General features: G+C 60.3%; 3 protein-coding genes across 7 annotated transcripts; 2 read left to right on the plus strand and 1 right to left on the minus strand.

Annotated features, from left to right (window-relative positions):
* Window positions 1-8,004: 8,004 nt before the first annotated feature.
* PEX10 (peroxisomal biogenesis factor 10) lies at window positions 8,005-12,831 on the plus strand. 5 transcript variants are annotated; one of them, XM_004272299.4, is made up of 6 exons: window positions 8,006-8,237; window positions 9,188-9,268; window positions 9,659-10,065; window positions 11,300-11,475; window positions 11,565-11,697; window positions 12,548-12,831. In XM_004272299.4, exons 1-6 carry the CDS (start codon window positions 8,126-8,128, stop codon window positions 12,614-12,616), a joined length of 978 nt encoding a protein of 325 aa, XP_004272347.1. In that variant the 5' UTR covers window positions 8,006-8,125; the 3' UTR covers window positions 12,617-12,831. The 5 variants fall into 5 exon arrangements, with proteins under 5 accessions (XP_049556522.1, XP_004272347.1, XP_049556524.1 ...); XM_049700567.1 differs by having other exon boundaries at window positions 8,023-8,155; window positions 9,188-9,361; XM_049700570.1 differs by having other exon boundaries at window positions 8,029-8,155.
* Window positions 12,832-15,053: 2,222 nt separating this feature from the next.
* RER1 (retention in endoplasmic reticulum sorting receptor 1) lies at window positions 15,054-25,296 on the minus strand. The gene is made up of 7 exons (XM_004272298.4): window positions 25,140-25,296; window positions 21,576-21,657; window positions 20,412-20,516; window positions 18,527-18,626; window positions 17,193-17,271; window positions 15,878-16,013; window positions 15,054-15,312 (listed from the first exon to the last, which is right to left on the minus strand). The coding sequence occupies exons 2-7, from the start codon at window positions 21,654-21,656 to the stop codon at window positions 15,223-15,225; spliced, it is 591 nt and encodes a 196-aa protein (XP_004272346.1). The 5' UTR covers window position 21,657; window positions 25,140-25,296; the 3' UTR covers window positions 15,054-15,222.
* A 91-nt stretch (window positions 25,297-25,387) lies between these two features.
* MORN1 (MORN repeat containing 1) lies at window positions 25,388-50,114 on the plus strand. The gene is given in 10 exon segments (XM_049700575.1): window positions 25,388-25,643; window positions 26,741-26,812; window positions 27,728-27,745; window positions 27,748-27,825; window positions 28,314-28,424; window positions 29,324-29,414; window positions 29,994-30,078; window positions 38,762-38,861; window positions 39,815-39,925; window positions 48,676-50,114. Coding segments are annotated over 10 exon segments (915 nt in total). The 5' UTR covers window positions 25,388-25,522; the 3' UTR covers window positions 48,804-50,114.
* Window positions 50,115-68,265: the final 18,151 nt, after the last annotated feature.

The raw sequence follows: 68,265 nt of genomic DNA on the forward strand, positions 1-68,265 counted from the left end.
ACAGATAAAAAAGATGTGGTACAAATACACATGGAATATTACTCAGCCATAACAAAGAATGAAGTAATGCCATTTGCAGCAACATGGATGGACCTAGAGATTGTCATACTAAGTGAAGTAAGTCAAAGACAAATACCATATGATATCACTTACATGTGGAATCTAACAAAATACAACAAACTAGTGAATATAAGAAAAAAGAAGCAGACACACGGATATAGAGAACAAACTAGCGGTTACCAGTGGGGGGAGGGGTAATGTGAGGATGGGGGATTGGGAGGTACAAACTATTGGGGGTGAGATTGACTACAAGGATGTAGTGCACAACACGGGGAATAGAGTCAGTATCTTGTAATGACTGTAAATGGAGTACAACCTTTAAAATTGTATTAAAAAAACTTTTAAGGTAAGTGCAACAAAACACAGTATGCATTCTGAAAAGTAACTAAAACAAAAGGTGCGCACTGAGCACCCATCAGAGCGCATCCCAAGAAGGGGCGGGACGGGGTGAACGCGATCAGTCAACCACGCACCAGTCAGTCAAGAGCAGGGCCAGGATGAGAAGAGGAGGGTCCCCAGAGCCCTCTGTGCCCGAGGCCTGCAGAAGAGATTGCTGTGGAAGTGGGCGTCTCCAGGTCAGAGCTTGGTTTGAAGCCTGCCTCTTCGTAGCCAAGAAATTCTCCCTGAGCTCTGGTTTCCTGGCCCGTAGAGCAGGTGCACAGAGCGCCCTTCCCCAACAGGAGACAGCAGGAGCCAGCCTGGCAGGTGGGCACAGACCCTTCCGTGTCTTCACACTCTGGGACCCCTGCCCTTGGGGGCGCTTTCCCCACCCCTGCGCCAGGAGCACACCCCACAGGAGCCGGGCTGCAATCACTGGGGTCCACCCCATGAACAGAGATGGGCCCTGGGAGCCCCTCCCCGATCCTCCCGGCAGCTCCAGCCCCTCTGTCCTGCCTCAGCCCCACCCTCTCCATGAGAGCATCACTGCCAACCTCCGTGCTCCGCGAGAATCTGCAAAGTGTGGCGAGGTCAGTCTCCACGTCACAGTGTGGGAGAGTGCTAAATGGGTCAAACTGCCCCCCGGGGCCAGAGGAAGGGCCCCAAAAGGGACAGCAGAGGTCCTGCCTGGACCACCTCCATCAGAAGCCAGCTCCCCGCGGCCCCAAATGGAATCCTGAGTCTTTGGGCAGGGTGGTGTCTGTTGAGTGCAAGAGGTAAGTCAAGGCTTGAGGTAGGCGGCCAGGAGGAAGGAGGCACAGGGCATGTCCCTGCGTCCCTGCGTCCTTAACCCAAGGACACAGAGCTCCTGACCAGAGCCCCAGGGGCAGCTGGAGGGGCCCTGCACCCACCCTCACCCCACAGTAGTACCCAGACTGGCAGGGAGGAAGGTCTCGCTAACCACAGAGGTCCAGTGTCGGGGAGGGTCCGAAGGGGCTTAGAGGAGAGCCATCTGCGGGGGGGGCGCCTCAGGCAGAAGGGGCAGCAAGTGCAAAGGCCCTGCAGCCGGAAGGGCCCGTCTGGCCCCTGGGGCCCAGGGCTGGCTTGGAGTCCCCAGTCCCAGTCCAGCTTCCTCAGACAGAAGCCCCCTCCCTCCCCCAAGGGAGCTGAGGGAAGCATTTCTGGGCTCCTCCCGGCTCTGCCATCTCCACAGCCAGGCCCCCGACCCCGTTCCTCCCCCACCGTCCTCACGCCCCCAGGGGAGGCCAGCTGTGACCCCACGCCCCACTGCCGGGTGGGCATCAGCCCCTCCCTCTGCCGGTCTCCAGCCGTGTCCACCGCTCTCATCCAGAGGCCGGTACCTGCTCGCCCCTCCGTTTTCCCCTGGATGTCTGTTGTCTCTTGAAATTCAGCGGGAAACTCAAGGCCGGGCAGAGAGGACAGACCCCCGGAACAGCCCCGAGCTGGGGTGGCCGCTGCAGATGCCTTCTTGGAGGAAGGCGAGGACCCCCCTGGGGGCCTGGCACGGGGGCTGCTGGGACCCCCAACAGGAGCGGATCCCATGGTGGGGAGAGTGGAGGGGGACCCACAGGGAGCATCCCCTCTGAGAAGTTTTGTGTCTGGAGGGGCAGCGGTGGCGGGGGGCGGGGAGGGGGACTGGTGTTTGGATGAAGGAGGAGCACAGGGGATGCTGAGGTCATACTTGGCACCCAGTGAGGGTACTGGCCAGAGCTGCCACACCCAGGGGGAGAAAACTAAAGATGCGCCCTGGGGCCCCCACTCAGCTCTGGCCTCTGGGGACGGGGCAGGGGGCGGGCGGGGGATCCGGAGCCTCCTGCTGGGGACCCCGACCCCTGGCCTCCAACAGACCGGGAGCCACTGTCTCCACACAGCGCCTCGCGGGAGAAGCCCCAGGCCACACCGGGCCACGCCGCGCCACACGCTGGGCCACTCCAAGCCACACTGGGCCACACCGAGCCAGGCTCCTGCGCTTCTGCCTCGGGGAGCCCCCGTGCCGCATGCTTGCAGCCCCCAGGCCCTGGTTGCTTCCCGACTCTCACGTCTGAAGTGAGGAGGCTGTGGGCTTTCAATAGCATCGGCTCTTCTACTTTGAAAGTAAACACCCCGAGGTGGCAGAGGGGCCGTGAGAGCCACTGGCCGTTGGCAGCTACCAGTTGCTGTAAATCAGGACAAACCCCCCAAAACCAAAGTCAGAACCACGTGGACGCAGAGGTGGAAGCCAGCGCACGGTGGTTCCTTCCAGCCCTGGCCGGCGGGGCGCCGGCAAGGCAGGCCGTGGCCTCGGGTTCCCGGCGAGCACTGGGGCCTGTCCACTCGCTCTGGCCTCGGAGCTCGGTCCACACAGACACCCTGAGCGCTGCCGCACGCCAGGCGCCCGCTGGGAACAGACAAGGGAGCCAGACAGGAGACGCCCTCGGGGACTCTCGTCACCGTCACCCGAGTCCACAGACCAAGCACTGCTGCTGCTGAGATGCTTGCAGACCTCTGAAGTCCTACCACCCATGGCCCCCACGCCACCTCCTAGCAAACCCCGAGCAGCTCAGCCCCCGGGGCCCACCCGTGAGAGGAGCCACAGCGAGCCTCGGGCTGGCCCACGCCGTCCACGCCACACACGCGTGGGTCCCGGGGGCTCCCCGGCCCAGGATGTAAGACTCTCTATCCTCCATTTGGCAGGTGAGGACCAGCACAGAGGTGGCAGCCCCCGTGGCCACCCCCATTAGGAGGATGCCGGCATGGGGACAGTGACATGCGGGGAGGGCGTCTCCAGGGAGCGTCCAGCACAGCCCCCTCCACGAAGAGCCCTCAAGCAGGCCTGACCTCCCTGTGCTCGTCCACATGCGGAGCCCCGAATGGATGCCCTTCCTTGGGCTGGAGTGAGGCGAGCGTGTGGGTGACCTGCGCCAGCCACTCTCAACACCCCTGCCCAGCCAGCGGCCTCTCTCAGGCCGCCCTGGCTTTGCCTGGTGCCCACAAATCCTCACTCTTCTGGGTGCCCCACCCCACAGGGTCCTGGCTTCGCCCCCCTCCCTCCAGCCCCAGGGGAGGCGGGGAGGATGGCCTCTGGTCTGGACGGAGCCCTCCCTCTCCTGTCAGTGCAAAGCCTCCTCCTCCAGGAAGTCCTCCCAGATCACCTCTTCCTTGGGCCCTTAGTGTCCAGGCCTTAGTTACCAACCAGCTCAGCCCCAGATGATGATTGCACTCACGCCACCCCCACCCACCCTGGCATCAGGCAAAGACGCTGGGATCCAGACGTGGGACCAGACAGACCTAGCATTCACCCTGCACCTGCTGTGGACCAGGCAGGGCCTCTCCGAGCTCTGACTCTTAGCTCTGCCACATGGATGGTGGCCCTTCCCTCCTTGGCCCCTCAGGCTCCAGATTCCTGTCCCGCCCCCTTGAAGCGCCGACAGTGGCCCACCGCCCCGGAGTCCCAGCACACCGCTGGGCCAGGAATCGTGCCTGCCTGTCCCAGGCCAGCACAGGGACAACAGGTCCTGGCCACCGGCAGAGTCCCTGGCCAGCCCCTGTGTCCTGAAATTGCTTGACATTACTTCCAAGACCAGCCCAAGCCCCAGGCAGCCCCTGTCCTGCCCCACCTAACAAGCCCCTGGCAGGGCACTGCTCTGGGTCCCGCAGCAGGGCCTTCCCACCCCTGCACTGGGGGAGGCCTCTGCCCAAGGGGCTGGTGGGAGTCCCAGCTCGGTTCTGGGGGGCCGCCCACCTATGCCCACAACCCCTCCCACCCCAGGCAGACCGAGCCCACCCTGTGCCCACTGCACCCCCGCCCCACGCACCTCAGGGCCAGCTCCACGGCTGCCTGCTGGGGTGAGGTGTGTTCCCAGACCTCCCAGCCAGCCACCACTGCCAGCTGGAGGAGCCTGTTCTCCAGGATTGTCCCGAAGGAGTGCTGCGCCCTAAAGGTCAGTGGGGAGCAGCGGGCTCTTCCCCAGTCCCTCCACCCCCCAGGCGCTGGCTGCAGGGAAGGGGAGAAACAGGCTAGTCCGGCCCCAGGCCTGGGGCTGGAACTGCAGCTGCCCACCCCCTATGCCCCACAGAGGGCAGCAGCACCCACCTCTGCTCTACACCCCGAAGGCGCCTGCCCAGTCATGGACGCAGGCCCGCAGCAAGGCTGGTGCCCAGCAACCCGTGTCTCTCCACCCCCACCACTGGGTGGGCATCTCAGCCTCGGTGACCCCTCTGCCATTCTCCAACAGCGAGAAACACCCGCTCCTCCTTATAGGATGGGGATACACAGGGGTCCAGCGAAGGCTCTGCCTGGGAGTACCCCACCCCACAGTCCCAGGGCAGGGGTGCACCCAGCCCAGTGTCCGGCCGGCCTCGGATGACCCTGAGCCCTGGGATTGGGCGGGAGGGGTCACACAGTGAGACTGCCTTGGCTAGAATCAGGGGCCTCGAGCTGGCCCCCCTTGCCCCTCCTTCCTTCTTCCAACAGGTGCTCCTGAGCCAGGCTCGACGGCACAGCAGCCACCCAAGCAAGAAGCCCGTGTTGGGTGAAGGCGGCCTCCCAGGAAAGGGACACAGACCAGCTGGCCACTGGCTTGCCCACCAGTCAGCTGGGTGGGGCTGTGGAGGGTGGGAGATGAGTGGGGGAGCTGGGAGAGTGAGGGGAGCAGCAGGGCCATGCCCACCCTCCAGGCCAGGCTCAGTGAACGTCCCGGAGGAGGGACCAATCTGACAATGGGAGGAAGTGAATGAATTTGGTGGTGATGTAATCGGGAAGAACATTTGTATTCTACTATAAGTTAATCACTACAGGGATGTTGCCTGTAAGTGGAAATTCTACATAATGGCCCATCGCTGTGAACCCTGCTTCCCAGGTAGTGAGCATTAAGCTAAATACCTTCGTTTAGCTCACAGGAAACATCCTGACCATGCCCACGTGTGAATGACTGCAGGGAGGAAGAAATTCACACACCGCCTCCGGGCTGACGGGAACCAGGAAATGTTTGACTTTACTCCCTCCCCTCTTAGTACAAAAGGAACCTGGACTCTAACTCAGGCACAGTGGTTCTTTGGAGCACGGGCCCACCATCTTCTCGGTCTGCTGGCTTTCCAGATAAAGTCATTACGCCTTGTCCCAACAACTCACCTCTCTATTATTGGCCTGTTGTGCGGTGAGCGGTACGAGCTTAGACTCAGCCTGCGTCTGCTGATGCGCGCAGAGTATACGCTTAATATCAGCATCTCCATTCCGGAGACCAGAAAACTGAGGCCCGGCGGTCAGACAGTGCGTGTGAGAGGCCCCAGTGGATGAGGTCACACGGCCGAGGTCACAGCAGCTTCCTGGCTCAGCACGCTCGGTTTGTACACAGCAGCGGACATCAGGGCCCCACGCTGGGGCTGGACCCCGGTCAGATACCTCTGCCCGGCGCGGGTGGCCGCTTCCCCGAAGTCCACACGGCTCTTCCCCTTCCTGTCCCAGGAGCCAGGACAGAAGTCACACGGTGAGGCCTCCAGTAAGAGCCCTCGTCCCTCCAGCCCATCCGGAATCCCAGAGCCCGAGAACACAGCGGGCAGCGCACAGGGCTCAGGCTTGCCTGGCTGCCAGGGGACCCGGAGAGCTGACTTCTGATGAGGCAGAGACTCCTGTCTGTCCCTCCCACCCGCCTTCCCTCTGAAACCACCTCGTCTCCCTCCCTGGCCGTGTGGCCATCTCTGCACCCGGCGAGTCAGCACTCTGTTCTCCTTTGGTTCTGATCCAGATTCACTCTTTGGGGTGAAATTCACTCCCCAATCCATAATTCTACCCGCTAACGTGGTGGAGCAGATGGGCCCACGGCACCATCTGCTGGCCATTCTGGGCTCTGACCCCCAAACTCAAGTCACAGTAGGGGCCCTGGGGCACCAGCGGCAACGCCAAACAACCAGCCCCGAGGCAAGTGAGGACACCGGGGAGATCTGAACCCAGCTGGACCCCAGGCCGCACATCCCCAAGAACAGACGCTCGGTAACACTGTTTCTGGCCTTGCCCTGCCCAGTACGGCTGTGCTGGTTAGAAGACTGGGAAGGTGCAGTTCTGGGCAGGGAGCCGGGACCAGCCAGTGGGGGAGGTGCCCTGGGCAGGCCCCACCCCTCAGGCTTCCCTAAGGAGCCAGCCAGTGACCCTGAGGAAGGGGACAAGATCTTCCAGATCTGACTCGGTGCCGGTGGACACTGCGTCCGTCTGTGCAAGCCCATAGGCCAGGGGGTCTCAGGGGCCAGCCTGTTAGTTAGGCAGAAACTTGTGAGGCCTCAGGGTCTCCACCTGGCCCCCGCCCGAGGGCGCACCCCTGGCTGCAAACCAAAGCAACAGGTGGTCTCTGCGACCAGGAAACTGGGTACACAGACAGGGGCACCGCTCCAAAGCAACACGGGGGCTTCGGTAGCAGGAGGCACTGCGGGACCACGCAGGTCCTGCCCCTTCCCTCTAAAAGGTGCCTGCCTGCCCCTGGTGGAGGCCCAACGAGCTCTGAGCCTGTCCCCAAGGCCTGATTCTGTGTCGCTGAGCTGTGCCAGCCTGTGCACGTAGCCACAGCTGACGCCCAGGTATGGGAGAAGTGAGGCCAAGAGCTACAGCCTGTCTCAACCCACGCCCTCCCGGCCGAAGTCAGGGGGGCCCCGTGGCTCCCCCGCCCCCTCAGCCCACTTGCCTTCTTTCTCTCCTGCTGGGCCCACAGCTCCCCTTAAGTGCCCACATGACAGGGCCCTCTGGTCTGTCTGGGGTATCCCTGCACCCCCTCCACTGGGGCACACATACAGATGCCATGACCTGCTCCAGACCCTGAGCCCTCAGGGCACCCCCACTGCCTCCTCCCACTGCTCTCCCCCCAGGCCCCTCCCCCGGCCCTGGGCTGCAGCTCAAGTCCAGCCGTGGCCTGTGTCTGGGCGCCGGGCTCTCCTAGCTCCGTCCCCTCAGGTGCATGGCCTTCCAAATTCCCCAGGCCCTCTTCGGTCCCCTCTCTGAGAGCACCTGGGAGGGGTCAGGGGTCTGCACTTGTGGGGCCTGGGCAGCCGCCAGTAGAAACACCGCGGTTCAAGAATCAGAGCTCCCTGCTCCGCCCCAGGCCGCAGAGCACCTTTCCTGGGCCCGCAGTGGGGGTCGCGGGGATGAGAACACACGAGGTGCCAGCGCCCCGCAGAGGGTACTGCAGGGAGGGAGACGAGCGCCCTCCTTACTTCCGGCCCCAGGGGGCGGGCAAGTGCCTCCCCACCGGGCGTCGGCACGCCCCCTCTAGCTCTGATGCCTCTCGCAGTACCTGGGGGCTGTCCCCGAGGCCCCTCGCCACCCTGCGCCGCTCAACCCCCCACCCCGCGCACCCGCCCCCTCCCGCCCTGCGCCCTCTCCTCATCCGGGCCGCGTTCGCCCCGTACGGACCGCGCACGGAACCCACGGCCCTACCACGCGCTGGCCCCCGTCAGCCCCCGCCCCGCCCCGCCCCGCCCCGCCCCGCAGCAGGCCCCGCCCCGCCCCGCAGCAGGCCCCGCCCCGGAACGCGCGCGCGCCGTGACGCACAAGGCCTGCGCCGCACGCCGAGCAGCGCCATCAGGAGGCGCCGCCGCGTGGGCGTGGCTATCCGCTTTCCCGCAGCCGCAGGTCATCACGATCTCCCCGGTCACCGCGATCTCCCCGGTCTCCACGGTCCCCGCGGCCCCGCAACCCTAGGCCATGGCCCCCGCGGCCGCCAGCCCCCCGGAGGTAGTCCGCGCGGCTCAGAAGGACGACTACTACCGCGGCGGGCTGCGGAGCGCGGCGGGCGGCACCCTGCACAGCCTCGCGGGTGAGCCCCCGCGGGGCCGCGGGGGCGCGAAGCGGGCCGACGAGCCTCAGGCCCTCCGGTCATCCCCCCGCAGGCTCGGCCAGGCCCTGCTCGCCCCCCCAAGACCTGAGGCGAAGGAAGGAGCGAGCGCCCCGGGCTTTGCCCCCTGCTGCCGGGGGCGGGGGTGTGGGCCGGGCACCAGGCGTGGAAGAGTCCACGGCTCTGGGGACACGGGGAGTTTCCCGTGGAGCACCGGCGTCGGAGCCCAGTGGAGGGGCAAGAGCGTGGGGTGGATTCCAGACGACAGCGGGCTCCTCTTCGGAGTAGCCGAAGCGAGGCTGGGCCGTAGACTCGGGCGGGTAGCCATGGGCAGGTTTTGAGCAGGAGAGGGACACGACACGATCAGAACAAATGGCCCGTGTATTCGTTTTGCTAACACATTCACTTTCTCTGTACCAGACACTGTTCTCCGTGCTTCAGAACGTTAACTCATTTTATTCTCGACACATGCCTGTGAGTGGGACCTGTTGCTAGTCCCCTCCTTAGAGACAGGGAAGCGGGGATTCCAGAAAGATCTTGTAACTTCCTGACGTCACAACCAGCAGTGTGGGGAGCTGGGATTTGATGCTGGATGGGTGGTCTCGGCTTGAGCTCCTGGTCACTGTACTACACTGTCCTTGTGGCCCCTCTGGGCTCTAGAGCAGTTGCCCAGGCGGGTCCTGGACGGGGAGGTGGCTACAGGTTGGTAAGTTCTCAGGATACTCAGTGGCCCAGGCGAGGCAGATACAGATGGAGCAGAGTGGACAGCACAGGAGGCCAGGGAGAGAACAGAGTGTGGTTTAGGACAGTATCAGCCGCGTGGAAGGGTGACGGGGCTGGGCCTTGGCAGCAGGAAGGCGGCTTGTTCCTAATCCTTACGCTGCACCACCCTCGCCCCAACCCCTCAGAAATGACGTGGTTCCTCCTCTCAGGTGCGAAGAAGTGGCTGGAGTGGAGGAGAGAGATTGAGCTGGTGTCGGATGTCGCCTACTTTGGCCTCACTACACTGGCAGGTAGCAGCCCCTGGCAGGATCTCAAGGCCCACCACACACGCCGAGCCCAGAGGACAGGAGAGGGGCTGTCAGCAGAGTGAGAAGCTTCTGGAGGTGCTTCTCAGGGCCCCCGGAGCTGGGCCGCATGCAGCCTCAGGGAGGGAGGGAACCCCGAACCCTTTCCCTAGGTGGGAGGCCAGGCCCTGAGCCCAGGCTGGGGCCTCTGGAAGCTCTGCAGTACCCCTGTCACATCTGTCTGGGACCGTTTCTCCGTGGCTGAACCCGTGGCCCTAGAGGGGTCCCAGCGCTGAGCCCTGTCACGGGGCCTGCGCTATGAGGATTGTAGGGACCCAGTACGGAAGTCGCTGGCAGGTCCCTGCCTGTCTCTCTCACCGGTCCCTCTCCCCACAGGCTACCAGACCCTCGGGGAGGAGTACGTCAGCATCCTGCAGGTGGACCCGACCCAGGGCCGAGTGCCCTCGAGGTTGCGCCGCGGGATACTGGTGGCGCTGCACACCGTCCTGCCCTACTTGCTGGACAAGGCCCTGCTCCACCTGGAGCACGAGCTGCAGGCCGATGGTGACGGCGCCTGGCCCTCACGGGGCAGCCTGGCCCCCGGTGCCCGTGGCCAGTCAGGGACAAGACGCTGGATGCGCCGGTGCACGGCCGCCCTGACGGAGCAGCAGCAGGGGACGCTCCTGCGGGCTGTGTTGGTGTTCAGGCAGGGCCTCGGGTGCCTCCAGCGTCTCCACGTCGCCTGGTTCTACATCCATGGCGCCTTCTACCACCTGGCCAAGAGGTTCACAGGCATCACCTACGTAAGTCACAGGTGCCGCCTGGGCCCGCTCTTCTGCAGGGGACCTCCGTCCCCGAGCACAGTCACAGGGCCAGAGCTGAAATCCTCCACTGGAAACGTGGGTCTTGTCAGGTCCCGTTTTGCTGAAAGACCTGCGCAAGTCTGGTTTCCGTAAACCCTGAGGGTAGGGCGAGTCTGTCTTCCTGCCGCCAGCACGTGTGGCCGCCCCGCTCTGTACCCTGAGCGCAGGCCTGGGGCCCTGGCTCCTGGGCCCCGTGCCCACCCTTCCAGGCCGCCCTGACAGAGGGTCAGGTGTAGGGACACCCTGATGGTGACCCTACAGCGACCCTGTTGCCGCCAGCATCCCCGCTAGCCTCCCCTGGGCTCCGCCCGCCGCAGGAGTCTCAGCTGATGCCCTTGCTCCCAGGTTCACCCGGAGGGCCTTCCCTCGGGCCCCCTGCCTCCCCGGAGGTCTCCAGGCTCCCTTGGCAGTGCTGTCCCGGCACGTGCACCCCCTCTCCTCAGCCCAGCCCCAGTCCTCACCGCGTTTGCTCTACCTGTTAGGTAGGGTGTTTGCTAAGCTGCTGCCACAGAGGGGCCTAGAAACACGGGCTCAACCCAGTCAGGGCATTGGGGGCTGCCACGGGGCTCTTCCTACACAGGCAACCAGGGCCCTGCCCCTCGGGCTCCAGGCTCTGGCCAGTCTGGCTGACCTGACTGTCCCCATTCCCTGGGGGGAAGGAGACAGAAGCGGGGGGCAAGCAGCTTTCCCTTGGGGGACATGGCCGGGAGTCCCAGCTGCGGAACATCACCCGGGTAGTCTGGTGCCTTGCTAGAAGCGGGAGCTTCTGTTCCTCCCACGGGGCTGAGCAGCGGGTCTGCCACGCTTGGCGCCCCTCCCATCCCACTGGGCGCCGCTGCTCAGGCTTCCCAGTTCTTTTTCTATGAGGCTTGGGGGCCTCGTCGTCCCCCCTCTCCCCGCAACACCTTGCCTGCAGCCTAGTGACTGCAGGCTTCGAGGTTCGTGGCCGTCCTCGCTCAATGCTGGGCTCCCGCTGGGGGTGAGGCCCTGAGCTGTCCAGCTGCGCCCCCCCAGCTGCCACCCAGCGCAGAGCCTGCCAGGCGCTGCTGCCCCATCCCGCAGCCAGAGGGCAGCCCTTGGCTTCGTCCCACAGGGGAGGCCTGGCCCCTGGGCCACTCAGTGCCTCACGCCAACGGATCATGTGACTGTGCCCCCCTCCCCGGGTCCCTGACAGCTCCGTGTCCGCCATCCGCTCGCAGAGGACCCTCGGGCCCGTGCCAGCTACAGGCTGCTGGGGCTCGTGTCCCTGCTGCACCTGGCACTGGCCGCGGGCCTGCAGCTCTACGGCTTCCGGCAGAGGCAGCGCGCCCAGAGGGAGTGGAGGCCGCAGCGTGGCCTGTCCCACCGCAGGTGCGCAGGGCTGTGCCGGGGCGGGGGCTACCCAGCGCCACACGGAACTCAGGCTCAGTTCTGTCCCATCGTCCCCCCTCTCCTGCCAGGAGCTACGCAGAGAGAGCAGTTTCCAGAACCTCGCTGTGCACCCTGTGCCTGGAGGAGCGCAGGTACTCGACGGCCACGCCCTGCGGTCACCTGTTTTGCTGGGGCTGCATCACCCACTGGGCCGACACCAAGGTGAGCGTCCTGAGCGTAGGCCCCCGGGCCACCCCCGCTGCACTGGGCCCGCTGCCTGCCTCCACAGCCACGCTTGTTCAGTGGTGGTGGGGGGGGGCTATTTTTAAAAGCCCCCAGCTGGGATGGAGGCAGGGAGCTGCGGTGGCCGGAAGCCTGCTGTGACAGCTCCGCTCCCAAAAGGAAGGCCCCAGCCACCCACCTGGGAACCCTCGGAGCGAGAGCCGCCTGCTAGGCCTTGAGATCTCAGGGTGTGGGGTCCAGGGGGCCAGAGCAGAGAGCTCTGCCACCTTACTCCTGCGCTGGCTTCAGGGAGGGGCCGGTCCCGGGCCCCCGTGTACCCCCGCCCCGTCTCTCCTTGGGGCCTGAGGTCAAGCCCGCCTCATTACTGGGATGTCCTGTCCACACGCTGCCCAAGGAGCCTTCCTCAGGGCCTGCAGGGCGCGGCGGCTGCAGCCTCCTCCGTGGGGTCCAGGCCGCTCTGCGAGGCCCCGGGGCACACGCGTGCCTGGCAGGCAAGGGGCTGACCTTCCCGGGCCAGGAGGGACCCGGCCCTGAGGGTGGGGACAGGGGACCCGTGAGCTCACACCCAGAAACTCCAAGAGGTTCAGGGCAGCCACGGTCATTCCGCGGCCAAGCGCCCTCCCTTCTCCCAAGTCACCCATGGCCTGGCCATCTCCTCGCTGGTCACCGTCCCTGCCCTGCTCCCCAACTGCCTGCATCATCTCAAAAAAATGTTTTTCTGTCTTAATGGAGACGTGTGTACATCCGTGTTTTACTGGAGATGCCAGTGGGGGAGGGACCCCTGGGGTTGTAGGGGTCACAACCCGTGACCTTCCTCCTCCCCCCACAGATGGAGTGTCCCCTCTGCAGGGAGAAGTTCCTCCCCCAGAAGCTGGTCTACCTGCGGCACTACCGCTGACCCGACGGAGGGAGGAACCCAGGAGTCTTTCCTGATGTCAGGAGGAAGTTTATTCTCAAGGTTGACAAGTTGACTGTACTTGCACAGAAATCATGAAATTCTCAAGTCTTTTATTCTTTGTCACAGAAGATACTGTGCCAGCCGCCGGGGAGGACAGGCGCTGGACCTGGACCTGGCCGTGAAATGGCTTCAGGGCAGGTTGGGCAGGGCCTGCAGGGCTGCCAGCCAGACAGCTCAGCACTTAAACAGAACTTCCCTCCCTTCCCCAAACCGGTCATTTATATCCAATACCAGGCACACAGTGAGGGCAGGGCCAGACGGGCCAGGACTGAACAAGGGCCGGAAACCAGCAGCCTGCCTTCCCAGCGTGGTCAGTCTTCCAGCCTAAACGACCCACAAACCTTAACCCTCGTCACTGGAGCTGGCTTTTGGGGCGAGGGGGCACAGCCCTTCCCGGAAAGTAGCCGTGATTGCCCCCTAACACGTTTGGCAGGTGCCTTCTAATAAATGTCAAGTTTGTTTCCAGTTTTAGAAAATGGAGGGCTTCCCTGGTGGCGCAGTGATTAAGAATCCGCCTGCCAATGCAGGGCACAGGGGTTCAAGCCCTGGTCCGGGAAGATCCCACATGCCGCGAAGCAACTAAGCCTGTGCGCCCCAGCTACTGAGCCTGCGCTCTAGAGCCTGCGAGCCACAACTACTGAGCCTGCGCGCCTAGAGCCCGTGCTCCACAACAAGAGAAGCCACTGCAATGAGAAGTCCGCGCACTGCACCGAAGAGTAGTCCCTGCTCCCCGCAGCTAGAGAAAGCCCACACTCAGCAACAAAGACCCAACCCAATGCAGCCAAAAATAATAAAATAAATTTTAAAAATAAAATGGAAGTGTGTGTCCTGGCCTCTGAACACGAGCCGTCTCCTCCTGCTTGGAGCGCCTGGCGGGCTCCAGCCAGCCTGACCCACTGAGGCCACCCGTCTCCAAAGCTGGTGGTGGGCCCGCTCGCCTACACACCGGCTCACTGCTGTGTCCAACACACTTCCTGCCACCTTTTTTGTTATTTTCAGGTTTTTACATCTACCTAAGCTGTGCAGAGACAGGACTTTGCCGTAGGCATCCTTACAACAGCAAGTCCACAGAAGTGCTGGTGTGTTAGCGCCGTGAGGTGAACGGAAGCCCGTGTGGAAGGGGCCCTCCCAGGGCCCCTACAGGCCGCTTCTCCCTCCATGTGACTCTGTGGGAGCGGTGATGCAGGAACAGAGACTCCTCGGTGAGCAGAGGTCAGCCCCAGAGGCAGGCCGTGACCGTGGGCCCTGCTCCAGACAGGCAGGAGCCCCAGGGGAGGCTCCACGGTTCCCAAAACCCCTTACTTACACTCACCAAGTGCCTGCAATTTCCCGTATTTCAGGCCTGTGCATTTACCAGGGAAACAATATGAAAAACAAAACAAAAAAAAGTCTAGAGTTTGAACACCTCAGGTGCCACAACGTGGTAATAAAAGTACCGATTTGGACATCATTTACACATGAAGTTAGAATTCAGGATCGGGTACACAAATGGTCTTCATACGGCCTCTTAAAAGCAAGAGGAGCTCAATTTCAGCTATGCAAAACCTGGCAAAAGAAAAGCCAGGCGGTCAACACTCGATGTCTGAAACCCGCAGACAGATGGAAACGGCGCTTGCAGCAGGGACTGGGAACAGACCACCGGTGTCTGGGCCGCGGCCTCAGCAGCACGGCCCGCCCTCCAGGGAGGCCGCACTCCCCCGCCAGGCCCTCACAGTGCCGGAGGCGTAGCGGGTTAGATGAAGACTACAGGAGAGCAGGGACGTTGTCTTTAATGAAGTTGGAATTAAAAAGTCACTCGGTAAAATGTTTACGAGTATTGGTTTTTATCACATCAAAAAAGTTGACATGCAGGTCAGAGCTGTTTCCCTGTAGAAAGTGGGAAGCCATGTGTTAAAAGCCACAGAACTGGCTGCTCCTGCCAGGTGTATCTGAAAAGGGGCTGCTGCATGAGAACACGTTTAAGTTAAAACAACCCTTCACGTATCAAAGAAATGTGTCAAAATAATCTCAAACAATTAAAATATATATATATTTATAATTCCAGGCCCTCAGAAGCAATCATGGTAGTTAAGAACGAAGTTTTGAGTCATCATGATAGAGGCCAACTCAACACATCTCTAGCGAGATGAAATTCGGAAACCGGCATTAGAGCCCAGAGTTGCTGCAGAATCTCCTTCCTCCACGCGCCGGACGGACAGGCGAGCGTCCTCCGGGGCCACGGTGAGCGTCCTGGGAGGCAGCAGCTGGCGTCCTGGCTCCTTCCGCGGGCCCGGCCCCCCGCCCCCGCCCCCCAGCCCACACGGCTGTCCACCCGGCCTGCCCTCTGCAAGGCCAGCGTCTGGACGCCTGACCGGCACTGGAAAATAAATCAACGCGATTCGGTTTAAATGCCAGTTTCTTCAAGAACCTGATATTTCAGTTACAAATGATTGAAGCTCCTTTTTAAAAAGAAAATAACTCCCTTGTAATCAACTACTTTATGTGAGGAAAGAAGACGGCGTCACAGCAACTTGCAGCCGTCCAGGGCCCGCGGAGGGCGGCCGCGTCTAGCTGGCGAACGTCTTGCCCACGTCCTCCTTCCCCTTGTACGTTCTCTTGCCGTGCGTGAACGGGATGTACCGGTACTTGATCATGTGCTGGGGACAGGCAGACGCGTCTCAGCACGGCCTCCCCGTGACCCACCTTCCCTCCAACTCTGAGCCCCACCTTCTCCACATACCGGGCGTGGAGCCAGAGCTCCGGCAGACGCCCCCGTCCCCCCACTGCCCAGCGGAGCCAGCCGAGCTGCTGGAAACCCTGAGGGTGTGGGATGGGCTTCGTGACGCCCTGTGTGCCAGACGGGCTAGCGCTACTGAGCTGGGGACGTGGGATGGGTGGCACCCGGGCCCAGGTGGTTGGGCGGGTGGGGAGGCCAGGATGAAGCCGCACCACCCTGTCTGGCCAGGCCCGTTCTAGGGTGATGCTGGCAGGACACACCGTCCAGGAGGTCCTGGGCCCCGACTGTCCCGCAGTATGATGTGCCAGACCGGAGGGTGTTAACCGGCTGTGCTGTGCTGGCGGGGAGCGAGCACCACACCCATCGACCTGCAGGGAGAGCAGGGGCCACACGGCCCTCCCGTGTCTCGGGCCCGAGCCGGCTCTCCCAAAGCTACCAGTACTGGGTGGCACTGTCTCACGGTGCAGAATCATCTGGGTTTTTACCTTTATTTGCCTCTTCATCGTGATACAGAAAAGCATGATGAAGTACATGACCAGGATGGGCCAGAACACCGGGACGTTGAATGCCTCAAAGAAGGTGCAGACCATCGCCACCAGGATGCCCTTGGTCGCTGCGTGCCTACCGGAAGGAGAGAAGGTCAGAGCCGGACGGCGGCCCCGAGGAGGGTGTGGGTCTCCACTTGCGGAGCGGGGTGGGCGCTGCGTGTGGCGTGTCTGACGTACTACGTGTGACCACGGACACAGCGTTCTTAGTCCCTTGGACACTCGAAGTTTTCTGAAATTACAGAAGTGTAAAACAGCAGTGGGGGCCCCGGCACTGCGCAGGCCAGCAGCTGGGGGATGCAGATGCCCCCCATGTGCTGCTGGGGCCCACGTCTAGAAATCCAGTCCCGAGCCTCAAGGCTTGAGTCCCACACGCCCAGCAGGCCATCCCCCAGTGGCCGAGCAGTGTCCCCAGGAGAAGCAGGTGGAGTCAGGCCTCAGGGCCACCCTCCCTCCGGCTTAGGGCCCAACCCATCAGGGTCACAGCCCTCCTTAAAATCCCCCTTGGTCTCCCTTTCCTAGAGAACAAAGGCCACCTCAGAGGGCGGGCAGGACCCGGCCTTGCCCACTGCCCACCCTCCCCCGGCAGCCCTGGGCCCAGCGTTTCACACTCATCCCACAGGGACTCACCGAGTGCCTGCACGGCCACCCCTGCACCAGGAGGACAGGCTGAAGGGCGGCAGCTCTTTGCCTTCACTTTTGTGACAACACAGGACAGACACGTTCACAGACCAGCCCCCCCCGCAACACACACACACACACACACACACACTAGGGGGTCACCTCCATCCTCCTGTCACATTCGTACTTCTCACAGCGTCACACACACGTGACCGCCTCCAGGAGGCCTGGGGACGCCCAGGCCACCCCGAGGACCGAGTAGGGAGAGAGCGGGTCCCCCTTCGGGCCACCGGGGGGGCGCCGTGCACAAAGCAGCGTCCCCCCGAGGCCAAGTGTGCCACATACCCGGGACCCGCCTCCCCAGAAGCAGCTTCTTTTCTGCGGCATCGAGGTGCAGCAGTGTTACCTTGGGAGGGGGGTGGGCACTACAAGGCCCCGTGACCCCCCTCCACGCCCAGCAGGCACGCTTCACGTTCTGGGTGAGTCAACGTTCAAAACGAGGGAACACAACAGAACTGGCGTTTCTCCAAGGAGTCTAAGCTGCTGGCTCGCTGGGACCGAAGCGCCTGCCCCTGTCTCACGGCCGTGCGTGGGCACGGCCGTCTTTCGCAACCACCGTTAGGAAGTGACTCACCAAAACTTAAACTCCGGGAGCCTTCGAATGAAGGGCCGGAACTCCTCATTCTGTTTGGTTGGTAACGAGGGGCCATCATCTGAAAGGCAGAATGTCACCCGGAGGTGAGGCACACAGTGCACCTTGTCGTTTCCACCGCTGCCCTTTTAAGGTTCCCTAGAGCTTGTGAACCAGCAGGCCTGATACATGACATACAGATTGACATCCTTTAACCGGACATAAAATGGGGACCTTCAGTTGATGTTGAAACCGATTCACTGCTTTAGAAAATCTGTATTAGAATTTTTTTTAAGACCAGTTTAAGCGATCACGTAAAAATTCAACCACACGCCGATTTTCAGGAACGTGTCAACTGTACGACACGAGGTACGGGGAGGATGAAAGTCCACAGCCCACGAGAGCACACAGGCGGGAGCTGTGCATCCACTCTCAGGGGCACTGGGCTCAGGACGGCCACCCTCTGCAATGAGCCGCGAGCCGGGCCTCGGGCTGAGGCCCCCAAGCCTCCTCCCTCCCCAGTTAACAGATGGAGAAACTGAGGCCCACTGAAAGGGCCTCTTGTTTCCTAACCCCCCAATGCAGCACCAAACGAAAGGGCTGTTTCCTTTGCTATTTTCATCAAATACTCCACAGAAAAAAATACACAGGATCCCATCGTGATGTGAACAGGCTGCATAAAGCGTGCCTCTGCTGTTAACAACTGGGCCTCTGACTCCATGGGCTCCACAGGAGCTGCGGCGGGTTTTCCCAACAGTGGCTGCGACGCGCCGGAATGGAGGCCTCAGCATCCGGTCGTGAGCCGTCCCCGCCCCCAGCTGGCCCAGCAGGTGTGTGCCAAGGCCCCCACCTGGCCCAGGTATGCCAGGAGCAGCCAGAGCCACGAACCTTTCAACCCATCGTCCTCAGGGGACACTGGGGGGCCAGTGGCCTCAGTCAGCCATGTGGAGCCGCCGTGGAAGCTTGCTTTTGTGAGAAAGGGACCTAACAGGCAAGCGTGGAGGGGACGTGGACGGGCCAGCTACCCAGGAAGCAGGCCCTGGCTCCCCCCTCCCCTGCGGGACCTCAGCAGGTTCCACAGCCTGACGGCTCACTTTCTCCCTCTGCCACACGGGGATGACAGGAGCGCCTGCCTCCTGTGACTGTCACAAGGGCTTAGCAAGTCGTTCCACAAACTTGCCAGGATCACTGAAGTTGCAGGTACATTTTAAGCACCCAGAGAACAGTCCCCAAAATTTAGATTTCAAATGTTTCCAGAGAAAATGGAGCAATCCTGGGAAGTATAGAAAACCCACAACTCTCCCCAAACAGAGCAAAGTGGACAGTCTCTACTCTACCTGAATCTTCCATTAAGGAAGGATCCACTTTTGGAGAAAGGAAAGCTATGAAGAGATTTAGATGGTAGATTCCCAAGGCGTAGGTCACGATGTACCAACCCTGGAAGAGAAGGAGAAATGGTCAGTGAGGCCACCCTGAACCCATTCCCTGTCTGGACTGAACCAGGACATGGAGTCGTAACAAGTGACGGAAGTGCAGTGGGCATCCGTGCTGACAGTTTCTCTTAAACTGCACCGTGGGTCTGGAGAGTGGATAAGCCAAGGTCCACACGGCAAACGTCTTCAAGGGTCCAGTTAGGTGCACCCAGAACGTAAAGCCACCAGCCCCCCGGAAGGCAGCAGAAACGGGGGTGCTTCACAAAGCCTCACACCCGACCTGCACACCCGGGTCACAAACCCTGCTCTCGGCCAGGGGCGCCTGACCCAGACGCAGGCTCCGGACCAGCCTGAGACACTGGGGCTCGAGCTCCTTCCGGCGGGCGGTTCACACCACCGCACACTGTGTCAGGAATGTTCATAACGTTTGCCCAGAAGAAAACCAGAGCCGGAAAATCAGTAAACCAAGCCCAAGTCAGCAAAGTGTCGTGGACCCAAACCCCCCTCAGGCGACACAGAGAAAGGGGCACACGTGCCACATGACTCGCTCTTAGAGGACAGACTTCATCCGATCAGAACCACAGCTGCACTGCAGGACCAACTGTAAAAGCCTAAACATTTTCACACAAACAAGATGAGCCCTTTCTACCTTAAAACGTTTTCAAGTCAAACAACAAAGACCTAAATGTGCAGAGTTAACAGCTGAGTTAACTCTGCACAAGGAGGAGTTAACACACAGCTCCTCGTGGCGGGCTGAGTCTGAAGGGACGCCAAGTCGGGTAGAGACTCAGCTCAGAGCACAGGAGAACCAACCCGTACGAGATGCACCCGCCCCCGCCCAAATCCCCCAAGTCAAGGTTTCTAGGTCATTCATTCCACTGAGAATGGACCAAGGTCCAGTTTCTTAAAAAAATCTAGACCCGATCACAGCAAACTGAACATCAGTTATGGACACCCAATACAGACCGCACCCTGCTGCAGAGCTGGACCGGGGCCCCACCGCCTTTGCGCCGAGCCAGGGCTAGGCTTCCTTGTAGGAACACAGACACAATACCATCCAAGGACAGGTCTCTATGCTTAGCTCAGGTGAGAATTCCCCAGAGCGCTGGACGCAGCATAGCATCCAGCAGGTGAAGTACCCAGCCACGCACACACGTACTCCTAAACCTTGGGAAATACCTGGAAGGAGGGTGTTTGCTTTCAAGGAGGGGGAGAAAAAGCCTCAGCCTCCTTCCTCTGGACAGAAGGGAGCATGAGCTGCCCTCCTCTCAGGGTCTACAGAGCACTCCCGTCCAGGAGCCCAGCACTCACCAAAGGTGCGGGGAGGGCGTCCGTCCCCTGGAGGAGCCGTGCCGCCCTCGGTCACCCCACCCGGCCCTCCTCAGACACCAGCACGGCTCACGGCACCCAGGGAATGGGGTGGCCAGTCCGGGTGATTCTGTCCCTAGAGTCCCCAGCCCCCGTAAGTCCCGCCCGAGGCAGGGTCAAGGAGCGCCAGAGGGTCCCCTGTGCAGACGAGGACACTGGAGAGTGCTGTCACCTCACCAGGCCCGGCTGACACCGAGACTGTCCTGGGAAGTCCAGCAACAGAATACAAGGAACTCAGAATGGGATGTAAACATTTGAAGACAGTCACCGAAGTCTTTCTTATACTTGGTGCTTAGCTGTAAAATTATCTTCAGAGACCCTTTCCTTCACCATAAACCCACCTAATCCAGAGACAGAAGGAAAAACAACACCCCAGCCAACACCACAGTGCAGTGACTCGTCACTGCCACCCCCCACCGACCTGCAGCAGGTAAACTCGGATCATGTAGACGAAGCTCAGGCCCAGCGTCACCACCCATCGCACAGCCGTGTACGGCGTAGACTTGTCGAGCCAGGACTGATAGATCTGGAAGGAGAGTGCCCAAGTTACAGAGACCCTGCGATTCCTTCCGCAGAGCACACTTCTTGCCAGCATTTGCCTCAGATTTTAAGTCAATGGCACTAAGCGGTGACTACAGTTAATCCAACATTTGCAGTGTTTCCTGAGGCAAGTCCACCCCTTAAGCAAAAATACTACAGAACCATCTCTTGCAGCACGTAGTCCTACAGCATCGGCCCAAGGGGCCATCGTGGGGAGACTGAACTTAAACCCCAGAGAGGATGGGACAGAGAAAGGAGAATGTCACCACCCTGCATGTGGGACTCCACCTGAGGTCCCGTCCCAAAGCCCGCCTCCCCCGGAGCCGGTCCCAGCCCGCCCAGGAGCCGCAGAGCTGACTGCCTTAATCCTTAGATTCACATATGTGCACACGTGTGCCTACATACACGTGTACATGTGTGTGTAATTAATATACACGTGTGTAGTCTAAATTTAATTTTGAGATTTTAATTATGAAAAATTTCAACCATTCGTGAGAACGAGCCTCCACGTGCCCGTCACCTGCTTCAATAATTAGGAACTTCTCCAGATGCTAGTTTTTAATTTAAAAAATCAATACAGTTTTAGTTTTGAACCAAACTGTGCGATTCTTCGCTGAGTTAGACTCCTTCCTCCGGAACTCACAGGCCTCGCTGCAGCCCCAAGGGGTATTCCCGCCACGGAGCGCAAGCCTGGGCCAGGGACAGAGGGGCCGAGGGGACGCAGACATGGGTGTCTGGACGAGGGGACAGCAAGGGCAGAGCAGGGGCCGCCAGGTCCATCCCGCCCAGGAGCTAAGAATGGTTTTCACATTTTAAAAGTTGTTGGAAAAAAACACAGAAGACAAGTACATGGCCTGAAACTCAGCAGACCCAGCACCCTCACGGCAATGGGAAAAGCTTCTGAGAGGGTGAAGAGGGTGAACGAGAGACCCAGGGAGGGGCCGCCCACCCTGCGGGGTCTGCCAGCACACTTATGCCCCAGGGAAACGTCCCAGGGTCAAGTCTCATTTAAATGTTTCCGCAACTCAGTGACCCGAAAACCAACCTGTCCAAGTCTTGTGAAGAATCTGTACACCACAGAAGGTTTCCCGTGGACGGAATCTCCCACACTGTCACCTTCTGACATACTGTATACAAGAAAAATACAACATACTTTTAAATTAAATAAAAAGTACTCAAGGACTGGATCATTTTGCCCTATTTTCATCCACACCACCAAGCAGGTTTCCTCAGCATTCACTGTTTCATCCACGCCGTGGCTTCCTTCTGTGTGTCTTTACTACCAGTCACCCAGAAAAAAGAAACCAGCCAGCGACACGCTTTGGTGGAGAGCCAGGAAGGCATGTGACATGCAAAGCAGCAGCACCGGGTGGACTTTCGTTCCTGCTAATGTCACCTGGCTCACACTCCTCCGGCAGGTCCCCAGGAGCCGCCCTCGCTGACGGCCAAGTCCTCTGGCCCCATTTCTGTGTCCACCTCCCGGGGCCGGTCCACAGCACGGGCCACCGCGCCCAAGCCTCCCCGGGGCTCGCCAGCCTCCAGCACCTCCTCCTGCCACTCCTCGGGCTCCCCTCGGTGCCCCCACTTCTCTAGGCCCCGCCCTGGCCTCTGTCCAGGCCACTGCCCACGGTGCCAGCTGTGCACCTCCAGGTCCTCCCAGACCCGATCCCCACTCCATGACCAGGATCCTCAGGTGATCATCCGTCTGCGTCCCAGTTCCTTATCTGTGCGTGGAGGTAATCCTATCTGCTCCTGACCATTTCAACATGCCCTGCGATTCCATGCGCATCTAGCCTGTGAGAACCCAGGTCACTAAGGGAAGCCAAGAGCATCGTCACCCCTGTTCCACAACAGAGGATCAAGCCCCAGATAGCTTAAGCCACTTCTCAAAGTTAAGAGTAGCTCTGACCTCAGCTCCTGCAGCCCAACACACCCCTGCCTGAACCTCGGGACCAGTGGATGCAGAGGATGGAGGGCCCTGCCAGCCTGAAGCTGGTGAAGACGCCGGGGCAAAGCTCTCCCTGCCCGCAAACTTGCGGGCAGCTCCCTCCCGATCTGGCACCACGGCAGGGCTGGGGACCAGAAGTGGACTCCAGCTCGGAGTCTGTTTCCAGGGCCCCTGAGTGGCATGGCTGTGCGGGCTCAGTTTCCTCATTGGGGAGATGGTACCTGCTGGCACAGCGGCCCTTCCCATTCAGACAGAAAACCACGGCTCCCGACGGCCCGAGCTGCCCCAACACCCGGCCTGCGCACAGCGGGGCTGGGGCCTGAACCCACGCCCGCTGACACGTCCTCGCCACGTGCACTGAGCAAGTCCGCAGGCTCACAACGCGATCCCGGGTCCCAAGTGGAACAACGTGCCCGTTACAGCTGACCCTCGAAGAATGCAGAGTTAGGGGCGCCGGCCCCCAGCAGTCGACAAGCCGAGTATACCTTACAGTCGGCCTCTGGATCCGCAGTTCAGCCAACCACGGACTGTGCGGTACCACAGTACTTTTCTCGTGAAAACAATCCACACGTGAGTGGACCCATGCAGTCCAAACCTGTGTTATTCAAGGGTCAACTGTACAACTCAGGTATTACAATAACCTGAGCAGTCCCACCACACACGTCATCACATCTGTGCTGAAAAGTCTGTCATTCAGTGACGCCATTTCCTGGAGCCACCGTGTGGAGGAGGCCAGCTAGGCCAGCGGGTGCAGGAGTGCCAGGAGTACCACGGAGGAGACTGAGAAATGCCCTTTGCTCTCAGGGGAGCCGAGGCTGAACTGAACAGGCGAACTCCTAGTCCTGTCTTTTGAGAAGGTGGGAAAAATTCCATTTTTTAAAAGTGGCTACGTTAGAACTTGTTACCTAGGACAGCCAGCCACCCTCTTTAGGCCAGAGCCAGGCCAGCAGAGAGCTACATCAGTAACATCATTTATCCTTCGGCTCCATACAAACTACCCCTTATTTTACTTTTTTATGGCCAAAGTGTTCACCTTTAAAACGCTTCTACTTGAGCTGAGGCATGAAGATGACCATTAGAAAAACCTGGGTATTCCTTTGAAGTACGCGCCCTAAGTAGAAATGACTGCTTCTAAGTCTCATTCTTTCAACTGAACGTGTGGAAAATCTTCCCAAAACAAAACAGCAAACTTCAGATCACCTGGCAAACGACATACGTGGTGACACACGGCTCCACACCATGGCTGAGCTTGCGTACAGCGACGTTTAGAACGTGAACTTTGGAGTCAAACGGCCTGTCTATGGCGTGACCCGCAGGCCACCTCGGCCGGCCCCACTCCGATTTGTAAAGCACCGTAGGCCCCTCCCGGGCCTCTGTGGGAGTGAGCGGCCAGCCGTGTTAGCATCAGCAGCAGGCCTGGCCCGTAGGGCGACCGAGGGAGGGAGGGAGCGAGTGGGTCTCCCTCAGACACGAGTCAGACCTGTTCCCGAACGGGGCAACCCTCACACAGCTGGGTGCCTGCGGTCCTCTTCCCTCTGCTGTTCCAAGGCCGCCGCCTCGGGAGAGGCCCCCTGTGACTGTCCAACAGGTGCCGGTCCCTCACATCATGTCACCCTGTTTTATTCTGTGTGACGATCGTTTCTGATTGCTTTCCGCTTTCTCTCTCTATTGCCTCCTACTACAACGCAAACTTCTTGAGGGGGAGCCTTGTCTGTCCACTGCCAGTCCCACGGCCCACAGGGCCCGGCACAGAGCTCGCAGTAAGTTCTCTGTTGGATGTCACTGCTTCAGGCTCAGCCTCAAGAAAACAAAGGCAAAAATAAGACAAAACCATTCCAAGCAGAGACCAGAAGTATCACGTCTGGAGATTTGCGTACAGAGTTCCAAAGTCATCACTGCACCTGTCTGTGGAGTGGACCTCCCTCCTCAGATGGCTCCCATTACACAGAGGACAGTCCCGCCCGGTGCACGGGTCACCCACAATTTGGCTCCCACTGCCTCTCCGTTCATCCCCCTCCCCATTCCTCCTGGGTCCCCAGCGTGGTAATTTTCCACACTTTCGCCCTCTGATGCTGTTCCCTCCGCTGAAATGCCCTTCCAGACCCCATCCACTCGAGCGCTCGGCCAAGCCCCGCCGCCGGCTGCTCCCTCCCCTGGGCGTGACCACCTTCCCGTCTCCACCGGGCCCTGACCACGCCGTACCTGCACCACCACAACCGGGGGCCCCGGGGGGTCCGCCTTACACATCCCCTAAAGTGAGACCCACCCGACCGAGCAGCAGGCGCCCCGGGACGCTCCCAAGCCCAGGTGCCCAGGGCAAGTTTCCAGAGGAAGCTCTGGGCCCAGCACGCGGGGCGCCGTCGGGCGGCTCGGCCCGAGCGCTCGGAACCTTCGGTTCGCAAAATGGCCAGGACTCGACCTCAAGACACCCAAGTCCACCGCGACGCTTCCTACCCAAATCCCGCAGGCCGCCCTGGGTCGGCGAGGACACCGAGGCCCCACGGCCCGGGCCGGGCGGCCGACCCCTTCCAGGACGCGCCAGCGGGGGGCGGGAGCCGGTCATCGCGGCGACCCCAGGGGCCCCGTTCGGCCCCGGCCCCGCGCGCGGCCCCCAACACCCCGGCCCCCGCCCCCGCCCCGCCCCACCCCACCCGCCGGCACCTCGCGGTCCACTGCGGCCGAGCGCGGTCTCCCGAGGGCCGCGGGAAGGAGGACGCGAGTGGCTGCCGCGCCGGCGCTTCGCTCGGTCCGGGAAGACGCAGCCGAGCACTTCCGCTCCCTCCTGAGCGGCACCGCCTCCTGGGCCTTCAAGATGGCCTCCGGGGCGGGGCCGAGAGCCTCCAACCATTTCCGCTTCCGGTGCGGGCGCCCAGGCCGTTGGCGGGGCGGTCGCGTCGGCGGAAGGGACGTAAGCGGCGGAAGTTCGCCGCGTTACGCAAGTGCAGTCGCGTCCTCTGGCTCCGGGCCCAGACAGCTCCGCTCCAGAGATTGGTAACGCCCAGAGACTGAGCCCGAGGCCACGCCCCCTCGCGACCAACGAGCCAATGGAGGAGTGCTATGAGGTTGCTAAGGGAAACTCTAGAGGCAAGATGGCGTCCGCCCGTGATGGGTGCGCGAGCTCCCGCCTGGCGCGCCGAGACCCGCCGGTTCGGCCACTGCGGGACGGTAACAGCCGACTGCGCCCTACCGGGCCTCGGTCCGGATGGGAGGGAGGCGGGAAGGTCCGGGCGCTCGCTGCGTGTCCCCGCACACGCACTTTCACTTCAGGAAGTCCAGAACCCGCAACCCCCAAGCCCAGCGGGGCTCCCCACGCGCGCCTCCCCCGAGCCCAGCCCGCAACCCCCGGAAGCCTTGTCGCCCCCAATTTGGGAGGGACGCGCGTTCGCGTGTCCCGGTGCCCGGGGGATGGGCGGGGTCCCGGGCCCAGAGTAGCAGAACCGGCGGTGTCTTGGAGACCCAGCCGGCAGGAACCGAGTCGAGCCTGGGTGTCCCTGCGTCCTGGCAGGGGTCGCCTCCTCTGACCGCGCCTCCCAACGTCCCCGACGCGCGGTCAGAGGAGGTTTGATAGAACCTGTTCATAGAATGAAAAAAACGGGGCCGTAGAGATCGAGTCCACATCTCTTAACTTCAGGTAGAACCCGAGCCTCGTTTATGGCGGATACCAGAGTCTGGCAACCCCAAGCTTCCCTAGAAATGCTCGCCCCAAGTTGGCCTTGAAATAGGGGGGCTGGTGGGAACTACTGGAGTTGGGGGATGGTGCACCCAGCAGCTGAGTGGCAAGAAGTGATGATGGGCAGGCCCTCCTTGGATGCAGGTGTGGGTTTTGTCTGGAGGGCACAGGAGGCCACTGGGGGGATGACCGGGACGGCTCTTCCCCTTGTGCCCTCGCTTACCCCCAGCTAATTCGGCTCAGTTCAAATGTCCCCTCTCAGGAAGGCTCCCCACCCCCGCGCACACCCATCCACCCTCCCACCAACCCGCACGCTCCTTTCAAGGACCCTGCGCTCACTCCTAGCGTACCTCCCCCGGGGCCTCTCTGCACAGAGTAGGTGCTCAGCGTGTCTGGTGCATAAATAGATGAACAGGGAGAGTCGTGACCCAAACTGAGCCTTTGGGGAGCAGTGGGCAGGGGAGTTCACTGGGGGTGAAGCCACAGACACCTGGAGAAGCCCCCGGGACGGCCTGCACCTCAGTGCTTGCTGGTCATCAGCCAGGTCACCTGTGTCTCTTGCTAACCTGTGCGCCCTCCTTTCAACATTCAGGTTACGGAGTCTTCGTTTACCCGAATTCTTTCTTTTGATATGAAGGAGAATGGAGAGGAAGCAGGAAACATGGTAAGGATGGGCTGTGGCCTCTTCCTGCAGCCATGCCGCTGATGGCCCGTGTCCCTGCCGATCTGGGGGCCACACAGGTGCTGGCCACACCGGGCCCTCAGCACTCACTAGTGCCCGTGAGGGGCCATCCTGCAGCACTGGAGGCCTGGACAGCTCCCCTGGTGCTGATGAAATCTGCTTTTCTTTTTTGTCTGATGATAAAGAGACTGCCAGTTTTTGTAGAAAATCTAAGCAGCAGAGGAGAGCAAGTATCAAGCGAAAGTCCCCTGGAGTCCCCCCCAGAGGCAGGCCTGAACTTTCCAAAGTTTACACTCATGGTTTTGTGCCTGTTTGGGGTTCTGTCTGCTCACATCCTCTGCCTGGCTTTCTACTGGAGGATTGATCTTTCAGTATTTTCTCATGAGCTATTTTTACATCTGTTGGCTGCCAGGATTTTCTATATTTTGAACCTTTTGACTTTTATTGACTTTTCTTGTAACGTTTTTGCCCCACGGATGTTTCTCACTTTTGTGCTGAAATCTCTGGTTCTCTTCCTGGCCTGGACAGAGTGGTTCCTCCTTTTTGAAATGTATGCTTCAGTGTCACCCTATGACCACAGACTCTCTCTCTCTCCTTCTGTCACTGCACTGACAGAGGCGAGGTGGCCGTCGAGTCCCCTCTGAGGAGGTCTGGGGGCGGGGTCCTTGAACTTTCGATGGCCAGAACAGCAGGAAGACGCTCGATCATGTTTCACGGACGTTCTTGTTGGTGGACGTGTGTGGGTGAGCCTGCAGAGAGCACGTGCTGGACGAGAGATGGAGCCAAACGCAGAGACTTTCACGGCTCCGTGCTCGTCCCTGAGAAACGAGCCCGGCCACACACATGCCCCAGCGGCCACTCCCAGCCACTGCCTGACAGCACGACGTCTTTCACTAGGTCAGGGCAAACTTCTGCTTAAGACGGGAGTTACTACGAAGGCGAGTTTGTAGACGGAGAGATCACGGGAGAGGGCTGCCGGCACTGGGCCCTGACAGGTTAGCTGGCCCGACGCTTTCCTCCTAAAGCAACCTTGGTGTGAGCTGGCCCCTCCCTTCCGGGTGCAGAAGGCACTTCCATCAGTAACCTGGGGACCCCTGGTTTCCCTAAGGTGTCTCGTAATGGCCTCGTGCCAGCCTGGGGCAGGGTGGCCACACTGCTGCCCGCAGAACCTCAGACCCCCACCGGCAAGCAGGTGTTGGGTTCTCAGCAGAGAGAAGCGTCACACCACGGACTCTGGCGTGGCGGGGCCTTTGCCCCCAGCACACAGATGCCCCAGAGAGGGTCCCCTTGCGATGGAGTCTGCACGTACGCTGCTGGGAGGGAGGGAGTCCCATTTCCCTTGTTCAGGGTGAGCGGTGAGATAAAGGGACACCGTGTTCTGCTACCACTGCCCAAGGGTCGGGCAGGAACTACTGGTTACCCCGCTGGACTCAGGAAACGAGTCTAACCCTGGACACGGCTTCCCGCCTCCCGTCCACACCAGGGAACACCTACACCGGACAGTTTGTTTTGGGAGAACCCCAAGGACATGGCGTCATGAAGTACAAAGCCGGCGGACGTTACGAAGGGGAGCTCTCCTGCAGCCTGAGAGAAGGTCCGGGGTCCGTGGGAAGGCATGAGGCATCGGCCTCGGGGTGGACACTGTGGGGCCCGGACCCCAGCCCTCCCCGGATCCTGACTCGGGGCCTGGGCGGGCCTGGGCGCGAGTGCACTCCCCGGTCCGGTGAGGTTCGGAGCGCAGGGCTCACAGCGAGCCCCTCAAACCTGGTGACTCAGGTCCCCGCTCTGCCATCGCCCTCGATCCCGTGTCAGCAGTCGGCCTGGGCTCGGCCAGGCGGGTCTCCTGGACTCGCTGAGGGTCGCAGTGGCTCAACCAGCGCTGTGGGTCCTCTTGACCCTCGGCTCGGTCACCTCCTCCACGTCCTGTGGGACCCAGCCAGTCAGGAGGCCACATTCGAGGGAGCAGCAGGCAGAGCCCCGGGGTCGCCGGAGCGAGCGGAGCAGTCCCAGCCCCCGACAGCATGCCGGCGCGGGCGCAGCTCTGACCCCTCCAAGGCCTCCCGTGAGGGGTCAGGACGCCCCCCTTCCCGAGTGTCCAGGCCCTGAGACTCCGTGTCTTCACGAGCACTTCCTCTGGCCTTTGGGCCCTTTGAGTAGGTGGTAGAGGCCCTGCACAACTGTCGGTCCTCAGCGTGAACTCGCACCTGCGAGCTGGCCTTGACCGCGCGGCAGCACCACCCCAGCCGGACAGCAGAGCGTTTCAGTCTCCGATGCTGGGGGCCCTGGGCGCCCCCACCCTCCCTCGGGACCTTGAGAGCTGGACTCAGAGCCGCTCCCGCTGCGTGTGGCTGCCAGGCCGCCCCAGATCGGATTGCAGGGCCGGGGGACCCCCATGTGGCCCGGCTACAGGGGGTGCCGACCCCATCCTTCTTCTAGACACCCCCCTCCCCCAACGGAGGTACGAGGTGACCCTCGACTCTCGCCCGCCTCCAGGACAGGGGCACCTGGTGGACGCAGATGGACAAGTGTACTGGGGGTCATTTCACGACAGCAAGCGACACGGCCAAGGGCGGATGGTCTTCCGGTGAGTCCGCCGTCCTGTGGGCCGTACCCCCATCGAACACCCAGCCCTGAAAGTACGGTCTGTGATGTTTTCACGTGATCCTGCAATGTCTCCCTCAGTTACTGACATTGGTTCTGTGTGTATTTAGTAGAAAGAACATCTATCCCTCTCCTCCAGTGAAACACCAGGTGAGAAGGTCGGGTGGGCGCGAGGGTGGAGCGGGGCCGAGTCGGGTGACACCCGCAGGCTCTCAGCTTTGGGCCCAGTGCTGGGCGTCTTTCACACTCCAGGCAGTTTTCGTGCAAAATCCTGCCCTTGGGATTTGCAGGCCCCCCCATTTCCTTCCCGTTTTCCTCTCCAAACCTTCACACCTGGGGCCCAGCAAGCGGGGCCTCCCGTCACTGCACGACACCGGGCGCCAAGGCCACCTGCCCCTCTGGCCAGGCCCTGGCAAGGCCACAGCTTGTGCCATCTGTTCTGGGCCTATTTTTGCCTTCGTCCCGGGGGTGCGTGCTGAGCCCCAGTCGGAGGAGCCGGTGTGCGTCACACAGCCACCTGGCCCTTCCCAGCCTGAGAGCAGCCTCCGCGTTTGTCCCTTAGGAACGGAGATGAGTACGAGGGCGACTGGGTCCGGGACCAGCGCCAGGGCCATGGGACACTGCGCCATGCGGACGGCTCCATCTATGAGGTACTGGACCCACCGGCCGGGCGTCCTCTGCTCCCGGTGCCGCCCGGGGTGCAGCCCAGGTGCTGCCCTTCTGACCCTGCGAGGTAGGGTCGGCCACCGTTCCCTTTTCGCTGATGAGAAGATGCGGTTCAGAGAGCTTAAGGGCCACCCGCTAACACCTTTCCGTCCCGTCTGGTTCCTGAAACACCCCATGACCCAACACTCTCTCCTGTGGGAATGGCCTGGTGAAGCCTTTTTGAGAGGAGATACCCGTGGGGTCCCAGTGCCCTCGATAACCTGGGGAAGCAGGCGAGGACCCCTCCCTGCTCCTCGCGAGCAGGGCTCTGCGCCCCACCCCCCATCATGTGGCAGCTGCTACTCTCGGGTTGATGGGGGCTTTTAGGTGCCACGAGGCCAAGAGATTCAGGCACGTGGGAAGACCTTCTCAGGCCCCCAGAATCCGCCATCCTTGTGCTTCCCGCACACCGGCCTGTGGGCCTGGCCGGCCCTGCAGAGATGCAGCCAGGGGCCAGAGAATGCCGCGTGAGCCAGGTCTGAAGGATGGGAAGGGGCCGCCGCATGGAGACCACAGGGAAGGGCATTGCAGGCAGCGGAAGGGCGAGGCTGGGCTCCAAGGCAGGAAGAAGCCTGCGTGGCCAGAGCAGGGGTCAGGGGAGGCAAGGCAGGAGGTCCAGGCCGTCCCACGCATAGGCCCTGGAGCCACGAGGGCTTGGAGTTTTATCCTACACATCACAGAAAGTGCTGGAAGGAGTTGGTGACCTGATCCCTGTGTTTGGAAGATTCTCTTGCTCTCACTCATGGAGAGAGGTGATGGCGGCCTGCATGGGGTGTGGAACCAAATTTGGGGGGGTTTGGAGGCACAGACACTGGACTGGTTGACAAGAGCAGAAGCGAAGATGTCCTGCATTTCTGGCCCGGCATCGGGTGGATGGTGGTGATGCCTGAGCCAGAATCCACCGGAAGACAAGTCACACCAGTAATTGAACGTGAAAGTATCAACTAGTGAAAGACAGCAAAATACTCAAAGGGGTAAAGCAGGAATATGGCAAAAGCAAATGCGAAAGTGGCCCCAGGAGGTGCCCCCAAAGATGGGGTGGGGACCGGCCTGGTTGCATCCTCGGGCCTGACCGCGTGGGGCTGAGGCCATAGGAGACGTGACTTGTGGCACGTGGTAGCTTTGGGAGTGACTGAGCTGCCACCGAGCTCGGCTGTGATGCGCCAGCTGAATCTGGGCCTCGGGAGCCGAGGGTTGCACGTGGCTGTGGATGTAGTGACGGCGGCGCGAGGCCCTTGGTGTCCTGGACAGGAGCTCAGGTCTGCACTCAGCTCCAGCCACGGTCCTGAGAGTCTCTCACTTCTCACAGCCTCAGGGCTGAAACAATTTGATTGTGTGGGTTGCAGAATTAGGTTGTCAGCTGAATTCATATCTTTGCCAAGTTTCTCATGTGAAAGTTAGAGTGGAGATTGGGAAAGAAGTCCCAGGAGACGAGGGAAAGCCCAGCCCCTCCGGAGACTCAGACCTCGCAGACAGGGGGTGTGGCCACAGCCCGCTGGGTTGGAGGAGCTTCCCTGGGCGTCTGCTGCCAGCCGCCGGGGCCGTGTGTGCAGGAAACGCTGGGACACAGAGGAACTCGCCCAGGACAAACCCCTGTGCCTGAGGGGTTAGGAGTGGGCACCCTGGAGCCCGAGGGAAGCCTCTTCCCCGCAGGGTCCTTGCAGCGCCCAGCACGGCACCAGCTGGCAAAGTGACACGTTTCAGGGTCCAGCTCCCGGAGCACAGAGTCGGGCAGGAAGGGTCGTTTGGGGGCTGAGGCGCAGTAAACTGGTAACTGGCCAGGGCACTTCCTGAGATGGAGTGGCCTGCTGGGGAGTGTGGAGTCCTGCCCTGGCTGCGAGGCTCCCCCCGGCATGCTCACCTTGCCTGCTTGTAAAACGCAGAGCTCTGCTTAGGTGACATCACCTCCCAGGCCCCTCCTGGGACCGCAAGTCCTGGTCTGGGTAGCCAGCCACTCCCGGGGTGCCACCTGGGCCGCTGCGGTTGGCAGTTTGCGCCAGAGCCCATTTGCAGATGCCGCTGTGCCCCGGCCAGAGCTCTGCTTCTTCTCCCCAAGGGGGACGTCTGTCCATCCTCATGGGGCCAGGCTTTAGGGCTCATCCTGGGCAGCCACAGTCACTGGCCTGAATTCTCCAGAGCTGCCACGGAAGAGGGAAACGCGGGGGGACCTGGGAGGATCTTCCTCGCTCGGAACTCCCAACAGCGTCCACACCTCGCGGGCTGGGGGCGTGGGGTCGCGGTTCTAGTGCTGGCACTGCCCTCAGCTGCCCTCTGGCTCCCCGACTCTCTCGACCACCGTTCCAAAGACGAGGCGGCCTCCCAAACCAGGGGGTGGCCGAGCCCTCGCCTTCTTCCAGAGAATCCCGAAAGCCTCCGCCCCCACCCTCCACCCCGCATGCCCTTCCCCCAGAGGCAGTTTGGGCTCCTCCAGGGCCTCCGCATCAGCGGCCTGGGCACTGGGGGCCGTGCTCGGGCCTCCCCAGCAAGTCGCTGCTCAGCCGGGGGGCTGGGGGTTCCCCGCCGCCATCCACCAGGGGGCAGCCCGGCCCTGCCTACCGCCCGGCCCTGCAGGGGGATCCTCCGCTGGCTGCGGAGCTAGAGCCGCGTCCCTCCAAGCGGATGCCCCGTGGACGCCGGCTTGGATGTCAGGCGGGAGCCGGCAGAGTGCGAGGGGCTGGCGGCTTCGTACCCCCGGCGCTTTGCAGGTGAACGAGGGTCCTTCCCCGGGGTTCAGGCCGTCCGCCTGCGTTCCCGCTGCTCAGCGATGCCCCAGCCTCTCAGGGCCGCGCGACCCAGACCCTGAGCACCGGGCCACGCAGCCCCGCGGTCGGGAAGCGCTGCCCCCACCCACAGTCGCAGCCACGACCATGTCCTGAGGGCCCCGGGAGGACAGCCAGGCCCTGAATCCCCGCGCCCCAAACAGCTTCCCGACGGTGTGGGCACAGGAGCTCCCAGCTCTCAGGGCCCGCCTCTCCGTGCTGTGGGGATGCCTCCTGCGCCTGACCTCTAAGCTGTGACCTCTGGGCATGAAGGGTCACCTGGGAGAGATGGAGCCGCCAGAGGGAGTTGGCATGTCTCCCATGAGGGGACAGCTGTCCCCAAGCTTTCACTAGGCAAAGAGCTTTCTCTGTTTTTTAACTTTATTGCAAAATACACATAACATAAAATTTGCCGTCTCATCCATTTGTAAGTGCACAGCCTGGTGGCATTAAGCACATTCACATTGTTGTGAGCCATCACCACCGTCATTTCCAGAACTTTCTCTTTTCCCCAAACTGAAGCTCTGTCCCCATTAGACACTCACTCCCCACCCCTCCCCCAGCCCCCGGCCCCGCCCTCCTACTTTCTGTCTCTATGGATCTCCTCCCGGGACCTCATAGAAGTGGGGTCATGTAGGATGTGTCCTTTCGTGTCTAGCTCATTTGACGCGGCACCGTGTCCTCTAGGTCCATCCACGTTGGGGCAGGTGTCGGGACCTCCTTCCTCTTTAAGGCTGGCTCCTGCTCTGCCGTGCGGATGTTCCTTCCGCGCTGCGTCAGGCTGCTCGTCCATCGATAGACACTCGGTCTGTCTCCACCTCTTGGCGCCTGTGAGTGACGCTGCTGTGAGCACCATCCTGCTCCCAATTCTGGGAACGGCGCAACTGCTGGGTCACGTGGCGATTCTATTTTTAACTTTCTGAGGAACCTCCACACCATTTTCCATTTTCCATTCCCACCAGCAGCGCACCAGCGTTCCAATTTCTCCACATCCTCCCCCAACGCTTGTGTTCTCTGGGGGTTTTGTGTTTGTTTTTTTATTTATTTATTTTTGGCTGCATTGGGTCTTCATTGCACGCAGGCTTTCTCTAGTTGCGGCGCGCAGGCTTCTTATTGCGGTGGCTTCTCGTTGCAGAGCACGGGCTCTAGGCGCGCGAGCCTCAGAAGTTGTGGCTTGTGGACTCTAGAGCGCAGGCTCAGTAGTTGTGGCGCACGGGCTTGGTTGCTCCGCGGCATGTGGGATCTTCCTGGGCTTCCAGGGCTCGAACCCGTGTCCCCTGCGTTGGCAGGTGGATTAACCACTGCACCGGCAGGGAAGTCCCATGTTTCCTGCTTTTTAAATAACCGCGGTGCCAATGAAGTGATTAAGAGACAGGCATCAGGCAGCCCCTCGGAGAGCAGCGTCCTCCGGGGCCGCCTCCGTGGAGCCTGGGGACAGACTGTGGGCTGTGGAGGCGAGCGCACACCTGGCGGAGGGGACAGAGGGGTGCTCTCCAGTGAGCCTCAGCCTCTGTGCACATGGAATGTTCCTACCTGTGCGGTTGTGCCGTGGTGCCGCCAGCAGCTGCGCTTCTGCCCGTCCCGGGGCACCTCCGTGTGCATTGGCTGCATTTCTCGTGTTGGCGTTTCTCTGCATTTCTCGAAGGGAGGCCTGCTGGGCGGCGCACCTGCTCACCACACAGAGCAGGTGGTCGGCCTCATGCGCATTTTCACCTGCTGGTGGCTCCCAGCCTCTCCTCTCCTCACCTGTGCATCTGTAGGAATGCCAGGGGCTCCGTGTCCCTGTGCCACTGTCCTGGCCGGGAGGTCACAGTCCAGGAATGGGGGCCTGACCGTGAGAAGCATCTGGGCCCATTGGCACATCGTGGGAGGAGGGGCCTGGGCTGCCAGAGCAGAACCAGCGCTGCCCCACGTTCCTGGTGGGGTTCTACGCAGACGGATGTCAGGACCCGGAGTGTGAAGGCAGCTTGCATTTGCATCAGCAGAGCTTGTCACACTTTGGAATCCAGGGAACTTACGGCCAGGATCGTGGAGGTCAAAGACACCTTAGGGACCCTGCTGTTAGCTGGGAAGTGAGGGGCATTGTGTCTGCAGAGAATGATGGGCAGGGGCCACCAACACTCTGGCCTGTGTGGCCACTGCTGCCCCAGCAGGCCACCCCGAAAGCTGGAGACCCCGGGCCCCTGCAGCCGCAGGCCCAGGCAGGTGACCCGGGGCCACACCCCTCCCTGGTCTAGGAGCCGTGGCCTCAGGAAAGTCCTCACCTGCTCCAGGAGGGAGTTTGGTGACAGTGGGAAGTCACCTTCTCCAGACTGGATGCCATCAAAGAAGATGCTGTGGAGAGCCGGGCCCCGGCCCCTCCTGGTGTGGTCGGTCAAAGCCCGGTGCCCTGGAGAGGACTGGAGGTGGGGAAGAGATGGGTGAGCTGGGAAGGTGGGCTTCTGACCGGGGCGGAGATTCAGAGTGTGCCTGGGAGCGCCTGAAAACGCAACAAGACAACGCAGCCGTAGAAGCAATTCCAGGGAAAGCACCGTCACTTTTCCCGGGAAAGAAAAACAGCATCTGTTAACTAGAAAGTGCTTCCCGAAATGAGAAGAGTCAGGTGTGTGTTTCTCACAATTTATTCAAACTCGTGTGTGGTGGGGAGGGCACCCAAGCGGCCCCTCGTCCCACCCCCGACTCCGTGCTCTTCAAAGAAAGGACCAGGGAAGGAGTTCTGAGCACATAGGTCCCTATCCTGGAGCTGAGAGGCCCTGGGGTTGCCTCAGCCACCGCCGGCCACAAGGTGTGCCCCACTCACCCCACGGGGCCTCTCCTAACAGGGACCCCGCGCACCCGTGCTTCGCGTGCAGGGTGGCCCGGCTGTCCTCCCATCTTCCTGCACTGCGGCAGCACACACAGGTCCTCACCTGCACGGGGAGGAGAAGGAAGAGCCACCAGGCGCAGCGACGCGTTAACACGTGTTTGTTCGCGCGCTGGTGCGTGTCAGCTGATTGAGAAAGGGCAGGGTTTTCAAAAGCATGATTTGTAACATTAATTAGATTCTACGCTGTTGGATGAGTTACACTGCTGGAGTGTATCGTGTATCTGTCCTGGGAAAGTGCTGTGTTGCAGCCTGAGCTGGGGTGGGGGGTCTCAGATTACGGGAGCGCGATTAAGCGGTCGGTCAGCGATTAAGCGGTCTGTCAATGCTTGGATGGCGAGGACTGGACAGTGACTTGGCGGGGAGCCTGACCCTGCTCACACCCAGCGGGGCGGAGTGGGCCGGGGCTTCGTGGTCTGAGGGGCACGTTCACTGCCTGTCTGCACGCGGCAGCCCGTGCGCCCGCAGGCCATGCTCCAAGGCTCTGTGTGCTGGACCCTCCTGAGTCTGCTCCTGGCTCCCAGGCGACCCTAGGCCCTGCCTGCCTTCTTCCTGAAAACCCACGCTGCACCTTCGCAGAGGGCCAAGGGGCCGGGCAGGGCGTGCAAAGACGTGGACCCCGACACGGTCGAGGGCCCCAGTGGCCATCGTGCTGTTTGGAGAGGAGCCCGCGCTCATTCGAGCCCTAGTTGTCCCCATGGAGCCCTGCCCTGGGAAGCTCATGCCCCGGAGCAGACAGACAGACAAGACGGGACCACGACTGAGAGCGAAGGGAGAGGCCGCTGGGAGAGGCCCGCGGAGCGCCACAGAGCTCGGCCCTCTTTGGCGGGAGCGCTCAGAGTCACGTGATGGAGAAGCTCGAACAGAGGCCGAGGCCGTGTCACGGGGTCGGGCGTGCGCGCGCACTGAGCTCCCGCCACTTCCCCGTGGCTGGAAGCCCCGTCTCCCACCTGCCTCTGGGCGTCCTCCCCCGTCCACCCCGCAGGGGCGGTGACCCCAGCACCGCTGCCCAGGACAGGGGTGAGGCCTGCGCTTGTGCGGGCGGGCAGCACACTGGCCCCGGGCACAGAGCGGGCGCAGCTCCAGCTGGGGGCGGTGTGCGGGGGAGGCAGCCGGGCCCCACAGGGGGGTGTTTGTCTCTGGAGGCGACCACCCTTCCCCGGGGCCACCGGCCCACTGCCCAGGCACCACAGCACAGAGCCTCAGACGAGGGCATGAACCTCTACGTAAAAGGGCGGGGGTGGGGGGGGGGCGGAGTGATGAGTTGATTTGGCTCCTGAGAGGTGCGTTTGATTGGCCGTGAGACCTGCTTCCCGAGTTGAAACCGGTCACTTCTCCGGCCTGGGGACGGCGGCGTGAGGGAAGCGAAGGGTTCCGGCGACTCGTTCACCTCTGAGGAGCACCACTGACCCCAGCAAACCGACTACGGGGCTCGAGCTGGGAGAAGCTCTGACATCAGTGTGCTCTACACAGCTGGGGGTGGGGGGCGGCTGCCTGCCCCCCAGGGCTGGCCCCACCCAGACTCAGAGACAATGGCCCAGCTCGGCCAGGACCCTCCCGCTCTGCTCCCCCCCAGGTCACCCTGCCCATCGCGATCACTGAGCATTGTTGCCTCCACCACACAGCAGACGCAGGTGCACACGCCCGCATGCATGCACAGCTGTGCACAGGACCCCTTCCTGGGACCAGGCAGCAAGCCCAGCAGATGCTGCTGCTTGGAGTCCGCACTGGCTCCAGGGATGGTCAGCTAGTGACTCTGGGGCTCCCCAGCCCCTCCCAGGACGGCAGCACGGGGCCCCCGCTCTGGCGTGATACCTGCGGCCTCGCCCCCTCTTTGGCCTGGCATGCTGCCTGCAGACGTGAGCCACGTCTTAGGGGACGTCGATAGACCGTCTGCGATGTCAGCCGTGCTGGCACCGAGCTTTCCGGGAACGCAGCCCGAGTGTGGGCCCAGAGGGCTCAGCTCTCTGGGTCTGGGGGCTGGAGGGACGAGGCTGCCCTGCGGCTCCAGGCCTCCCGTGGGGGGCACAGCCACGCCTCTGCCCAACTGCCACCCCCAGCTGGCAGCCGGCCCCTCCTGCAGCTGCGAGCTGTTGCGTTGCTGCTGCTGCCATGCACCCACCAGGGCGCCGCAGTTGTCTGGTGCCCCGGCTGGAGGGGGAGCCGCGGCCAGGCCCCTTCCCTGTCACCTTGTAATGTGAACACAGCGACCGTGTGTTCCAAGTAGCCGTGGAACCTGTTCCCCCAGATCTAGGGGTGTCTGAGCTCTTCAGGGGCCGTTCCCACAGGCCCCACCTGCCAGACGGCCCCTCCCGAGGGCCTGAGGGGCTCCCGCCAACCGGAGTCCGGCCCCAGCTGCTGGGCGGCCTCGGGCCACTCGGAGGGCTGGGCAGGAAAGCAGGAGCCCAATCACCTTCTGCCAAAGAGTGAATCGAACCAAAACGCGCCTGTGGCTAATGCTTCTTCCACTAGGAGTAATTCATAGCTGAATAAAACCCCATTAAGATCTCGAACTTTTCCAGGAAAACAGTCTTCCTGCTCTTTGGCACCGTTCTTCCGCTCTGTCGTGCGTATCGTTTACAAAGCAGGCTTATTATGGGGGTGGCAGAGTTGGGGTGTGCAGCGAGTTGGCACTGCCCCCAGGGTGCGGCTGTGCGGGTTCCCAGTGTGATTTTAATTGGCCTTTCTGTTATCAAGGAGCGTGTCGGAATGCTCAGCCCCTCGACCCCGCGAGCCTCTGCTCGCTCGCCTGCACAGTCGGCCCCCCGTGACTGCACAAATGCAGTATCTTTGTGTTAAAAGGGTTTCGTGCTAAAAAGTGTGCCCTTTGGAGCCATATTTTCTTTGCATTTTGTATTTGGGCCATTGTCTCCAAACTTCCTGGCTTCTTAAAGTTCAAAGGGCAGCGCCTTCTGCGGAGGTCCCCAGGGGCCTTCGGAGCCTGGGGGGCCGCCGGGCTGTGCGGCAGGGAGACCAGCCCGTCTGAGCCCATGGTTCTCTCCACGGGGACAGTGGCACGGTGACGTGTTCAGTGGACAGGGCAGCATGGCCCACTGCTCCGGGGGCGTCTACCGAGGGGTGTGGATCAATGGCCACCCCGTGAGTAGGTGCCCCCGGCCTTGCCACTGGCCCCGTGGGGTCCTCTTGTGGGGTCACGTCTGGGTCTGGCCGTGTCCTTTCTCAGGTGGCCCTGGGCAGTCTCGCAGGAGGTGTGGACCAAGCGGGGCTGGATGGAGTGGAACCTAGAATCCCCTTTTGGGAGAAACATGCTCTGCTGTGGTTTCACGGGGCTCGTGACACGCAGAGGCCCCCGTCAGACCCTGAACCCAAGTGGTCCTGCTTCAAGCAGGGCTCCCAGCCTCGGGGTCTCCCACCCACGGGGCTCTGGGCGTCTGGCCTCCCTGCACAGCCTCCATCCAGCCCCCCACCCTGAGCTCTCTGCACTGCAGTGTGCGCACAGGTGGCCTGTGGCCTGCAGGGTCCTCTGCTGGCGCCTCACCCTCCCCCTGTTGCCTCCGGGCATGGGGGCTTCTGTTAGACTCCAGGGACTCGGGTCACCGATCAGAACCTTGGTGCCAGGTCCACGGGTGCAGCTGCTCACTCAGAGCTGCGGGTGGACCCTGCTCACCAGGCCAGCTCCCGGGCAGACAGCCACAGCCTCGTCCAGCACACATCAGGTCGCTGACTCAGACGCACGCAATGCAGGGCCCGGGTCCGAGCAGTGGGCGGGAGGCCGTGCGGGAACATGCCCCGGGTGCACTGGGCACTGCTGGGCCGTCACCTCAGCTCTGCCGTCCCCCTACCGTGATCAGGTCAGTTCTGAGATGACCCACTTCAAATCACTGTAGCCGGCCCTCAGGACAAGGTTAAGGTCACAGTGTCAGTGATGGTCCCCCAGCCCTGACAGCTGTGCCATCCATGCGCCCCCCACCCCCACAGCGCCCCTCAGGGACACGGTCAGGCCTGAGCGGCTGCACAGGGCATTCAGGATGCGGGATGCAGACCCATGGCACTCACCACCCTGACCCCACGACAGGTGCGCTCTGCTCTCCCCAGCACAAGCCACAGGGATCGTGATTTTGGGTCCGGAGGTGATGGAAGTGGCCCAGGGATCTTCCTTCACATTGACCATTCCGCTGCAGCGGGGCGGTGGGGAAGTTGCCACGAGTAAGTGTCTCCAGGAAGGCGGCCGGGTTATGTATTCTTTTCAGAAGGATAAGCAGCTGTTGGGTTCTGAAGTAGCAAAAACGCAGACAAGATGCCACAGGTGGCTTCTGGCCTCCCAGCTGCGCCCAGGTCACCCCGTTCCCAAGTCCTCGCTGCCGGAGCCTCGGCAGAAAGGGCAGTGGGCGTGCGAGCCCTCCAGCCGGTGGGAGGCCGCTGTGCGGTGCATGTGCGTGTGTGAGCACATGGGCTCTGTGTGTGCATCTGTGTGCATGTGCGTGAGCACACAGGCGGCCCTCCCGGCGGTCACACACTCAGAGTCAGAGGACAGAGGAGGCCACGTGGGCGCCGGGCCAGCCGCTCAGCCTGGCAAGGGGAGGGTTTCTCAAGCTCCTCGTGGGGTGACCAAGGTGGACAGACACCCATCCGTCTGGGCTGCGTCTAGATGCTCAGTCAGCCCTGCGGCCAAGCAGAGGGACGACCGGGCTTCCCGCCCCATGAGCAGAGAAGACCCAGAGGGACGGGGCGGGACCACCGGAGACAGACGTTCCTGCACAGTGGTCCAGCTCGGTTCCACGGCTCCGCGTAGGAAGCATGACGCGCAGCATAAACCGAGTATATTTAGTCACAATTGGCTTATTTTAACAACTTTATTGCAGCATAATTTACATACCATAAAATTCATCTATATTCAGTGATTTAATGATTCTTAGTACACTTGCTGGGTTGGGCGACCATTGCTACACCAGTTCCATTTCAGAACATTTCCTCCACCCCAGAAAGACCCCTCATTCCTGCCCTGTTCCCACCCTCCATCCCAGGCACCACAAATGCCTTTTCCTGGACACTGAGTGTGGATGGAATCTCACTTGTGGTCGCGCTCTGCTCCTCCCTCCCGCCCAGTGCGCGGTGCTGCTCTCCTCTTTGTGGACCACTAGCCTCCCATCCTGCCCGCCCAGCACTTTGCTCACCTGCGCCCGTGGGCGACAGTCCAGTCCTTGGCACTTGGCTGCTGTGAACATTCCTGTGCAGGTTTTTGTGCAAACGTGTTTCATTTCTCTCAGGTATATATTTATGAGTAGAATTGTTGGGTCAGTGGTTGGGTAGGTTCGTGTTTAAATTTTTCAAGCAACGGCCAAACTCTTTTCCAAAGTGGCTGCGCCATTTTACCATCCCGTTAGCAACGTACGAAGGTTCCGATTTCTCCACGTCCTTGCCAGGGCGTAGCCATCCTGAGGATGTCAGGGGGCATCTCCTCATGGATTTTTGTTTTCTTTGTTGTTTTCTTTTGGTTGTTTTTTGGGTTTTTTAAAAATTTTTTGGCCGCACCGCGCGGCATGCAGGATCCTAGTTCCCTGACCAGGGATCAAACCTGCACCCCCTGCAATGAAAGCACAGAGTCTTAACCACTGGACCGCCAGAGAAGTCCCTCCTCATGGTTTTGATTTGCGTTTCCTTAAAACTAACGACGTTGAGCAGGTTCTCGTGTCCTCATTGGCCATTTGTATGTCTTCTACAGAGAAATGTTTATTCATATATTTCACCTTTTTTTTTTTTTGGATTGGGTTGCTTGTCTTAGTTTTTAGTTATACAAGTTCTTTATGTATTCTGGATACAAATCCTTTAGCAAATATATATTTGCAGATATTTTCTTTCAGTTTGTGGCTTATCTTTTAATCTTAATGTTGTCTTTTGAAGGGCACAATTTTAAATTTTTTTTTTTTTTGCGGTACGTGGGCCTCTCACTGCTGTGGCCTCTCCCGTTGCGGAGCACAGGCTCCGGACGCGCAGGCTCAGCGACCATGGCTCACGGGCCCAGCCGCTCCGCGGCATGTGGGATCCTCCCAGACCGGGGCACGAACCCGCGTCCCCTGCATCAGCAGGCGGACTCTCAACCACTGCGCCACCAGGGGAGCCCTAAATTTTTTTTTTAATTTATTTTATTTATTTATTTTTGGCCGCATTGGGTCTTTGTTGCTGTGCACGGGCTTTTCTCTAGTTGCAGCGAGCGGGGGCCAACACTCGTTGCGGTGCACAGGCCTCTCATTTTGGCGGCCTCTCTTGTTGCAGAGCACGGGCTCTAGGTGTGCGGGCTCTGTAGTTGTAGCTCATGGGCTCCAGAGCGCAGGCCCAGCAGCCATGGCGCACGGGCCCAGTTGCTCCGCGGCATGTGGGACCCTCCCGGACCAGGGCTCGAACCCGTGTCCCCTGCGTTGGCAGGTGGACTCCCAACCACTGTGCCACCAGGGAAGCCCTACAATTTTGATGAAGTACAGTTTGTCATGTTTTTCTTTTATGGACCATGGTCTTGGTGATCTGTCTAAGGATTCTTAGCCCAAGTTCACAGAGACTTTCTCCAGTTTTCTTGTACAACTTCTGCTCTTACATTTAGGTCTCTGATCCCTCTTGAATTAATTTTTGTGGGTAAGATAGAGGTCTAAATTCATCTTTTTTCATGTGGACTCCCGTTGTCCCAGGGCCATGTGTTGAAAAGACTGTCCTTTCCCCCACTGCATTGCCTGGGCACCTTGGTCAGAAGTCACTTGACCGTAAGGGTGAAGGTTTATGTCTGAACGTCAGTTCTGTCCATTGACCGATGTATCTGTCCTTACGCCCCTGCCACACCATCTGATTATTGCAGCCTTCCAGTATGCTTTGAAACTGGAGATTCCTCCGACTTTGTTCTTCCTTTTCAAAATTGTTTTGGCTAATCTGGGACCTTTGTATTTCCATATAAATATTTCAGGATCAGCTTGTCCATTTCTGTCCCCCCAACAAGGAAAGAAAACAAGCTGCTGGGATTTTGTGAGGGATGCATTGACTCAGGCTGGGAGAACCGCCATTAGCAGCACTGAATCCGCTGATTCGTAAACGTGACACATCTCTCCGCCTATTTTTCTTTACGTTCATCTATGTTCGTATTTTTCAGTGAGCAAGTCTCGCACTTTTCTTAAATTTATTAATAAACGATCAATGATTTATTATTGTTTAATTCGAATTTGTTTATTAATACATTTGTTACATTCTTTTATGCTATTATCAATGGAATTGTTTTGTTTTCTTCACTTCAGAAATTGCTAGACTACGGTTGAGTTTTCCATGTTGATCTCATCTTCCTTGACCTTGCTGGTTATTTCTGAGGATTTCTTAGGATTCTCTATACACAGGATCATGTCGTCTACGAATAAATACAATTTTACTTCTTCCTTTTCAGCCTGGATGTGTTTTCATTCCCGGCAGCAATGGCTGAGGGTTGTAAACCCTCCCCCTCCTCGCCAGCACTCTTTGCTCTGTCTTTCTGGGTATAGTCATCCTAGTGGGCAGGAGGTGGCATCTCACTGTGGTTCTGTTTGCATTTCCCTAATGAGTGGTGATCTGGAGCATTTTTTTCATGCACTTATTGGCCATTTGTACATCTTCTTTGGAGAAATATCTATTCAGATCCTTTACCCATTAAAAAATTGAGGCAGGGCTTCCCTGGTGACGCAGTGGTTGAGAGTCCGCCTGCCGATGCAGGGGACACGGGTTCGTGCCCCGGTCCGGGAAGATCCCACGTGCCGCGGAGCGGCTGGGCCCGTGAGCCATGGCCGCTGAGCCTGCGCGTCCGGAGCCTGTGCTCCGCAACGGGAGAGGCCACAACAGTGAGAGGCCCGTGTACCACAAAAAAAAAAAAAAAAAAAAGATTGGGGCAACTTGTCTTTTTATTGTGAGTTATTGAGAGTTCTTTATATATTCTGGATACAGCTCCCATGTCAGATATCTGGTTTGCAAATATCTTTTTCCCATGTTGTGGGTTATCATGCAGTTTCTTGATGGTGTCCTTTGAACACGTACGTTTAAATTTTTTTTTTTTTTTTTTTTTTGCGGTACGCGGGCCTCTCACTGTTGTGGCCTCTCCCGTTGCAGACCACAGGCTCCGGATACGCAGGCTCAGCGGCCATGGCTCACGGGCCTAGCTGCTCCGCGGCATGTGGGATCTTCCTGGACTGGGGCACGAACCCGCGTCCCTTGCATCGGCAGGCGGACTCTTAACCACTGCGCCACCAGGGAAGCCCATACGTTTAAGTGTTGATGAAGTCCAATTTACCTATTTTTTCTTTTGTTGCTTGTGTTTTTGGTGCCATATCTAAGAAGACTGCCTAGCCCAGAGTCATGAAGGCTTATTCCCATGTTTTCGTCTAAGAATTTTATATTTTTAGCTCTTACAGTTAGGCCTATTATCTATTTGGAGTTAATCTTTGTATATGTTTGGTAGAATTCAATATGAAGCCCATCTGGGCCTGGAGTTTTCTTTGTGAGAGGATTTTTTTGTTTTGTTTTGTTTTACATCTTTATTGGAGTATACTTGCTTTACAATGTGTGTTAGTTTCTGCTTTATAACAAAGTGAATCAGTTATACATATACATATGTTCCCATAGCTCTTCCCTCTTGCGTCTCCCTCCCACCCTCCCTATCCCACCCCTCCAGGCGGTCACAAAGCACCGAGCTGATCTCCCTGTGCTGTGCGGCTGCTTCTGTGGGAGGATTTTTAACTACTAATTCCGTTTCCTTTGGATATAGAGCTGTTCAGTTTATCTATTTCTTCTTGAGTGAGTATGGTGTTTTGTGTCTTCCAAGGTTTCAGATTTCTTGGCATAAGCTTGTTCGTAACACTCCCTTGCTCCCCAGTTAATGAATTGATACCATCTCTCTTGTTCTTAATATTGATTATTGGGGTCTTCTTTCTTTTTTTCCTGACCAGTCTAGTGAGAGGTTATCAGTTTCATTGATAAACAACCAACTTTTGGTTTCATTGATTTCTCTATTGTCTGTTTTCTATTTCATTAATTCCTATTTTGTTTTGTTTTGTTTTGTTTAAATTTATTTTTGGCTGCGTTGGGTCTTCATTGCTGCACGCAGGCTTTCTCTAGTTGCAGCAAGTGTGAGCTACTCTTCATTGCGGTGCGCAGGATCCTCATTGCGGTGGCTTCTCTTGCAGAGCGTGGGCTCTAGGCTCACGGGCTTCAGTAGTTGTGGCACGCAGGCTCAGTAGTTGTGGCTTGCAGGCTCTAGAGCACAGGCTCCATAGTCGTGGCACACAGGCTTAGTTGCTCCACGGCATGTGGGATCTTCCTGGACAAGGGCTCGAACCTGTGTCCCCTGCATTGGCAGGTGTATTCTTAACCGCTGCGCCACCAGGGAAGTCCCATTAATTCCTATTTTGATCTCATTATTTCCTTGCTTCTGCTTAGTTTGGGTTTAATTTGCTCTCCTTTTTTAGTTTCCTAAGGTGGAAAGTTTCTAACGTTATTTCAGACCTTTCTTTTCTAATATAGAAGTTCATTGCTAGAAATTTCCCCCTTCATACTGCTTTAGCTGCATCCTACAGATTTTGACATGGTGTGCTTTCATTTTCATTCAATTCAAAATACATCCTGATTTTCCTTTTGAGTTCTTTTTGGACCCAAGAGTTATTTAGAAGTGTGTTGTTTCATTTCCAAGTGTTTGGGAATTTTCCAGAAATCTTTCTGTTATTGATTCTAACTTAATTCCATGTGGTTAGAGTCATACTTTGTGTGTCTTGAATTCTTTTAAGTTTTTTGAGACTTGTTTTATGGCTCAGAATATGGCTCAGAAGAGTGTGAATTCTGCTTCTGAGTGGAATTGGGTGGCATTTTCTATAAATGTCAATCAGGTGAATTTTGTTGACCCTGCTGTCGAGTTTGCTACATCCTTGCTGATTTTCTGTCTGCTTGTTCCATCAGTTATTGACAGTGGTATGTTGAAATCTCTGATTATACTTGTGTTTTTGTCTATTTCTGCTTTCATTTCTATCAGTTTTAGCTTCATGTATTTTGAAGCTCTATTATTAGAAGCATAAACATTTAGGATTTTTATGTCATTTAATTAACTGACTTCTGCAATCCCAATCTTTATGCTATTGTTTTAGTACATTTTACATTCATGTATCTAATAAACTTTATGATACATTGTTATTATTTTTGTTTAAACAGTCATTTATCTTTTAAAGAGTATTTAACAAACAGAAAAGGAAGTCTCACCTGTTCGTCTCATCTGCTGAGTTACCATTTCTGGTCCTCATTCCTTCCCATGGATCCAGATTTCCATCTGCTACCATTTTCCTTCTGCCCAAAGGACTTAACTTTTAACATTTCTTGTCATATGTGTCTGCTGGTGATGAATTCTCTCAGCTTTCGTACATCTTGATTTTGCTTTCCTTGATAGACATTGTTAGCGCATACAGGATTCTGCCTCATCTTCCAGGTGAGCTTTGTGGTGTCACCTTGTCTGCGTTGTTTTCTCTGAGAGATCTGCTTTCATGTCCCTGTACAAATGTCCTTTTCCTCTGGCTGTGTTTCAGGTTTTCTCTTTTTCACTGGTTTGAATAATTTGATTGTGATGCGACATGGCGTAGTTGTCTTCGTGGTTCTTGTGCTTGGAATCTGTTGAGCTTCTTGGATCTGTGGGTTTATAATTTTCATCAAATTTGGGAATTTTCCAGCCATTATTTCTTCTGATAATTTTTCTGCCCCCATCTGGGGGACCCAAAGCAGTGGGTAGCCTCTGCCCCCACTTTGGGGACCCCAATTTTCCATGTATCAGGCTGCCCCCCCGTCCATGGATTCTCTTTCCCACCCTCCCTCCCTTCCTTTTTTTCTTTTTTCTCACAGTGTCTCATTCTGGATCATTTCCATAGCTGTGTTTTCAAGTTCATGAATCTTTTTTTCTGCAGTATCTAATCTATTGTTGATCACATCCGGTGTGTTTTTTCATCGCATGGTTTTCACCTCTAGAATCAACTTTGTTCTTTTTTATTTTTATTTATTTATTTATTCATTTTCTTGGCCGTGTGGCAAGCAGGATGTTAGTTCCCCCACCAGGGATCGAACCCGCACCCCCCTGCAGTGGAAGCACGGAGTCCTAACCACTGGACCGCCAGAGAAGCCCCACCTTTGTTCTCTTTTATATCTTCTATGTCTCTACTTAACTTTTGAACACACGAATACAGTTATAATAATAACTTTCAAAAACGTCCTTTTCGGGACTTCCCTGGTGGCGCGGTGGTTAAGAATCTGCCTGCTAATACAGGGGACATGGGTTCGAGCCCTGGTCCGGGAAGATCCCACATGCCGCAGAGCACCTAAGCCCATGCGCCACAACTACTGAGCCTGCGCTCTAGAGCCCACAAGCCACAACTACTGAGCTCACATGCCACAACTACCGAAGCCCACACGCCTAGAGCCCATGCTCCACAAGAGAAGCCACCGCAACGAGAAGCCCACGCACCACAACGAAGAGCAGCCCCCGCTCACCGCAACAGAGAAACCTGCACAGCAACGAAGACGCAACGCAGCCAAAAATAAATAAATTAATTAATTCAAAAAAAACCCAAAAACCTACTTAAAAAAAAATGATGTCCTTTTCCACTGTGTCAGTTCTGGGTCAGTTTGATTGAGTTTCCTCCTTGTTATGGGCCATACTTTCCTGCCTTCTCTGCCTGGTAATCTTTGATTGGATGTCGGACCTTGTGAATTTTACCTTGGGGGCTAGAGATACCTGTGTCCCTGTAAACATTCTTGACCTATGTTCTGGGGCGCAGTTAAGTTGCTTGGAGACAGTTTAATCCTCTCAGATCTTGGTTTTGGGATTTGTTGGGTCTGCAGGGGGCCTCAGTCTAAGACCAGTCACCCCCCCATTACTGAGAATTCTGCTCGACCTGCCCTGACTTCTGAGTTCTCCAGCCTGGCTGACAGGACGAGCAGGCCTCCCATCCTGCTGGGGCCTCTCGTTCTCCCCTCACTCATGCTCTGATCTGTGCTGCACTGACCCTGAGGTGCCCCTCTGCTCCGCTCCTGCTTGGGCCTGTCTACCAGCCTCTACCCGACCCACTCTGTACCAGCCCCGCACGTCCTCTCAGGGCAGGAACTGGGCAACTGTGGAGTCCGTCGTGTGTTTCCCATCCTTCGGGAACCGCTGTCCTTGCCTGACGTCCAAGGTCTTGAAAACCACAGTCTCATTCAGTTTCATCTGCTCTTTGGTTGCTCCGAGTAGGAGGGTCCGTGGATCCCAGTTACGCCCTCTGGACCAGAACCGGAAGCCGATCAAACCACAGTTGTCTCTACACTTGGCTCCTTGTCTCCCCAAGTCCACGACGTGCTGGTGTTTGCCCTGCGTGTCTCCTTTTACGATCTCAGCAACTCGAGGCTGCACAGGGCCCTCACTGGCGCTGGTCAGCGCTCGTTGTTGACCCCGAGCCCCCGCGTGCGTGTGACCAGGCCTGTGCTGGGTGCCTCGGGGATGTCGGCGAGTGGGTGGAGCCCATCCCCCAGGCCGAGGTGGGAGCTGGGTGGCCGTGTGCTCAGTCGGTCCCCCACGGCCCTGAGCCTGTAGCCGGTGAAGCCCTGAGGCCAGCCAGCAAGGAGAGGCCCTCCCAGGGAGTAGGGACCGGTCAGGGCCAGAGGCACAGAGGTGCCCTGCGGCCCGGAGCTGGACTCAGGTCGGGACTCCCAGGACGGGGTGGAGCGGGTAGGCAGAGGGTGGACAGTCGGCTGAGGGCCAAGAGGAGTGGTGGGCCCAGGAAGGTGAGCGGAGGGCGAGGTACCCGTGCTCTTGGCCCCTGGCAGCGCCCTGCTCCTCCTGGACACTCTGCCGCAGACATTCCTCACGGAGGCTGGAGTGGGGGCTGGGGGGACCCAGGTGCTGCCGCCCCGCCCCTGCAGCCCTCGGCAGCCCCTCTCTCTCCTTCGGGAAGGTGAGGACGGCCAGGTGGTGGAGATCTCCGCGGGCATCCGATACACGCAGCTCCCAGCCTACTTGGAGGTCAGCTTTTTCAAAGTGGACGATGGTCACAGAGAGACACCCATCCAGACCCCGTTGTGAGTAAGGGTGACCCTGCGTGACACCCATGAGGGTGGGGAGGGGTCCCTCCTGGATTCTGCTCCCCCGAGCCCCTCCCGCACCCCTCCTGCTCCTGCCAGGACACTGCGGGCACTGGGGTCACGACACACTCTGGCGGAGGGGGAACCAAGGCGCCTTCTGACTGTGGGGTCCGGGCAGGGAGGGGGCTCCAGGCAGAGGGCAGGGAGGCAGGGAGGCCAGGGCTGCAGCGAGACACCCTGCCTGCCCCCCTTCCTTCCCACCACCCTGGTCTCCGAGCGGCCACCTGAGCCCTTCCTCCTACCTGGACCGGCCCCTGGATCCCCGTGTCCCCGCAGCCAGGTGTCACCCAGCTCCATGTCGAGCAGAGCCCAGCCCTGTCCTTCCCTCCGCAGTGCATCTCCTACCCTCTGTCCGGCCCCAAGTCCAGAGACCTGGAGCCCAGAGCTGCCCTGGGAAGTGCGGGTGCCAGCTCCCCACTCCCCGAGGGAGACCCCTGCGACCTGCCCGGTGCGTGGGGTTAACCAAGGGTCAGCAGTGGGCAGTGCAAGCTCAGGGGTGCATGGGGTGACAGCGGTGCCCCCGAGCCTGGGCAGGAGGAAGTGTAGTCGATCCCTGAGAACAGGGGACCTGGGAGACACGGGGCATCCCAGGAAGACATCCCAGACAGCTCCAAGGGGCGGTCACCGTGGCGATGGGTTAAAAGGCAGGCTGGGGGCTGCCAACCTGGCGTCCGGGCTGCTGGACGTGCTTGCCGTGCAGACCCAGGGCCCCCGGTGGGGAGGGGCGGGGTGGGCTGGGATGAGTGGTCTGGGCCACTGCACCGCTGTCCTGGGCTGTCCACGTGCACAGCCCTCGTTGCCGTGAACGCAGAGTGAAGTCGGTTTGTTCGTCCCCTGTGAGCCTGGCAGCGGGTGAGGCCCCCGGGCCGCTGGTCTCAGGGCTGTTTCTGTTCAGGGCTATCCCTGGAGGGTGGCAACCCACCGAGGCCGCTGCCAGCAGGAGGCCTATGTCGGCCCGGACAGGACACCGCGTAGGAGCCCTCCCCCGGGCCCCCCAGGTCACCCCCGGCTCTGTGGGGACCTTGCGGGCCCGATGGTCACGCGTGTTCGCCTGGTTTTCCGACCGACTCCACCCTGCCTGGAGCACAGGGCCGACAGCACCTCCGTGTGCGCTTGGCTCCAGGTCCTTCATGGAGATGTGGCTCCGGTGTGAGGCAGAGCCCGCACACCCCAGGCCCGGGCAGGGGAGACCTGTCTCCGTGGAGTGTGGGCCTAGCTGCGCCACGGGTCTTTTCTGGAATTACTCCCGGAAGCTGGTTTAATCACTGCAGTTCATGCTCAGGGATCGAATCCTCCCGCAAACCCAGGGCTCGCGTCTTTGGGGAGAGTGGGCATGTGAGTTAACAGAGGGCGCGTCCCAGCCGAGCGTCAGCTGATCAGCTGCTGGGGGTCCCACCTGGTCCCCAGGGCCCTCGGCACTGTGAGGGCTGCTCGGTAACTGGGGCTGGGGTCCCTGACGGGCAGACTCATGCACACTTCGGTTTAGGGCCCTCATGCTCTCCTCAGCCTCTTTTTTTATTGTTAAATAAATTTTTATTTATTTACTTACTTTTGGCTGCTCTGGGTCTCCGTCGCGGTGCGTGGATTTCTCATTGCGGTGGCTTCGCTTGTTGTGGAGCACGGGGTCTAGGCACACAGGCTTCAGTAGTTGTGGCACGCAGGCTCAGTAGTTGTGGCTCACAGGCTCTAGAGCGCAGGCTCCGTAGTTGTGGTGCACGGGCTGAGTTGCTCCGCAGCATGTGGGATCTTCCTGGACCAGGGCTCGAACCCGTGTCCCCTGCATTGGCAGGCAGATTCTTAACCGCTGCGCCACCAGGGAAGTCCCTCTCCTCAGCCTCTTGAAGGGGCCCCCATCCCTCCAGTTAGGATTCCAGCCCTGGGCGCCGCCAGGTGGGTGCGGGGCACAGATTTGCCGTGTCCGGGGCCGAGCCAGACAGGGTGGCCGTGCGGTGCTGAGGTGAGGCACGTCCAGACTGAGCCCCGGGCGCCTCCCTCATGGGGCAGGCGGGGCCAGCCTGGCCAGAGACCCCATCTCTGCTTCCGCCTCAGTTTATGGAAGCAAATTTGGCTGCATTGTCGTCGGGGAACGTGCTTGTATTTCTGTGTAAAAAGGCTCACTGGGCGCCAGGCCCTCCGCTGGGAGGGCTTTCAGAGCCGCTAGGAGGTCTCGGTGGAATGCGGAATGCGAGCCCCGCGTCGCCGAGTGCGGGCCTGCGGGCTGGACTCAGCGCAGCTCAGCACGGGCACTGAGCTGTAGAAAGTGCCCCATAGGGAAGCCGAGGGGCACAGACCCGCTGGGTTCCGGCCGTCACCCTTCTGTGTTCGGCGCCCAGTCGGAGGGCCCTGGGTCCCCGGCAGGAGCATCTGGGGACCGGCCGGAGAGTCTCCATCATTTTCCAGCTGACCCTCCCTGGGCTTCAGTTTGCTCTTCTGCCAGATGAGGTGGTCACAGCGTCCACCTCCAGGACGGCTGACCGAGCCCCTGCGCCCCACTCCGTCCCCGTCTCGGGTCTGACCCGGAAAGTGCCCCCGAGAAGGGAGAGGGCCCGCCGCCCAGAGCTCAGGGAGGTGGGCTCCCTTCTGCTTTTGCTCCTCCTATAGCACTGATGCTTCCCGTCGTGCGAGCGGGTTCACGCAGGACCGTTCCCGGTGAAAGTCTCCCCCCACGGACACAGCTGCAGCAGAGCATCTCCCCCACGATGACACTCGCCCTGCCCCCGAGCCCCTCGGATGTGTTGCGGGGAGCCCAGGTCGGCCCAGGGTGGTGAACACGCTGCGTCTGTCTGTCCTCCGTCTGTCCTGTGGTGCACGCTCCAGCCCTGCCGTGAGGAGGTGAGTGGTCAGCCGCCAGTGAGGAAACGGCTTCAACTCGGGGGCCCCGCACCCCGTCAGCAGGAAGGCAGACCCTGGGCTGCAGGCCTGCGGGGCACCCAGTCGGACCTGGGACCCTGGTGGGCAGAGCAAAGCCTCGAAGTGGCCAGAGGGGGACATGGGGCTGCTGGGCTAGGGAAGGAGCAAGCATTTTCTTTTTTTTTTTTTTTTTTTTCGGTACGCGGGCCTCTCACTCTTGTGGCCTCTCCCGTTGCGGAGCACAGGCTCCGGACGCACAGGCAGCGGCCATGGCTCACGGGCCCAGCCGCTCCGCGGCATGTGGGATCTTCCCGGACCGGGGCACGAACCCGCGTCCCCTGCATCGGCAGGTGGCGTCTCAACCACTGCGCCACCAGGGAAGCCCTCTTTTTTCTTTTTTTAATATTTATGTATTTATTCGGCTGCACCGGGTCTTAGTTGCGGCACACAGGGTCTAGTTCTCTGACCAGGGATCGAACCCTGGCCCCCTGTACTGCGAGCACAGAGTCTTAACCACTGGAACACCAAGGAAGTCCCAAGCCTTTTCTAATTCTAATACAATGGCTTATTCTATGACTATATGGGGACAGATATCTTTTCTTTAAGTTTTATTTATCCCTCATCCTAAAGGAAAGCAGAGTGCGGAGTTCTGGGGCAGGCCCACAGGTACCGGGATCAAAAACCAGGGGTCCTTTCCTCATAAGAGTGAACTTCTGTATTCTCAGAACCAGAGAGATAAACCCGTCCCTCTCATGCTCACCCCAGCATGGCTGTGGCCCTTTCTCCAGCCAGCACGGGGCCTGAGGGGCTCGGGTGGCTGGCTCTGCCTGTGCGCTAACTTGCGCGAGGGCCGTGAGGGGCAGGACGCGGAGGCAGAAGGCGGCCCCTGCTGAGTCCAAGGGCGGGGACATCGCCGTGGGCCCTGGGAAGCCTGGGGAACTCGCCCTCGGGGCACCAGCCTCAGCCAGGATCCCCACGCGGACAGGTCTCGAAGAGACCCAGAGCGTTTCAGATCGAAAGATAATTCAGCACAAGTCCTGAGATAAACTTGGGCCAGGAAATCTCTGAGGTGACAGTTTCTACTGAAGCGAATTACAGGGACCCCCGCGCAGAGAAGTCCAGTGAAACGTCCGGCTTCCCTCTCGGCCCAGAGTCGCAGGCGCTATTGAATGCCTGCCATGACCGATGCGTGCCACAGAGCCAGATACAGGACGGCTCTCGCCGAGGCCTTGTCCCTGGGCCCCTTGCCCTCACCGGGCAGCTCCACCGTGGTCGCCCGTCTCTCCAGCTGACTCAGGGCACGGAGCTCACCGCGTGCCTGCTGCGTTTGGCTTCTTCCTGGGCAGACCACACGCTAACAGCGAGGCTTCGCTGCTTCTCTCAACACAGCCGTGGCTCCAACTCCATCGACGTTTGCTGCTCACGTAAGGTCAGAGGCAGGGGCGACATCCCTGATTGCCAGGGACTCCCACTTCTGTTTCCTATTCTGCTACTCTGTGCACCCCCTCGTGGTGCTCGAGGGCTGCACAAGCACCAGGCATCATGCCCCTATTCCAGCTAGCAGGAAGGGGGGAGCATAAGGAGCGAGGGGCCCTTCGCTTCTAAGCAGCTTCCCGGGGGAATCACTCCCACTGCCGCTTACACCTCATTGGCCAGAGCTTGGTTACGTGTCCGCACCAGGCCATACGGAGACAAGCAACGTGATTTGCCAGCTCAGACCCGGCTCTGCCATCAGAGGAGGGGAGGGTGGTCACCCAGCCGTCTGCCAAGTGGTTTGGAAGCCCGAGTCAGACACCGTGTCATCACGCTGCACTGCCGGCCCCTGCTGGGCACCAGCTGAGCGGGAAGCAGCCTGCGGGCAAGGATCCTGGCCTCCTGCCACCTCCATGCCGGTGCCCACCCCCCCCGTCTTCTTTTAGGAAGCAGGCCCCGTCCGTGACCCCTGCCCACCCTGTGACCTCACCCTGCAGCCCCGCAACAGGACTGTAAGGTCGTGATTAATGGGTTTGGTAAAATGGGCTGGTGGTGAAGATGCTGATTCTGTTAGACCAACGGGCGCCGCGAGGGTGTCGCAGCCTCGGGAGCTAATGAGGCCCCCCAGGGAGTGGGCGGCCCGCCAGATGGGGCAGGCCGGCTGGGGCTGAGGGCTGGGGGTCCGGAGCTGCCCCCCCTGGCCCTGCCCTGCCCTCCTGCCATGGGGTTCACTCACTGACAGGAGGCAGTGCCCCGGGCCCTGAGCCGAGGCCCCGGTGGGTGAAGGCAGAGCTGGGGGCCCGGCCACGGGTCGGGCCAGCGGGACCTGGCATGTGGCGCCTGCAGGCCTGCTCCTAGAGGTAGCGCTGGGTGTGGCAGGTGGGGAGCCGCTGCGAGTGGGGGAGGCCACCCCACCCCCGCCGCTGGAGCATGAAGTCGGGTTCAAACCTCGGAGCAGTTAGGGGTCTCCCGGAGGTTGGAGGTCGGGCTGCCCCAGGACAGGAGAGAGGGAAGGAAGCCCGGAGCAGAAGCATCGCGGCTGAGGCCGACTTGAAGTTAGAGCAGAGCCCGAGTCGTCTTACATTTTGAAGCAATTTTCCAGTTCCAGCCTGTTCTGAGAATCGTGCCGACAGCCCGGGGTGCGTGAACATGGGCCCCAGCAGGCGGCAGCAGCTACAGGCGCCTGGCACCCCGTGCCCCACGCTCCGCCCCCAGACTTTCCTGGACAGAGGGGATGCGGCCTCTCAGTCGCAGGTTCAGAACCTTGGGCGCCTGGAGCCGAGGCCTGTGCGCAAAGGACGGGCCCCTGGGAGTCACCCCTACTCAGGGCTCTCAGCCCCCCTCCGCCCAGCCTCACCCAGGCCTCCCGAGCTCCTACCCGGGGGCTCGGCCCTCACCCCACCCCCAGCCGGGGCCAGGTTCTCAAGGACGGCAGGTCAGCATCTTCCCTCCCGCATCTGGTGGGCAATTAAGAAAGTGGACCCTCTAAAAACTTGGCTTCTAATTATACAAATAAGTAAAAGGAGGAGAGAAAATGCCTTCTCTTTCCCAAGGCCTAATGTCAGTAACGTGTAATTCAAACTCTATTTTATTATTTTGTTGATATGAAATATCTCAGTTGTTCCATTGTTTTTAACTTTTGAATAGACGATTTGCTTTCCGTTGAGAAGAAAACAGGATTTCATCGACGTGGCTATCGCCTGATCTTCTAAACCCTATTTTGGTTAAATTACAGCACCCAGATTTTAGTAACAAAGCACGTTGATTTTATATTCAAAAATTTTTTTTATATTTAGTCTCTTAACCTTTTGTAATTCCCACCCACAGCTTTAAACGATAGAACCCTTTTATGTTAATTGTTGTCAGTGGGGTGTCTGCCTTGCCCCCCCCCCCCCCTCCGGCCCCGGTAATTTAAACCCATTGAATCCTAATGCAGGTGCTGGTAATTGCGAGTCGGACATTGTCAGCCTGGCTGAGCCTGGGTGGTTCAAACAATCCGGCGTAAATTGGATTTGGGAACCTAAAAAAGCCGTCGCGGTGAGGGAGAACCTCGGATTGCTTGCTTTTTTTTTTAATGCACAAAACCCTCCCAGGAAATGTTTCCAATTGGTCTGAGTGGTTCCTCTTTTTCACTGTTGAACAATGGTTTTGAGTATTCATCAGATGGGCTCTAGGAGGAATCATCGTAATTATAAGATGATTTTAAAAATCAAGGTGCCCTTTGCTGCTGATCCAGTCTTGCCAGTAGAAGTGACAGAATGTGTGGCAGAACTTCTGGAAACTTCATTGCCTCTTGGGGTGATAACACGTTTTAATATTGTCTGCGGTTAATCATGGCAGAATAGTATGAAAGAGCCGTACTTTTAAAGGAAAATTTGTGCTAAAAACTTCTTGTCTAGGAACCATCCCAGCTAGAGGAAACGTCCCAGAGAAATATAAAAAGATACCGCGTTGCTGCCAGGGCCAACGCCGTGGGTAATGATGGAGGTGAACTCAGATGTGAGGGGGGATGTCTGCCCGGAACCAAGCGTCAGGAGGGTGAGGGGTCGGGATCCGCAGGACCCCGAGACCACAGCTCCTGGGAGCCGGGGCCTCAGGGGGTGCCCTCCCTGGTGGCTCTCCTGGACACTGGGCCCTCTGGCCCTGTGGTGGCCCTGTGGCCTGGGAGCCCCAGGGAGGAGGAGGGGCCGGTCAGCAGGGTGGTGGGGGCCTGACCCCCAGGGTGGGTCCAATGGGAGCCCCCGCTGGCTCCTCCTTCCCATGGATGGCTGTGGGTCTGGGGCCGGGCAAGAGGACACCAGCCCCTCCCAGTGTCCCGCGACCCCGAGGGCACAACCAGCGGGAGAGCCCCTGCGCTGCCTCGGATGCCCCACGCCCTTTGGCCCGACAGCGGATCTCTGGCGCCGTTTGGTGGGACCCACAGGGTGGAGAGCAGAGGGAGGCGGGTCGGCACCCAGGCGCCCAGTGCAGCCGAGGTCTGGCATGGCCGCAGATCTGCACCCCCGTGGACGCTCGCACTGGGTGCACACGTGTCCTTAGGGGGGACCGCACGGCGGGCAACCGGCCCGCCCACCCCCTTCAGCCCCCGTCGTGGCCTCGAGGTGAGGACATCCTGCCGGGCGGGCCAGGTGGGCTCTTTCCCTATGACCTTGGGGGTCCAGGCCGTCTGCTGGCTGGGCCCCAGACCCCTTAGAGCCACCAGACCAGCCAGGGACGGTGGCTTATTGATTTTAACTTTACGTTCTGACAGGGGACCAAGAAGCAAACCCGACCAGTGGCTGCTGGCCGCTTCCAGCATCAGTGGGGGCAGCTCCTGCCTCACCCCGCGCCCAGGACCCCGCGTTAGCCCTTCTGCCGCCCACGTGGGCGCCGCCCATGGGGCTCCCCGTCTTCTGTGGTCAGAGCCCGCACCTGTCTGCAGCCTCGCCCCAGGGGCTCTCCTGGGCACAGTTTCTGCCCCCGTGTCACCTCACACGTCACCGAGCCTGTGGCCTTCCCGTGTCAGCCCCAACGCTGCCTGCGGGCTTCCGTCCAGGGGGACAGCCCAGGGCACCACGCTGGGGTCAGGCTCCCGCATCGGCTGAGGCGCTGGTCGGTGCGGCCACGGCCCGGCTGGCAGGGCACTGGGGTCTCGCCTCTACGGGTCAGGAGCAGCTCTAGCCTGGAGACTGTTGAGGGTGGGAGGCGAGTCAGGCCCCCTGACTTGTCCAGGGTCCCTGGGCGAGGGGCCAGGACCCGGCCACCGTCAGGAAGCTCATTCCGAAGGCACCGGGGAGGGGCTTGCTTGGGGGTCGCTGCTGTCCTGGAGGCCTGGCCTGGGGCCCCCACGGGCGGGGCAGAGTCAGGACAGCGTGATGCGGAGGAGGGGGCTGGACTGGCAGGGCGCCATCAGGAGGGGTCGCCCCGGGCCTGAGGGGCTACCCTCGTGGGCCTGTGAATGCACGTGTGAGTGCAGACCCCAGGTGAGCGTCTGCACACGGGTGTGAGTGTGCGTGTGCACCAGAGCGTGGAGGGCCTGTGCACGGGTAAGAGTGTCTCCCATGTGGCTGAGTCCTGTGTGCGAATGAGGCCGTGTGAGTTGTGTGCACGCTCGTGTGTGTGTGTGCAAGTGTGTGCTCGCACCGCTCCGTCAGGGCCTGGTTCCCGGAGAGCAGTGTGGGGAAGAGGGCGCGTCACGCGGCCTCCCCGGATCCCGCCCCCCGGCCCACCCGCTCCCAGGTGCCTGGCAGCTGGAGCCCCCGCAAGCCGTTTCTCGAAGCCTCAGAATCAGCACGTTTTCTTTTTAAAGGCAGTTTTCAGCTGTGTTCCCTCCTTCCCGCCGGGCCTCGGGCCTCATGCCAGCCCTGCCCTGTGCGGTGTGACCTGGCCGTGCCCCGCACGCCAGCCACAAGCTCCGCAGCCGGACAGTGTCCTAGACACAGTGACAAATACCCCTCCACCCTTTTCTGGAAGAACAGAAGCACATGAGTGCTTTGTTGTTGAGAAGCGCAAGCCCCCAGCCTGAGGCTGACCCCGTCCCCTCCAGAAGACAAGCTCCCGCCCCTGGAGACCCCGGACCTCCAGGGCCCAGCGAGGGCCCCGCGCCGCAGTCCAGGCCTCCTCTGCGTGCTGACCGCCCCCTGCAGGGGCCCTCACATTGGAAGGCAACCGCCGGCTGCCCCACTTCAGGCCACTTCATGGCCCCTGCGGCCTCTAACCAGGGCTGTCCGAGACCCCCAGGATGGATGTCGTCAAAGTGGCAGCTTTAGAAACTGCAACTTCCCAGCGAGTGAAAGGACACATCACCGCAGGAGAGACCTTGGACGCAGCGTCCTCGGGCCCCTCCCCACCCCCACTCCTCCACCCAGGACGAGGCCGCTGCTTAGTGAAGCCACGTGCAGGAGACAGAGCACACGGGGAGCACAGGGGCCGCCGGCTGCTTTCCAGTCTCTGGCCAAGGACTGCGGGGATGGACGGGGACCCGTGGCTTAGTGGGCACCTCCAGGGGCCCCCGTGTGGGTGGCCGGCAGCTCACCTCGCCCTGCAGGGCTGGAGCCCCAGCGTAGCTCCCCCCCGGGCCCGTGGGGCCTGCCCAGCCTTGCTCTGCCAAGCTGCGTGCAAATGGCTCGGCTGGGGGAGCCTCGTGGAGGTGGGGAGTGGGTGGGGGTGTCAGAAACAGGCTCGGAGAGAACCCCAGATTCGTTCCCCAGCCCTGCTGGCTTGCCAGCTGAAACATGGCCCCTCGTGTTCCTCAGAGTGCTAGCAGGCCGGTCTGAAACCAGCAGCGTGCCCTCAAGGGGGCAGGACGCCCCAGTGCAACGTCTCTGAAAAGGGGGAGTTTTCAGCCGAGCTTCGATGCGTACAGAGCGTGCAGCTCCTTTCAGAGGGAAACACGACTGGCAGCAGGAACGTGGCAGACAGAAAGCTCAGGCTGTAGGAACGTGCATCCTGTCCCTTCTGAGCGTCCAGTGGGGACGATGGCTTTGCTTCACAAAAGGACAGGCAACACCAGGGTCGGGCTTCCCCTCAGTAGCCGGTGCCGTGGCCCCAGAGGCAGGATCTGCTGAGCTCAGCCCGGGGTGGCTGCCGGGGCCCGGGACCTCGGTCTGCCGGGGGTCCTGATCCACAGCTGCCCACCACAGGGACTGGAGATTCCAAATGCCCACCATGCCCATCCCTCCCAGGCCAGGCCAGGCCAGGTCACGGTCCCCTTGCTCGCCTGGAAATTCTCAAGTTTGAAAATCTCTTAATAAAAAAAAAAGCAAAGCCTCGCCCCCGGGTGGGTAAGAGGGTCCAGTTACAGATGAGGCACTATGTTCCCCACACGGTGAATTTCTGCTTCTGGGGCTGATTCTCAGGCACGTGTCTCCACCCCAGGTGCAGGCAGCCTGGACAGACGAGGCTGAGGTGGAGGAGGGTGCCCTTGCAGGGGCTCCTGAGGGACCTGCGGGTCCAGCCCTGGGATCTCTTCAAAGACAAGATCCGTGCACCTGCCTCCACCACAGTGGTACCTGCAGAGCAGCAGGGCCCCTTGGCTGGAGCTGGCTGTCCTCAGTTTCCCCCTCCATAAATAGGGAGACAATGACTCCTCCTCTAGGCTGAGGTGAGGGTTAAATGCGTGTTAACCACATGGGAAGAGCTTATCAAAGGATCTGGCCCCTGGAGAGTGTAGAGTGACCATAATGTGGATGTGAGTACAATCCTCGTGGTGACATCAGTGATGGTGATGATGATGGTGATGGTGTTGTTAGTGATGGTGGGGACAGTGGTGATGATGATGATGGTGGTGATGATGGTGAGAATGATGGTGGTGACAGTGATGATGATGATGGTGATGATGGTGGTGATGGTGATGATGGTGAGGATGGTGATGATGGTGATGGTGGTGATGGTGATTGTGGTGATGATGGTGATGATGGTGACGGTGATGATGGTGATGGTGGTGATGGTGATGATGGTGTGACGGTGATGATGGTGATGGTGGTGGTGATGATGATGGTGGTGATGGTGGTGATGACGGTGATGGTGATGATGGTGGTGATGGTGATGATGATGATGATGATGGTGATGGTGATGATGGTGACGGTGATGATGGTGATGATGGTGATGATGATGGTGGTGATGGAGGTGATGATGATGATGGTGATGATGGTGATGGTGATGATGGTGATGATGGTGATGGTGGTGGTGGTGATGGTGATGATGCTGGTGATGGTGGTGATGGTGATGGTGGTGATGATGATGGTGATGATGGTGATGGTGGTGATGGTGGTGATGGTGATGATGGTGATGGTGATGATGGTGATGATGGTGATGGTGATGATGATGGTGATGATGAGGATGGTGATGATGATGGTGATGATGGTGACGGTGATGATGGTGATGATGATGGTGGTGATGGAGGTGATGATGATGGTGATGATGATGATGGTGATGATGGTGATGATGATGGTGATGATGGTGATGGTGGTGATGGTGATGGTGGTGATGATGGTGATGATGATGGTGATGGTGATGATGGTGATGGTGATGATGGTGATGGTGATGCTGGTGATGGTGATGGTGATGGTGATGATGATGGTGATGATGGTGATGATGATGGTGATGGTGATGGTGATGGTGGTGATGATGATGGTGATGGTGGTGATGATGATGATGGTGATGGTGATGATGGTGATGATGATAATGATGGTGATGGTGGTGATGATGATGATGGTGATGGGGATGATGGTGGTAGTCAGGGTGGTGAGGACAATACAGCAGGCGAACCTGGTCCTAAGGACACCTAAGGACTGAGGCCATAAGAGCCAGGAGGGACTGTCCAGGAGAAGCAGGCTTCAATCCTTGGGATGTCAGCAGCCAAACAAGCCATGGAAGGAGGCCCAGGAGGAGTGTGTTTGGGGATGGAGGAGCCAGTGGAGGTGGGCAGCAGGAAAGCTGGAGAGAAGCACAGGCAGATGGGGCCCTGGGAGGTGGGGAGGAGCCAGGAGGAGATGGAAGAGGCCCCTGAGTCTGGTGCAGGTTGGGAGGGACTCTTGTGTGGCAGCGTGGATGAAAGGGGGAATGGGAACTGGGCAGGAAGGTGGGTGTGAGGGCCCTGAGCCCCTGGGGGCAGAGGCAGCATGAAGGGCTGGAGCAGGGAAGCCGGGGCATCACTCGGCTGCAGACCTAGCACTCGCTTCCTGTGTTCTTTCTCGAGGAGCCTGGCTTCGTTTTTCTGTAACAGAAACAATCCCCACTTGGTGTAGGATGCTCGCAGCCGGATCTTAGATGGGTTGAGCTGTCCAGAGGGTGCCAGGTGGGGTGAGAAGGCAGGACTCCTGGAGGATGTCCGGCCACGCCTGGGGGACAGTAGCCCGTCCACTCTGGTCCCTGCGGGCTCCAAACGGACCCACCTGCAGGGTTTTGAACAGGCAGCCATGGCCTTTCTTACCTCCTCCTGGCCTGGACCATCTCCTGGTACCAAATGGTTCACGGGCGCCAGACTTGATTCCCGGCTCCAGGGTCAGGAGGGCAGGAGTGGGAGGGTCAAGGGGTCCTTGCTCTGCCTCTGGTCACCTGTGGGGCTCAGGGCGCACTCGGGTCTCCCAGCCACACCGCTCACCCCATCGGCCAATAGGATAGGCTGACCCGTTAGATGTCAGCAGCTCGGAGCTGCACTTACCCCGCTGCAGGCGTTTCTGTCACTCTCATCTCCCTGGGCAGGACACACGCATCCACTGCTGAGGGGAGCCCCTGCCCATGGGGTCCGCTGCGTGGGAAGTGCCGCTGGGACAGCTCCGCAGGACGCGGACGGCAGAACGAGTGTAGGGGGAGCCCGTCCAGACATGCAGAGCACGCCTTCTGGCTGGTTCGTCAAATGCACGTGGAGGAGCCCCAGACAGGATCCAGTGAGTGGGGAGGGGCACCTCCTCTTTTTCCTCCCGTCTCCAGCCTCCAGGAACCGTGGCAGGGCTGGGGAGCCGTCCCTCAGAGGTTTTTGCCAGATGTTAGGAAGCCCTCCGAGGCAGACACCACCAACGGGACCAAGGCCTGGTCCGTGAGGGGTGGTTCCGTCTGGGGTGCACGGGCAGTGGCCCTGGGGCTGGAGACCTCCCTGGGCAGGGGAGTGTGAGAGTCGGGACATGTGCGCACGTGTGCCTGTGTGTGCACACGCGTGCCACGTGGGGAGACAGCATCGGGGACTCTGGACAGAGGTCTGCAGGCCTGGTGGCAGGGGAGCCCGGTACAGATGCCCCCATACCCTCTCTGCCCGAGGGGAGCCCAGTACAGATGCCCCCATGCCCTCTCTGCCCGTGCCCGGCTGATGAGAGACCCTCCAGGCCAGACCCCAGGCCACAGCAGAGCTGTGTGTACCCACTGGACAAACGGGGGTCGGGGGGCTGGCACGCAGCCCAGAGGGGGCCCTCGCCAGGGGCCTGGGCGGCTGGAGAAGGGGCCCGAGGGTGCCCGCCTGGCCGTGCACAGCCCTAAAGGATGCCTCCCCCGACCCCCGGTCATCGAGACCCAGGGCCCACGTGTCCTCCCTGCATGGCCTCCCTGCTTCACTGGCTGCCCCGGTGCTCGTGTGTCCCTGTCTCTGCAACCCGCCAGCCCCTCGCTGATGGAGGCTGCCCTGAAGGCTTGCGCGGTGTGTCTAGTCACCAGCAGACAGGATGGCTTGTCCGCTTCGGCCTGATAACCTCTTAGGGGTTTGAGTGTCGCAAATGGAGGAAACATCCGGCCTAGAGCCGGCTCTCCCCCGGGGAACAGCCGGGCCTGCACGAGGTCTCTGCGCCTCTCGCCTCTGCGTCCTACACAGGTGATTAGGGAGTCTAATTGAGTTGGCTGTAAAAAGATAATTAATTGGCATTTCCCTCCCGGAGAGGTCAAGCTGCCTGATCTCCCTGGCCGGCAGTGACCTTTATCTTGCTGATAAAGCCATAATTGTTGTAATTAAAATCGACACAAAGGCTTCAGAAGTCACTCCCCAGATCTGGAGTCTCGCATCTGCTCACAGGGCCGCCTGGCTGGGGAGGACCCAGCAACGCGCCAGGAGCAGCGCCAAGGGCCCTGGAGGCCGAGGCGGGACCCCTCCCCCCAGGAACACTGTCCCCTTTGGAGCATAAGGGGGTGAGGGCGTTTCTTCCTCTTATGTGGCATCCTCAGGGCCCACGGAGTCCGTGCAAACTCGGCCAGGAGAACGGCTGGCTGACCTGTCCCCAGGGAGGCTCTGCAGGCTTGGACATCACACAGCAGAGCCAACAGAAGCTGAGTGACCCAGTGGACGGGCCAGGAAGCCACCATCCAGCCAATTCAGAGGAGGTGGCAGGGAGCATGTCTGAGACGGGGGTCAGCGAGCGGGGCTGAGCGGGGCCCGGCCGGACTGTGCTCTGGGGGCAGCTGGGGCAGCGGCCTGGCTCCATGGAGAGCAGGTCGAAGGGTGAGGAGGACCCTGGAGTCCCACCAAGGGCAGAGCTGGCAGCAGCCGGGCAGTGCTGGGGCCCGCGAGGTCGTGGTGGGCGCGGAGAGCATGGTGGTTCAGAGTCGAAAGTATTTGCGACAGAGCTGGCGTCGCTGGGGCTGCTGAGAGCAGACGAGGCGCGGAGAGGGTGCGGGGTGGGGGCACGGAGGCTGCTCCGGCTTCTGGCTCAAGCGCCTGGAGTGGGTGCCCATCCCCAGAAGGCGGTTCCCCCTGAGCAGATGAGGCCGGCGAGTGCAGGCGGCAGGAAGTGGCCTGGTGTCCAGCACGGGCAGCACGTGTTTGTGGGGATGGGCACCCCTCAGTCTCCTGTGTCCAGGATCCGAATTCCAAAGGCTGCCCCGCCACCTGCCCCTCCTTCCCTGTGGGGCCGTCCACTGGGGTCAGATGCACTTCCCAGCCCCCAGTCCCAGGCCAGGGTCCAAATGCACCTGAATCTGGGAAGATTCCCTCCCAAGACTGCAGACACAGCTGCCTCTGGGGTTTCAGCCATTTCGTGCCGGGTCTCGGAGCACCCTGCTCTTCTGTCCCTGGACGGCGCACGGCGCGTCCCGGGGGTCGGGAATGCCCGCCCTCGTGGCCGAGATGGAGGCGGTCCTGAGCCGCCATCGGGTTCACCATGCCCTCTCCCCGCCTTGTCCACCCCGTTGGTTTCCGAGACCTGGGCTCCGAGGCTGCCTGTGATGGTCGGGAGGACGGGCCTCTTCCAACAGCCCAGAGCCGGGGGGCGGCAGCTCAGGCTGGGTGTGGACCGGCCCCCAGCCCACCCCCCGGCCCCCGGCCCCCAGCCCCTGGCAGTGGCGTCTTGCGGGCCCAGGTCTGAGGTTACTTCTCCGGGAGGGACGGCGGCCCCGGCCAGCCCAGCTCCGCCTGGCGCCACTAGCACGGTCACCTTGTCAGAGCACAGCGCAGGGTCTCTGTTGTCCAGAGGTGTTGATAAAAGAGGCAGGAGAAGTCAGCCCCTCGTGAAGTCACGTGGAAGCCGGTGGTGCGTTAAGAAATGGAAACAGTGCCGTCAGCAGCACAGTTCCTGTCGTTGCCCAGGACATAAATAGTGTGAGGGCAGCAGAAGCTGCTGAGGAGAGGACGTTAGCAGAGAACGTCCTTGTGGAGGGAGACTTTCCTTTTTATAATGTACCATAATGATGAGGTGAAGACGCCTCCGGGAGAAATAATTCCCCACCTGTAATTTGGAAATTCTTCTGGGACCCGTCTCCACCTCTCCCTGCAGAAGCTGGGGCTCCGGGGAAGGCGCGTTAATGCCTGCAGCCCCGGGGCCCCATCCCGAGCATATGGATGAGAAACACCCCTCCACTCACCCGGAGGCCCCCCCACCAAGGGGGGCCGATGAGGGGTCCACCCTGCAGACTCCGCTCGCAGGAGCGTCCAGCCACCTCCCTGAGGCTCCTCCCCACTGGTGTGCATGGACAGAGGGTGGGCAGCAGAGTCCTGAGTCCAGCCCCCATAGGACAGCGGGCCTGATGGGCCTGTTTTGGGGACGGTCCTGGGGTGACCCTGCACCAACGCCACATCGCAGAGTCCCCTGGAAGCTCAGCTGTCGGCCTCTGTGCAGAAAAGGCCGAGTGCGGAGGTGCGGGGCTGGGGCTGCACCCCTGTCTGTGAGCCGCCGGAGCATGGGGGCGGGCCTGCTAGGGGAAACGCTCCCTGTCGCCCTCGCCCCTTGGGGCCCCAGGCGGAGGAGGGATGGAGGAAGCCGGGGGGAGCAGCAGTCCGGGGGGCACCCGCTGCAGGACAGGCAGGCCGAGCCCAGCTCGCTGACACTCCCCAGCACAGGAGGGCTCCAGGGTCTCCTGGGGGGGCGGCTGCAGCCCCACCCATGCCCCTCGCCGTCACGGGTGTGGTCTGACGTCACCCGCACTGGGCAGCCGTCAGCAAGCAGGAATGTCCTCTGGCCACACTGTTCAGAAGCGGGCGCTGGGCTCTGCCTGGCCAAGCACGAGGCCTCTGGCCTGTGGCCTGCCCAGTCCTGCCCCAGGCAGCCCGGGCCTCAGCCAGCAGGGGCCTCGCGACAGGAGACCCTCCCAGCCCCAGAGCACAGCCTGCCAGGCCTGGTAGCGGACCCCAGATGAAGGGGCGCCAAAGGGCTCTGGCCCCCAAAGCGTGCCAGCCACGGAGCCTGCTCTGTCTCACTGGACCCGGCCTGGCCCTGCCTAGGGAGGGCCGCGTGGCCCCACGCCGGGCAGTAGGGCCAGGCCCCCAGGGCCCACGTGGCCACCGTGGCCCGACCACCGCAGCCACACAAGTCACGCTTCAAACTTTTGCTTTGTGGCACTTAAAAGGCCTTTTCGTTCTTCATTTTTCTGGAAAAGCTCTTTCCCCTCTGCTGGGGGACACAAGCCCCGCTGCCCTGCACCCCGCTCTCCGGCGTCCGCCGCGGGCCCCCTCCCCCCGGGTACCACCCCATCCTGTTCCTGGACAGCCTCCGGGAGGCGAGGCGGGAGAGCCCCACGTGGCTCAGACACTGAGGCCAGCGCGGGGGGGCCCTCGGAGCCCCACCCGCTCCTTCTATAAGGCGGGCAGCAGGCCCCGAGGCCTGGGCTGCAGGAGAACGACGCCCACAGTGCGGGCCCCGCCAGGAGACAGCAGGTAGGAGAGGCTGACCCCACTCACGGGCGCCTGGGGGCTCGGTCTGGCCTCCCCGTCAGCTGGGCCACAGGCAGGGCCTCGCCGGCGTGTGCATTCGGGGACGGGGGGCCCTTCTCCACCCGCCTGCCCGGTGTCCCCAGGCCTGGGCATGGAGGCCGCGAGCGAGACCTCTGTCTGCCCTGGAATCACACATGCTTCCGTGGCCTGGGGCGAGGGGAGCCCGGGGCCTGGGCCAGGATGGCGATGTCCCTGCAGCACCGAAGGCCTCGCCTGGGATGGGGCAGTGGGGGTGGAGCAGAGCGGTCACAGGGGACACCTTCCTCACGGGGCCTGCGGGCCGCTCCAGCCAGTGGACAGAGGCCGGGGGCCACTGGGCGGGGAGCCAGGCCTCAGGCGGGCGGGCGCTTCGTCTCCCCACGTCCCCCCCCGCCCCGCACGGCCGCTCAGGCCGCCACACGCCCATCCTACAGGCCCGGAGACCGCGGTGCGCCCAGGCTAGTTGGGGTTTCTGTCTGACACAGTGGGCAGGGCTGTGTGGGGAGGCGAGGGGACACCCTCTGCTGTTCCTTCTCAGACACACGCTCCCTGCAGCGCTGACCCTGCCCCGCAGGCGGGAGGCTGGATTCCAGAGGAACTTCCTGGGAGCCCCTCACCCGCCCCCGCCAAGCCAAACAGACCAGCCCCAGAGGCTCGGGTGGGACTGACCCTCAGCCCCGCTCCAGACCCGAGTGCCTGGGAGTCCTGAGCACGGGGCGGCCCTCCACGGAGCCGCCAGCGCCCCGCCACCTGGGGTCCTCTTCACGGGTGGAACCTATGAGGTGTGGCCACGTGGAACCCAGCCGGGCTGGCAACTGGGCCGTGAGACCCGGAGAATCCAATCACCGCTCCTGAAAGATAGGAGCCCTCCTTCCCGAGACAGGCAGCCAGGCCCTGGGTGGGCGGGGAGGGAGGACATGGCCCCTGAGGGGCCGGGGAGGGGTGCCAGGCCCTCCGAGACACTCGCCTGCCCCCAAGGCCCGGCCTCTGACCCGAGCGTGAGGCTTGCCAGCCACGGGAGCCAAGGTCGGAGTGCCGTGGAAGCCTCTCGCCGCCAGCCCGCGGCACACATTGAAACAGCCACACAAGAGCAGAGGCCCGTGGGCACAGACGCGGCCACAAAACTCTAGGAAAAGGAGAAACGCAGGACAGATGGGCAGGGGGTCCGCAGCACCGCCCTGAGATGCTGCAGCCGCCGACGCTCCCAGCGATCGGCTTGCTCATCCGTGACGCCAGCGGGAGTGGGACGGGCCGGGACACTTGGAGGCTGGCACGGGGTCGGCAGGCTGACAGGCCTTTGATCCCACTCGCCAGGGGGGAGCGGGGGTGCGCCGTTTCCAGCAGAAGGGGCCATCCTTCTGTGTCGTTCTGAGTCACGGTTTGTGAATTAAATATGAAACTCACTGATAACCGGAGAAGCACAGACTCAAAACAGAACAAAACAAACAGGCAAGATCCTGTGAGACACGAGACCCCACGTTGCCCAGTGTTTCGATCTCGGGAACACGCGTGCAAGCCAAAGGCTGAAACACCCCAGGAGTAACTCACATAACTGTGCACACACCCAGATGCTCAGGGCAGAACTGGTGCTTGATTTGGTAACTGTGGCAACCCGGCAGCTGAGGTTGATGTGGAAACGTCTGATTTCAGCAAAAAGAAGCTTCTCACCGTCCAATTCTTCTGAGAAGACGGGGGAGCAGCCACCTCCTCCCGCAGGCCGGCCCTGCTGAGGGCTTTCCAAGCTCTTGAAATGACATGTCCTCTGCTAGCGTGGGTACCACCCCAGGAGGGCACGTCTGTGTCTTATACTGCTCCGTGCCCACGTGTTGGCCCGAGTGTGAGGCCTGGCCCATTCTCCCTGGGGAGCCCCATCTGAGCTCGTTCTCCGAATATAGAAACCCCGGAGAGATATTTTTAATCCTGAATTCTCCCACAGCTCCTGGGCCACCCCCTCAGCCGGGCCAGCTGTGGAGGGGCAGGGCCCCGTATGCAGAGCTCCCCACGGGGCCTGGAGCTGCCGCGGTTAAGGACACGTGCCAGTGTGGACAGGCAAACCCCGACCTGGCCCCAGCGCCCCGGCCCGAGCCCACCTGCCTGGCCTGCATCCGCCTCCCAGGCCCCGGGGCCAGTTCCTGCAGCCGTGAGGTCCTTTCCCCCCACAGATCCCAACACTCCCACTGCCCAGATGCCCTGTGCTGACGGGCATTGGCCTCAAGGCTTCCTCCAGGGCCCCAACTCTGTGCCCCCGAGTCCCCGACCTGCTCTGGGTCTGTGTGGTCCCCGGCCCCATACAGGGAAGAGGCGGGGACCGGCCGGAGGTCCCCAGCACCTCCTGCTCTGCGTTATGGGGCGCGGGCCGTCCTGGTCCCTGCCCACCACAACTTCCTCGCGCTTGTTCAGGCGTCAGTGCCCTGTGCCAGCCTCCACACCTGCCTCTGGACCCAAAAGCCCACCTTTGGGACTTCTAAGAAACCCATCCTCTCCAGCAGCCGGCTCT

The sequence above is a fragment of the Orcinus orca genome, chromosome 1 (genome assembly GCF_937001465.1).
Source record: "Orcinus orca chromosome 1, mOrcOrc1.1, whole genome shotgun sequence".
Lineage (NCBI taxonomy): Eukaryota > Metazoa > Chordata > Mammalia > Artiodactyla > Delphinidae > Orcinus > Orcinus orca.

Excerpts from the sequence above, each read along its gene's own strand:
- PEX10 (XM_004272299.4), top strand. The coding sequence starts at position 8,126 with ATGGCCCCCGCGGCCGCCAGCCCCCCGGAGGTAGTCCGCGCGGCTCAG. Across the intron at positions 9,269-9,658 it reads TGGCCTCACTACACTGGCAG|GCTACCAGACCCTCGGGGAG; the intron begins GTAGCAGCCCCT and ends CTCTCCCCACAG. Across the intron at positions 11,476-11,564 it reads CGTGGCCTGTCCCACCGCAG|GAGCTACGCAGAGAGAGCAG; the intron begins GTGCGCAGGGCT and ends CTCTCCTGCCAG.
- RER1 (XM_004272298.4), bottom strand. The coding sequence starts at position 21,656 with ATGTCAGAAGGTGACAGTGTGGGAGATTCCGTCCACGGGAAACCTTCT. Across the intron at positions 20,517-21,575 it reads TCTTCACAAGACTTGGACAG|ATCTATCAGTCCTGGCTCGA; the intron begins GTTGGTTTTCGG and ends CTCTCCTTCCAG. Across the intron at positions 15,313-15,877 it reads CGATGAAGAGGCAAATAAAG|CACATGATCAAGTACCGGTA; the intron begins GTAAAAACCCAG and ends GCCTGTCCCCAG.